Genomic DNA, 72,089 nt, shown 5'->3' on the forward strand with positions numbered 1-72,089 from the left:
CTTACTCATATTTGACTATATCTTGGTTGGTTGATTTGGCTAGTGAAGGATTTTACCTTTGAATCATGGTTTATGTCCTTGGACTATGTATCTCTCTAGTAAACATTTGATGAAAATCTAATAGAAGAAGAATTTGGAAAAGGTTTTCCCCCTTGCGGGATTTTTCCCTAGTCTTTGACCAAATATTTGTGTCTCTATTGTTCTTGGTTATCTTCTATTGTGAATATGGTTTTATGTTCTATCTAAAATTACTTACTGTTACTGGGTGATTGAAAATATATTGGATAACTAATTGCCATTGGAAGAGGAAATTGTTATAAGTGATTGTTTCAACATAGAACATTGGAAAATTAACATAGTATCAGATCTGAGGTGAAGACAAACCCAAGGAGACAACAACAGTCACCCCTGGAAGATCTCTTATATGATGCTAAAGATCACTCTTTTGGGTCAAGAGTTCTACTTCATACTTCAAGATTGAGCGGAAGCTTAATGACTTATGTAACTATGTTGTTTGGAGGACCAAGTTGGATGTGACTTTGGATAGGAATGATGTTTTGGAATATGTTGAAGGCAAAGTACATGAGCCTTCGAAGAATTCTTCTGTTGTTATCAAAGCCAAGTACAAGAAAGGTGAGGTAAAAGCTAAGAAAATTATTATTGATTATTTGAGAGGCCATTTGATTGGTTATATTTCAAAGTTGATGTAGTCCAAGGAATTGTATGATAAGTTGGTTGGGATGTATGAAGTTAACAAATTGAGCCATATTCTTTCTTTGAAGAATCAAATCAAGGTCATTAAGATGAATAAGGGACATACTTTGCATTCATACTTCATGAGGATATCCCAACTCAAGGATCAATTGTTGTTTGCTAGAGAAGTTACATCTGATAGAGGGATGGTACTCATTGCACTTGGAGGTCTTCCTTTGCTTTGGGAGACATTTATCACTACTATAAGAAACAATGACATGTTTCCTTCCTTTGATGAGCCAATGGGAAAGTGTACTCAAGAAGAGACCATAATGATTTATAGAGGAAGAATTAAAAAGCATGAAGAAGGTGAACACTCTACATTTTCTACTCAATACAAGAAGAGGAAAGGAAGAGAAAGACCATATAATTCAAGGAAGTATGCACCAACATCCAGGGATTCCAATACAAGAGTGAAAATGGATAGGGACTTGTCTCATATTTAGTGTTACAATTTTCACAAGCATGGTCACTATGCCTAATATTTCTCAAAGAATGGTAATGCTCCTAGATCCAACAAAACCAATCATAGCTACAACAATAACATGTCTAACTATAGAAGAAGAAGAGATGCTCCTGCTTCTCGTGAAGAAAGTCGGCATCATCAAAAGAGATCAAGAAACTCAATTTATGATAATAATGCAATTGCTACTCAATATGAATACTTTCTTATTTATACTCTTCATAGTTCCTCTCCTCTGGATTCATTTGATAGTTGGTTGGTAGATAGTGGGGCATCTAGACATTTCACTAGGTATCGTGAAGTCCTCTCAAACCTAGTTGAGAGGGAGACAAATTTGAAGATAATTCTTGTGGACAATTCTACTTATCCTATAAATGGTTTTGGTTCTGTTTCATTTCATTTGGATTATGGTCAAACTATACATCTACAATATGTCCTATATGTGTCAGTATTGAAAAATAATCTCGTGTCTATATCTACCTTGGAAGATAAAGGAATGAAGGTTTCTTTTATAAATGGAAAGGTTCTTACTTGGCCAATGGAATATCCCCTGAGGGATGCCTTCACTTTGGGATCAAGAATTGAAGGCCTATATAAAGTCAATGGTGTTGGGTGTGGAGCCTGATTATCTTCTTTATTTAGAGGTATCGCCACATTGGACCCTAGTTCGTAATGTGGTGGAAACGCCGCTCGTAAAATGTATGCTGCTAGGGGGGTCCAGGGGGGGAGACGACGATTATTTGGATCCCCCCCCTGGTGGGGGAACGGGGGTAGTGCCCCCGAAGCTAAAAATAGATGTAAATTTTCCTTGTAAAATGTTGTAATTTTGTAGTCAGTCTGGGCCGTTCATTAGGTGGAGATTTGACGGTAGAAGTTATGTTTAATTTAGGGTTTTTTTCCCTAGAAGGCAACCCATCACTATGTATGAGGGAATTGTATTGCATCTATGTATTTGTATTCTGAGCGAGAAAGAGAGAGGAGATTGTGTGAGAGAGAAGAGGGAATTACAACGGATCTGCTGTAGGTTGTATCTCTTCATTTTGCTGGATAATATAAAAGGAAGGACTGGCTGTTTCTTCGTGGACGTAGCCCAAATTGGGTGAACCACGTATATCTATGTCTCTCTTGTTTTACGCATTTTCTGTGTTTATATTTCTGAAATATATTTTATGTGTCCCATTTCTCTGTAATATATATTTTTCTAACAAATGGACGAGCAATTCAAGCATTGGTTCATGATAACAATCATCAATGTGAACTATGGCACCAAAGATTCGCATTAGGGGATTTTTGAGGTCTAAAATGGGCCTCCTAAGAAAAATGTACAACCAAAATAAACTTTATAAGAACCAATAGGATTCAAGATGATGATGTCAACCAAGTGGGAGGATTCGCCATTTTTGGAGTACAAAAGTACAAAGATTAAAAAATAATAAAATAATAAAACTACTTTTTCAGCTCGTATTTTCAACTCATCTCCCTAAGTTTTTACTCAAATTTCAAGCAGGAGTACTCATTGGATGCAAAATTTAATTCCTCATCCAAGGAGTACCCATGTTGCATACTTTTGATGGACCTTACTACACAAAAAATGAGAAATACATGAAAAATGTGATTGCAATCACGTTTTTAATGTATTTCTCATTTTTAATGTATCGGGGTCCATCAAAAGTATGCAACATGGGTACTCCTTGGATGAGGAATCAAATTCTGCATCCAACAAGCGTTTTTGCTCGAAATTTGAGTAAACCCATATGGAGATAAGTTGAAAATATGAATTGAAAAAATAGCTTTGCCTTTTTTCCCTCTAAAATTTGATGATGTAATCTAATCTTATTTTATTATTTCCACTATTATTTTATAATTTCCTCGGGAGGCCCATTTTAGACCTCAAAAATCCCCTAATGCATACCTTCACTATGATGCCTTGCCTAAGGTGAGGAAGATGGTTTCTGGCATTGATTTCTAGCAGCATCGGATGTGCTCTAAGCCTCAAAATTTGCAAGGAGGCTTGGACACATGTATTCCACAATACTCAGAAAACGTTTTGGGAAATTCCACCCAGACACAATTTTATTAAAATAATTAATTATTTTTAATGGGTACCTAAGTCTAAACTTACGAAATTAAAATAATTAAAGGGTATTAATCAAAATGTGGGTGAAACTTCTAGAAGAAGACGAGGATCAAGTCAAAATGATCTCAGCCATTGATTAGAATCTAATATGGGTCATTGGTTCTCAACTGGAGGATTATAAGAGGAGGCTTGATGGGCATTTGGAAGCCATCAAGAGAGGTCAAGAGATTGAATTTCTCAGAGAGGGCAGTGCAACAATTGCTAGAGAATTGATCGAGGAGATTTCTTGTAGTGAGAGAGGGGCAAGGGTATTAGACTGGAGGAAGTTTTCTAGAACCAGGGAGTGCGTAGCAGAGAGACATCGTACTCCACAGAGAGGTTGACATAGTGCATAGAGGAAGCACAAAGGTTCAGAGGGAGATTCATATTTGCTGAGGAGAAGTCAAGTTTCAGAGGCAGAAGCCAGAATGGGAGCCCAGAGAGCTAGAAGATCGATTTCCTAGAGAAGCAGATGATCAGCAGTAGGAGAGAGCGAGACAATGGCCCCAACAGGCTGACATAGAACTGTGTAGGCTGACGTATAGGAAGAAAGGGGCAACTCATCTCGAGCTAAGGTCAGTGTCAGACCACCAGTAGAAGTGATAATTTTCTCACTAGACGTTTGTCAATTATTTTTTCTACATGGATTGCTAGTTTTGAAGCATGTATAGATTTGTACTCATATTACTACTGCTTAATAATACAAACCCTTAGCTGTTGCATCGATTTTCTCACATTGGATTTTTCCGGGGACATTTGTCCAAAAATAACTGTGTAGATGTGTGTGATGATTATTTCTCTCCTACGTTGTATTTAGTTTCCGCAATTTTTATTTTTGTAGGCTGCAATGTATTTAATTCATTATTTGTCATAGCACATAACAAGTAAATTGTTTAATCGAATTAATAATTTGAATAATTAACATTAGTTGCTGCAGTAGGAATCGAGTAACTGATTTTTCACATGGTATCAGAGCACAGATCGTGAGCAGAAGAGTTCAAAAGCATAAAGGAAGAGGAGTTTGAAATTACTGCAGAGGTAGAAATTCGAAACCCTAGAGGAAGTGAAGTTCGTGGGCCAAGGAGGTCGAAGTTTTGAGGAGAATTTTGTTTCTTTGAGTGAGTCGACAGAGAAATTTGATCTCCATATCGAAGCTTTCCAGAGGAAAAAGTGAGCAGCATACTTTTCCTTGCAGAGAAGATCTTCAGCTGGGACACAAATATTTTGCAGTAGTTGTTGGCGTAATAGCATTAGTGGGGGAGAAGAAGACACTTGAGGGAATTATTCCTCAGAGGAATTCCAGCCAAGAAGTCTGAATTCTCATTTGCTAAGTAGGAGTAGGGAGAAGCAGATCTACTAACTCTAGTAGGGAGTCTGTAGGCCAACCCAGTAGTATCCCAGAGGAGAGAGGAGTAAATTCGACATTTCAATGGCAGAGATGGCAACTCATGGGTTGTGAGATTAGGATCGGTTGGAGGGTGCATCCAACTACGTGATCTGGAAGGCAAGGATCTCATGCCTTGTGGATGATCATGATCTCAAAACCTATGTCGACAGTGTGGTATTTGTACCCAAGGATCCAGATATGTTCAAGAAGTATAAGGTCGAGATGGCAAAGGCCAAGAGGTTGATCTTCAACGGAGTGAGGGATCATGTAGTGTGTCACATTGCCGGTAAGGGTATTTCTTGGTGGATGTGGGAAGCGTTGGCCATGCTCTATGAAGGTTCTTCCGAGTAGCGGAAGATGTACTTAGAGTAGAAGATGATATCCACGAAGATGCAGAAGGGGGAATGCATTGATATGTTCCTTACAGAGCTTCAGGAGATCCGAGACTTGTTGGCAGCTGTGGAGTCAACACCTCATCCTACTCAGATGGTGAGGTTGGCCTTGAATTCAGTCTCAGAAGAATGGAAAATATTTGTCTAGAGTATCTTGGGTAGAGAAATATTTTCGGATTAGGAAGGAATGTGGGCCGCTTTTCAGCAAGAAGAGATGAGGAGAGACTTAGTTAAGTGAAAACTTGATAGTAGCAGCATCGACAGTGGGACAAAGCCTAAGGAGGAGGAAGAAAATGTAGCCCTTGCATCTAAGGGGTAGCAGGAGCAGCGGAGGCAGAAGAGGACGTATCGAAGATTAAATGTTTCCAGTGTGGTGAATTTGGTCAGTACGCTACACAATGTCCTCTCAAGAAGAAGCACAAAGAGGAGAAGAATGATCTGAAGGCTGCATCCACAAAGATTGAGGAGGAAGAGTTTTCCATGGTTGCCTAGATATCTCCAGGGGAGAGGTGGGGTGATATAGTACAGTAGTTTGAAAGAATTGTAGATGGGTAGGATCCTTGAGGAGCCCACCTCTCGGATCAACACCTTGCTACAAGAGCCCAAATTAGAAGTAGCAGGATGGATCAGTGCCAGTTGGTGCAGAGGAGTGCTAGAGTGACAGTTGCAGTGGCTAGGAGTGCCAGAGACTGAGCAATGAAGTTAGCACAATGTAGATTCAGCAACAAGGCAGAGGCTACAGAGGGTCAAAGAAGAGATTAGCAATAGTCAGAACTCCAGCAACATATGCATCATGTTGAGCACTTGATCAGTAATTTTGGTTGCTTTTCTGTTGCTAATGCAGTAAAAAAAACAATTGGATAAGATTGCAGTGCAGATACAGTGTTGGCAGTGGTAGTCCCAGCAGCAACACAAATGTAGAACTTATGAGGGTTTTAGTGTAGATACAACATTTGCGCAGTAGTTGGTGGGAAGGGATGTTAGAAATCAGTAGCAAAGACAGAGATGTTATAGATAAGGGTGATGCTTCTGCTAGTTGCATTACTAGTGCACATTCCTCACTAAGAGGGAGTGTTGATTTCTAGTAGCATCATATGTGATCTAAGCCTCAAAATTTGTAGGGAGGCTTGGATAGATGTATTCCACAATACCCATAAATCGTTTTGGGAAATTCCACCCGGAGACAATTTTATTAAAATAATTAATTATTTTTAATGGGTGCCTAAGTCTAAACTTAGGAAATTAAAATAATTAAAGGGTATTAATCAAATTGTGGGTGAAACTTCTAGAAGTAGATGAGGATCAAGCCAAAATGATCTAAGCCATTGATTATAATCTAATCTGGGCCATTGGTTCTCAACTGGAGTATTATAAGAGGAGGCTTGATGGGCATTTGGAAGACATTGGGAGAGATCAAGAGATCAAATTTCTCAGAGAGGGCAGTGTAGCTGTTGCTAGAGAATCAATCGAGGAGATTTCTTGCAGTGAGAGAGGGGAAGGGATAGTAGATCGGAGGAAGTTTTCCAGATCTGGGGAGTGCATAGTAGAGAGACAGTGTACTCCACATAGAGGTTGACGCAGTGCAGAGAGGCAACACATAGCTTCAAAGGGAGATTCATATTTGCAGACGATAAGTTTAGTTTAAGAGGTAGAAGCCAGAGTGGGAGCTCGAAGAACCAGAAGATCGATTTCTTAGAGCAGCAGCTGCTCAATAGCAGGAGAGAGAGAGACGTTGGTCCAAACAAGCTAACACATAACTTCTTAGGTTGGCGCAGAGGCAACTAGGGGCAGTTCATCTCGAGCTAAGGTCAGTGTCAGATCACTGGTGGAAGTGAGAATTTTCTCACTAGACATTTTTAAGTTATTTTCTCTACATGGATTGCTAGTTCTGAAGCATCCATAGATTTGTACTTAGATTACTATTGCTTAATAATACAAATCCTCAATTTCTGCACCTGTTTTCCCGCATTGGGTTTTTCCAAGGACATTTGTCCAAAAATGACTATGTAGATGTGTGTGATGATTATTTCTCTCCTATGTTGTATTTAGTTTCCACAGTTTTTATTTGTGTAGGTTGTAGTGTATTTAATTCGATATTTTTTGTAGCACACAACAAGTAAATTGTTTAATCGAATTAACAATTCGAAGAATTAATATCAGTTGTTGCAGTAGGAATTGGGTAACCAATTTTTTTACATATGGGATGCTTGAAGTTCAAGCAAATCATGATGGGGTTTGTCTGAGATGTGCAAGTGGGAAGAAAATGAAGGGACCATTCCCTTCAAGCAGGAGCATGACCAATGGGATTCTACAACTCATTCATTCCAATCTATGTGGAACGATGCTAGTGACATCTCTTGGTGGCTATCTATACTACATAATCTTTGTGGATGATTTCTCTTGCAAGACATGGATATTCTTCTTAAAGCAAAAGGAATAGACATTTGATATGTTCAAGGACTTCAAGGCATTGGTGGAAAATAAAATAAGAAATAATATCGAAGTCTTTAGGTCCAAAAATGGAGGAGAATTAATTTCAAATGAGTTCATTGAATTTTGTAAGAAAGCGGGAATCAAGAAGGAGACCATCGTACCTTATAACCCCAAGAAAAATGGATTAGTTGAAAGGAAGAACAAGACTAAAATGGAAGCTGCATGAGCCATGTTACATGATCAAAAGTTGTTGAAGTTTCTATGGGGTCAAGTTGCCAACATCGCAGTCTATGTTTAAAATATGACAGTCCTCATCAAGCCATGGGTGACAAGATTCCCGAAGAAGTTTTCATAGGTTTAAAGCTCGATGTAGGAAATTTGAGGATATTTGGCTTCCTTGTATACTTTCATGTGCCAAAGGACAAAAGGAACAAGATGGAAGATTTAGGGGAGAAAGGCATGTTTGTTGGTTACTATGAAAATTCTAAAGCTTATAGAATATATGTGCATGACCAAAGGAATTTAGAATTAAGTAGGGATGTGACATTTGATGAAGATGTTTCTCTTGTGAAAGCAAGGGACACTCCTCCCCTTGCTAATAATGAGAAAAAGGATGATTCCATGGATATACAAGAAATCCTTTCTATGCTTAGACTAGATTCTGATCTTTCTAATGATCCTTTGGAACCATGGACCCTTTGGATCCCCCTTCGTGTGATCCCCCCACCAAGAAGAGACCACTATGGATTTGTGACACTTTACCAGATGTTGAAAGACTTGTTGTTGCAAGAGGAACTTTTAGGGAAAGAAAGAAGCCATGCTGATACCAGGGATATGTTGTGGCTATGAGAAAAATGATTTAGGCTTAGCCATGTACCTTTAAAGAAGTAGTAAAAGAGTAGGTGTGGAAGGATGGTATGGGAAAGGAATATGAATCCATCATGAATCATGATGTGTGGGAAGTATTTCTGAGGCCCGAAGGAAAGTCTATTGTGACTTCGAAATGGTTGTACACGATTAAGCATGGTGCAGATGGAAGTATTAAGAAATACAAGGTGAGATTTGTGGCTAGAGGTTTCTCCTAGAAAGAGGGAGAGGATTATGATGACATATTTGCACTGGTTTACCATTATACCACCATTTGATCCACCATAATTCTCTTGCTTCTAGCCAAAGATGGACACTTCACCAAATGGATGTGAAGACCACGTTTCCACATGGCATACTCAAGGAAGAAGTATATTCTAAGCAACCAAAGGAATTTGAGGAGTAGGACAAGAAGAATCATGTGTGTAGGCTGAAGAAAGAGCTCTATGGATTGAAGCAAGACCTTAGGGCTTGGTATGCTCACATTGATAGATACTTGATGAAGCTTGGATTTATGAGGAGCAATGTGGATCCAAATATTTACTTCAAAGTTGTCCAAGGTATGCCCCTGATTTTGGTGTTATATGTTGATGATTTATTATTGACATGTGGAGAGCCTCTTATTCTCCAATGTAAGAGGGATATGGCCTATGAATTTGAGATGAAAGACCTTGGGTTGATGCACTACTTCCTGGTCTTAGAGGTGTGGCAGCAACCCGGTGAGATTTTCCTTTCTAAAGGGAAATATGTTGTCAAACTGCTTGAAATATTTGGAATGGTAGAATGCAAGTCCATGGCCACACCGATGGAGATGAAATTCAAGAAATTATGTGGAGAAGCTACGAGATATGCTCTGGAAAATCCCACTGAGAACTGACAGTTGATTGGGGCATTGATGTTCTTAGTGAACAATCAACCGAAGATATGTTTTGGAGTTAACACTCTGATTCAATTTATGACCAAGATTCTACATGCACACTGGGTTACTTCTAAGCATGTGTTGAGATACTTACATGGGACTATCAATATTAGACTGATGTATACTATCAGAGATGTGAGACTACATGGATACACTGATGTTGAATGGGCCAGAAATGTTATTGACTAGAAAAGAACATTAGGTTGTTGTTTTAGCTTGGGGTCTGCCATGATATATTGGATGAGCAGGAAGTAGAATTCCATTTCTCTTAACACAACTGAGGCTAAGTATATTGTTGCTAGCATGGCTAGCTGTGAGGCAGCATGATTGAGTAAGCTCTTTGGAGATTTTTTTAGGAAAGTACGAGATACGAATGTGCTATATTGCTAAAACAAAAGTGGGATTCGAATGGAATAGAATCTTGTGTTCCATGAAAATTCCAAGCACATGGAGATTAGATATCACTATATATGGGATATGGTGCAGAGAGGAGTCATAAGACTCCATCACATTTCGACTAATGAGTAGAAAACTGATATTATTACCAAGACTTTTCCAAAAGGGAAGTTATTGGTCTTCAGAAAGCAACTTGGATTGGTGGATGTGACCCTCCTGGGAAAGGGTCATGGATGATCGACGACACTAAGCTATGATCTTCCCCCTTGTTTGAGCTCCTATGGAGAGGAATTGAGCCAAAGAGCGCTTGGGGTTGAGGGAACTCTGAAAAATAGGTGTGTTTGATCCCTAACATTTGTGGTGGGTTGGGTATCTCCCCTATTTTCACTATAGGGTGTGTGGTCCTTGCTATTTATAGTAAGTTGGGTATCTCCCCCTATCAATTCTGGGACTTGATAGAGTATACCACAGTATGAATCCTACCCACAAGTTGGACATGTTGGGATTGCCACCCATCTAGCCAATGGGTGAGGAGACTTAGGTGTGTATGATCCTTACCACTAGTAAGTTGGGTATCTCCCCCAAGGTAGCGAATGCAAGTGTTTTACCACTTCACTCTTGAGGTTCAAGGTGGGGAGATTAACAAATAATAGGATGGTTGTGATCCTTACCTCTTATGGGAAGTGTTATCTTACCTATTGTCATTATAAATATAGGATGGTTGTGATCCTTACCTCTTATGGTAAGTGGTATCTTACCTATTGTCATTAGGCATATAGGGTGGTTGTGATCCTTACCTCTTATGGTAAGTGGTATCTTACTTATTGTACTTGGATATAGGGTGGAAGACTTATCTCCCTCATGATGATTCTTCTTATTTAGATCAAGAGTGTTCAATAGATGAGTAGAGATGAGCAAAGATGAGATATGATATGATGCAATGATGATGAGACTTATGATGTAGTTGGGAATTCCTCCCTAGCTAAGAGGGGGTGTTGAAATTTGGTAGCTTAGGGACAAATTCCCTCCTTGGGGAAGATATCCTCACTCTAAGGAGATCTTCTAGCCGTTGGAAAAATTTAATTTTCACATGGGGAAGTTATTATGTTAATGTGGAACCCAGTCATCACAAAAAGTACAAGTCGGCCGAGAGGAGGAAATTCAGACTCAAAAAACACATATAAATACACTTAAGGTTACATCACTTGGAATCATCATCATATATTCACGTATTCTCTTTATTGGTTCGTACAAGTCTGAAATTGTAGGGTCTGAGGTCACACATGCGAAGGAGAGAGAGTGTATTCTATTGACTATGTTGACTTTTTGTTTTGGCACCTTTGACCAGTGTTGAATTTGGGTTTTGGACTTGGTTTGACATGGGTTTTGACTTGGGATTTGGATTTTTTCTTAGAGGCCAAATTGAAGAGAAATAAGGCTGATTTTTTCTAGAAATTTTGACCTCACTTGACCACATACTTGAGGCAACTTTAACTGTAGGGTTGACCTTGACTGATTTTGAGGAAAAATGTTGTGACCATTTTGACAAAGTTTGACTGAGGGAAAGAGGTAAAATTCTTTGTTGCCTTGATAAAACCTTTTGGAGCACTTTGACCGTTGATTTTTGAGTAGTTAGGGCATCGTTGACTATTGATGACATTTACAAAAAATTGTAGAATTCAAGTTTGACCAGATTTGACTTTCTTTCTCATATTTGACTAGATCTTGGTTGGTTGATTTGGCTAGTCAAGGCTTTGATCTTTGACTCATTGTTGATGTATTTGGACTATGTATCTCTCTACTGAACATTTGATGACAATTTAATAGAAGAAAATTTTGGAAAGATTTTTCACCCTTATGGTGTTTTTCCCTGGTCTTTGACCAAATCTCCGTGTCTCTATTGTTCTTGGTTGTCTTCTATTGTGCATATGGTTTCATGTTCTATCTATAATTTCTCATTGTTACTAGGTGATTGAAAATATATTGGATAACTAATTTCTATTTGAAGAAGAAATTGTTATAAGTGGTTGTTTCAGCATAAAACACTAGAAAATTAACAAGATGATTTCCTTTAAAAATGATGTTATTTTGAGCTAGCCATATTTCCCAACAAATGTATTTCGGGAGATACATCCAACAACACATAGACAATGACAAATCCTTTCATGACTAAGGAAACCTATTTCCCCAAGTTTCAAACATCTCTATCTAACTTTTTGGAATATAATCTACATTGTTGATTTTCTCAAAGGATTTATGCCATACAATGACAGAAAATGGACACAACCAAAAAAGATGAGAATGTCATCCTCCTATGCCCAAGATAGATCACATCTCGACGGTCCCTTAATATTTCGTTTCTTTAAATTATATGATGTTAATATTTTTCCATGGAGTAAAGTTCAACAAAATGTATTTAGCTTTGGAATCTCGTCTTTGTGCCAAATATTCTTCCATAATTTTGATGAAGCTGGGTGAGGGAGATTATGAACAAGAATAACATACCTAGTTTTAACTGATTATCATTGATGCGGGCCAATACTCCATGACTGTTGGTGAGATAATGATATTTCAATTGGAGCATATCCTTTCAGGGAATTAATTAACATTTCCCAACGACATTGATAATGTGAAAGGAGTCTCAGACAATCCCAATTATTTCATGCACCATGTTTATTCTACTGATAAATATCTTTGATTCTAATATATCCTTCCCTATTCCTCCAATTAGCTAACTCTCTGATTTTTTACAATTCTTCTAGAAGATCAGCTGAAGGGATGTTGTCTTTCCACAAATTTATTCTAGCTCCATTTCCAGTTTTCCAACCTAGATGATCTATAATAATCAGATAAACTGCCTTATATAGCTTCCATATATTTGAACAAGAACCCTCCCAATATACCTTTTCAGCCATGAGAACTCTATTTTTGTGGAATTATTTCCTCGAGAAGGCTTGCTTCCACCACTCCCTTGGTTCAAAAAGAAGTCTTAAGACAATTTTTTCTCCCAAGGAAAGATTCATAAATTGGGGATCTTTTATTTCCATTCCTCCATATTTTTTAGGGAGACAGACAATATTCCAATTTACCTGATGGAATTTATTTTCATTACCTTTTCCTCCCCACCAGAGGAATTTTTGAATCAACCCACCTATTTGAATGATCACACTCTTTGGGGAAAGAAGACTTGAACACATAAATCAACAAATATGATAAGACTGATTTGAGAAGGACAACCTTCCTAGCCACAACTAGCTAGTGTGCTCGCCATCCTTGGATATTTGATTTAATCTTCTACAAAATTTCATCCAAACTTGAACCACCTAAGAAGATTGGAACTCCCAAATAATTGAATGAATTCCACCCTATCTATACCGAGAACTCAAGAGAAGAAGGGATCTCTTGAAGAAGAGCATATGAGCAGTTCTAACCATACAATTGGATCTTTTTTTTATTCACCATTCCTCCTGAAAGATCAAGATATATACATAAAGGAGGGAATTAAAGTGAGTTGCAATTATTTTGTATGCCCCTCCCAACAAGAGTGTATCATCTACAAATTGGGAATGGTTCACTTCTTTTATGTTTCACGCTTTTCTTAATCCCATCAATCAACCTTAAATTCTGGCTTGTTCTAAATTCCAACTCATAATTTCATCTACTAGGATCTATAGTAGAGGGAATAGGGGGCAACCTTGTTGAAGCCCCCCAATGGCCATGAAGAAAAGAGTGGGCCAACCATTAATAAGAGTCATAATCTAGGGATACCTAATATATGCCCTTATCCAATAGATGAATTCGCTGCTAAAACACAATTTTTTTAGAATTAGAAACATATAGGAATGCATTACCCAATCAAATGCATTGGCCATGTCAAGATTTGTAACAATTTTGCATTCCTCTTTCTCTTTTCTGGAGTGAACGAATTCTTAAACTAGAATTATATTATCCAATATGTGTCTATGTTGCATAAATCCCCCTTGGTTTTTTGAGATGATCCCTGGGAGAACTTTCTTTAATATTCTCACCATAATTTTTGTGAGGGTTTTATAGGATGCATTACATAAAAAGATAGGTCTAAAATGAGAAAATTTTACTATATTTGACTCCTTTGGGATCAAGGAAAGAAAAGAGGAATTAGTATCCCCTATGATCTTATCTTTGTTCCTCATCCAATATAACATCCTTACAAAATATTTTTTAATTAGAAACCAAAGGGATCGATAAAAAATTATGGGAAATCCATCTGTTCCGAGAACTTTGTCAGGGTCCAAATCCCAAATGGCATCAATCACTTTAGATTCTTCTATCTCCTTGACTAGTTGTTGATTATCAAAATAAGTGACTATTGACATAATACATGAAAGAACTATTAATATTCATCCATATCAAGATCTCTATCTTCTGTATATAGAGATTGAAAATGGGTAAAATATTAATGTTTAATATGAGAGAATGTTGTTATCTTAGATTTACCTTCTGACACAATTTATCTAACTCTATTCTATATTTCTCTTGTTTTAGTTTGCTTATTGAAAAAGGAAGTGTTTTGATCTCTTGCTTTTAGCCACACACTTCTTGATTTTAATCTCCAATATTCCTCCTCTTACTTTCACACTTTGTATATCTTCCTGCTTAGCTCCTTGTCCCTGTATATGTGCCAATCCTTCACCACTCTTCTATTTATCAATAGTTGGTGTTGTTCCAAGTCCTTGACCAACTCCATATTTTTTGACCTGGAGAGATATATTTTTCACATGCCCATACTCTTAATGCTTGTTTTTCCCCTTTTAACTTAGTTTCCCAAACAAAATTTATAGAAATTCCTTGTCAGATTCAAACTACTTATGTAATTTTCTAAAACAAAAGACTTTAATCTATTCTACTCATCAGCGGAAACAATTAATCGATCAAGAAATCATGAAGCATATAAGAGAAAGAATTTAATCAACACATTACAGAATGACTTCCTAGTGAAATCCATAGCTAAAAACCCCTGCTACTTGTATATTGAATTAGTTAGAAAATATGAGAAGATTACAATGCTTTTCTCAAGCCTGAGCAACTTCTGTACTATGTCTACCTTTCTCACCACTTCCTAGACAAGCCTAGGCCAATACTTAACCAATTTTCTACTTTCCTAAGTCCCTATTTCCTTGCACTATTTCCTTTGGAATTATCCCCTATTAATTAGGGAAATTCCTCAATTGGAATTGCACAATCCATCATAGGCCTTCCTCTGACTGCATGCACCATCTGTACAATTTGGATGATTATACAATTGAAAGTACATTTCCCTTTAGCTCGAATCTCAACTGGGTAACTCTCAGATCTGACATGCATGAGTTATTTATGGTTGAATCTTTAGTTAATTGGTTGAACACATGAAGCAACACCCCACTGTCTGACCTCCTTCTAGTTCCTCCATTAATTGGAACTAGTTTAACTGACTTTAACTTAGTTAAACTAAACCTATTAATTACAACTCAAAATAAACTCAACCAGGGCTCCTATAAAGTAGGAGACACTCTACATGAATCAAGTTAGACCCTCAACTCGAATTAATTGAGTCAACTAAGTCAAATGAACTTAGTTAACTCGTACAAGTTGTCTTGTGATGTGGAATTACAATTTTATTCCTAATTTATTTCAAGGGAAAATTAAAATAAGATCTTTCTTGTTACATTTTCAACACTCCCTCTCAAAAATAAAGGGATTATCAGACACCCTAATCCTGCCTCTATGGAATTCAAATTTTCCTCTTGAAAGTGCGTTAGTCAAGATATTTGCATCCTAATCCTCTGTAGGAATGTACTCCAACAACATGATTCTCCTCTGCACACAATCTCGTAGATGGTGATACCGAATGTCAATATGCTTGGACTGATCATGAAAAGATGGATTCCCAGAGAGTTTGATACAACTATGATTGTCACAGTAAATCACTTTAGGATCCATATGTTGACCAAATAACCCAACAAGGGTCTTCCTCATACAGATAGCCTCACAAGCTACTTGACTAGTAGCCATGTACTTTGCTTCTGTTGAACTGAGTGCAACTGATCCAATAGTGAAGATTCCCCCTAATGTGATCTTCCTATCAGATGGAATCCTTGCCCAATCCGCATCTCTGAAGCCTTGTAGCTTCACTCCCTCTGTACGTCTATACCAAAGAACAAAATGAGTGGTACCTTTGAGGTATCTCAACACATGTTTATCTTCCTTCCAATAGAGTTTGGTTGGCTTAATCATTGCTTGACTAAGTTGATTAGCTGCAAAACACATGTCTAGTCGTGTTTTCACCAAGTAAATAAGTGAACCCACAAACTTCTTGTAAATAGTAGCCTCCACTACTTCACCCGAAGTAGGATCTTCCTTCCTCCAATTCCTTGTTAGAGGAGTCTCCATGGGTTTTCTGCTCTCCATGTGGAACTTCTTCAGTATCTCGTTGGCATACTTTCCTCGAGAGACAAATAGTTCCCCATCTCCTCGCCATACTTCCATACCAAGGAAATAATGCATGAGCCCCAGGATCTTATCAAAAGACATGGATTTATTCAAAGCTACAAAGCCTAATGGGTTACTGAAAAATAAGTTGGAATATGGGATCATGATACTTAAATTGAAAAAATATGCTTTCCTTTTAGAAACATTATAGTTATACAATGTTTTTTGAAAGCATTAGAATTTGAAATTGGGCCTTTCTATTAAGACAAATTTTCATTAACGGAATGTACTTTCCTACCTAAAACATTGTAGATATCCAAGAAAAACTTGAAAAGCATAAGATAACTTAGCATAATGTACTTTCTTTCCTTCCTTAACATTCTTAAAGAGTTGAGGTTCCCCAAGTCATCAGGTAACTTTCGAAGCAAATGACAGTTAGTAATAGTCCAATTCACAACTGAAGATGTGTCACAAATATGAGGGGGCATCTCCTCCAAATCACAAAAGTGCTCCAGGTTAAAATCTAGCATTATTGGAAGCTTAATGTTCGACTGGGTGTTATTGAACCCAGACATTTTTCCAATCTTCACTAAAAGCTTAAAGATAGCTTCTCTAAGTTCTACATGACTTTACTATGCTCTTGAAGTGGGGGCACATGCAGCCTCTCCAAGTGAATAGTCTTAAACTAAGTGAAGATAAGGTCGATTGATCATTTAGCGTGGATCTCTTTAACCCATAATTGAATACTATGTCTCTCTTGAACCCATAATTGAATACTATTAGGACTTTCAATTTTTTCATGGAACTCAAAAATGTTGGAAGAAAGTATTTGCTTCCAGAAAAGAGTAAAACTAAAGCCTCTGCTTGAGGACAATTGATGTCACACCACTAATACTTCTCCATGGAATCTTTATAGGTAAACCACAAATGTAGAATTCCATTAGAATATTGTGTTTATTGAATACATAAATGAAATCATTGAATTTCTTTAAAATATCTTTTGAAATCAAAATTACCTAAATTACATATCGATAACCTAGTCGGTGTAGGATAAAATTCACCCATAAAATTCACCGATGTCATTCACAGAAAGCATGAGAAAAAACCTAATACTATATATAAAACCAAGAAAAATTCAAATTCATCACTTCTAGGGACCTCGTAACCACCCTGCCAATACACAAGTATGTTCCTGTTTGCAGTTAGAAAAATTACCCAAATTATGTTCCTGTTTGCAGTTAGAAAAATTACCCAAATTACAATCTGTTTACTCCAGCCTATGTTGGAAAGTTATAAAAGAATGACTGGTGCAATCAATCCATTCCTTTTAGCCCTGGATTTGTTTCAGTTTAAAACAGAAGTATACAAATATACTTGTCCAATGTCTATGATTTAACCATTCACCTTAAGATGTTTTTACAATATAATTTCCTAAGTCTATTTAATATCTTCATTATCATAAAAACCAACGTATTTCCATCTTAACTCCACATCTACCACTCTTAGGGGGATGAAATCTATTTATCCCTCTGAGCACTTGGTAGACCCAGAATTAAGATGGATCTAAGATGATAGAATTTCCCCTTTAAATAGTCTATGCTCACATGAATACCATGGTATTACCATGGGTCAATACCATGGGTTATCATAAACCTGGAGCTTAAAAATTACTATTAGTAATTTATAAAAATTAAGGTTGATTTTTATTTTATTTCTTATTTTAACTAAGCTAAAATTCTTAACATACATTAAATTACAACATCCATTTTTACTCTTGATCCACCAAGAGGGATCAAATATTTTTTCACTCTATGCTAGTTTGCATATCATAATATTTGATACCTCTCGGGGGTTAGTAGATCCAGAGTAAAGATGGATCTATGCTAGTTTAATTCCCCCATTTAAATAGGCTACATTCCAGGTGAATACCATGGGTCAATACCATGTGCCATTTTGGTGAATACCATGGGTCAATACCATGTGCCATTTTGGTGAATACCATGGGTCAATACCATGTGCCATTTTTATTTTTATTAATACTAATATTAGGGTTAATAATGTTTTTTTGCATGGTATTAATAATAATCTAGCCCATGGTATTTGTCCCATAATATTTTTCCCATAGGTTTCACCTAAAATATAAGGTGACTTATGGAGTAAATATAAAAAAATGTTTTATTTGTTTACCATATCTCTCGTTTATTTATATTTTTATTAATTTACCATACCTCTTTTACAAATATGGTATTTGGCCCATAGGATTCACTTAAATAAAACCTCTTTTTTGAGCCTTCATAAATAGAATGAGGGTTATGGACTAAATATAAAAAGAAGTTTATTTATTTACTATACGTCTAGTTTATTTATATTTTTATTTATTTACCATACCTTTTGAGTAAGTATAAAAAGACGTTTATTTATTTACCATACCTCCACTTTACTTATATTTTTATTTGTTTACACCCTTGCATGTATATAAGGTGACTTATGGAGTAAATATAAAAAATGTTTTATTTATTTACCATACCTCTCATTTATTTATATTTTTATTAATTTACCATACCTCTTTTATAAATATGGTATTTGGCGCATAGGATTCACTTAAATAAAACCTATTCTTGAAAATTAGGGTTGTAACTCCTAATTTCAAGGGCTAAATTTACCTTTTTTACCCTCTCCCTTAAAATAAGGTGGGCTATTTGAGGTGATTTATAAAAATGTACTATGATACAAAATATTTTCCCACTAAAAATTTAAAACCCCTTAATTTCGCCAAAGGGCGAACATTCGCCCCTAAAATTTTCCATGCTGCTCCACATCATCCTGAGTTTCTTCCTTTGGAGCTAAAAACTACTCATCTACTTGTAACTGAAGATCCATCTCAAGGGAACATATCATAGCCTTCTCTTCATCAAACTTCACATATTTACAAACAATTGTCATCCTGTGAGATGGAAGGTACATCCGATAGTTCCGAGGTGTAACAATGTACCCCACAAATATGCCCAACTTAGCTCTCGGTTCTATATTTTTCCTTGTATCCTTGGTAACATGACAGTAAACCAATGAACCAAAGATCCTAAAGTGTGACACATCTGGTCTCTTCCCTGAAAAAGCTTCTTTTAGTGTACTCATCTGTAGAATCCAATGAGGATTCCTATTCTGCACATATATAGTTGTGTTGCATGATTCATCCCACAAGTGCAACGGTAGGCCCTGATCATGTAACATTTAACCACCCCATTCTTCCATGGGTTATGGGGTGCTATTAAATCCTATCGAATGCCTTTTGATGCATAGAAGTTCTTGAACTCATTCGACACATATTCTCTACCGTTATTGCTCCTGGGAGACTTCAATTTCCTGCCAGCGTCTTTCTCAAAAAGTGTTTTAAATTCAAAAAATTTAGAGAACATCTAATATTTCTTCTGCATGAAGAAAATCCAACACTTACGTTAGAAATCATCTACAAATATCACATAATACTTGTGCTTGGCCATGGAGGCTATCGAGAATGGTCCACACACACATGAGTGAACTCTTTCAAGGATCGCTTGCACTCAATTGTCCTTATCATGAAAGGTGGCTTTGGTGTACTTCCCCAGTGTACACCCTTTGCATTTATCTCGCTTCTCTAGTGCACCCTTGGGAAGTCCTATAAAAATTTGTTGCATGATCTTCAAGACTCCATGGTGAAAATGGCCAAATATTCTATGCCATAATTCATCGATGTCTCAGCTCTGCACCTTCTCTACTTTTATGCTCAAAGAGACACAATATTCTACATCCAATTTGTAGAGGTTATTCACCAGAACCCCAATCTTCTTCACTTGTCCTGTGGCTATGAGATGAAGGAAATGCTTTCCTTTTCTAAATATCACATCATAGCCATGGGCTTCTAACATAGCAACTGAAACCAAATTCTTCTTCAGACCCGAAACATACATGTCATATTTTAATGTGAGAGGAGAACCAGACTCCATCTGAAAAATAATAGTACCGATGTTGTTCATGCTATACCTTCCATTATCTCCCATCTCGATTTGCATCTAGAGGTCCTTCCCCTCCAAGTCACTGAAAAATTCTTTGTTTCCCATCATATGGAATGAGGCTCCATTATCCATATACCACACACTACCCATCACCGATGTCACCATGCATGCAATTAGGTGGAAAACCAACTTGATTTATGAAGCAAGGTCTTCACATGCTCCGAAGGGCTTCTTGTCGGCCTTCTTGTGCAGACACTTCATGTCATAGTTTCCTAGCTCATGACAGTGAAAATATTTAATCTTCGACAAGTCCTTCTTCTTGCTGCCTTGATTGGAATCCCCTTTGGATAGGGATTTCTTCCCTTTCCCTTTCTTTTCCTTTCCAGCCAAGGCACAATTCTCCTCATCATCATGCTTGGATTAGGTTCCATCTCTGGTGCTCCAACTTATCTCTTCTTGCACCAAGTCAGACCACAAACGCTACCACTTTGGAAGATGCTCCCTCCCATTAACTTATTTCTGGTAGTTGTGCCAACATTTGGGAAGGCCTAGAAGTGCTAGGATGACCAGATCAACTTCAAAAAATATAATACCAATGCTCCCAAGCTCATCCTAACATTGGGTGAACCTACTCAAGTATTGTGGTATTATGTCACCCTTCTCCATCTTGATCTTCTGAAGCTTGTCCTTCAGTGCTAGATTTCTTTAGTCGCTACTATTATGAAGCAAGTCTATCAAGGCTTGCTACATTGCATATGGTGTATCCTTCCTGTGGAGATTCGAGACAATATGATCTCTAACTCATTCTAGTATGATCCTTCTCGCCTTTGCCACACATTTCTTCCACTCTGCCATATCTTGAGCATTGATTATTGGAGGCTTAGGAATATCATTGTCTATGAATTCCTTTATCCTGTTGTATTCCAACACTGCCTCCATCATGTCCTTCCAAGAAATATAATTCGAACTACCCTCAAGGGCATATTCTAGTCTCAATCCATAGAATGAAATCATGTTGGCTCTGAAGAATGATGCTACAAATTTGATTTCACCTGCAAAGAGAAAATCGTATTCTTCTCTTCTATTGTGATTTTAGCTCCGATACTATGTAGAAATTATTTGTAGATTCAAATTGCTTATGTAATTTTCTAAAACAAAAGACTTGAATCTACTCTACTCATCAATGGAAATAATTAATTGATCGATAAATCATGAATAATACAAGAGAGAATTCAATCAACACATTACACAATGATTTTCTAGTGAAATCCGCAGCTAAAAACCCGTTCTATATGTGTATTGCATTAGTCATAAAGTATGAGAAGATTACAATGCTTTGCTTAAGCTCGAGAAACCTGTGCGCTATCTCTATCTGTCTCACCGCTTCCTAGACAAGCCTAGGCCAATACTTAACCAATATATTGCTTGCCCAAGTCCCTATTTCCGTGTGTTGCTTCCTTGGGAATTATTCCCTATTAATTAACAAAAGTCCTCAATTGGAATTGCACAATTCATCATAGGCCTTCCTCTAACTGCATGTACCACCTGTACAATTTGGATGATTATACAACTGATAGTACATTTCCATTGAACTCCTATCTAAACTGGGTAACTCTCAGACCTGTCATGCGTGAATTATTTATGGTTGAATCTACAATTAACTAGTTGAACACGTGAAGCATCACCCCATTGTTTGACCTCCTACTAGTTCCTCCATCAGTTGGAACTAGTTTATCTGACTTTAACTCAATTAAATTGAATTAATTAATTACAACCCAAAATAAACTCAACTAGGGCTCTTATAAAGTAGGAGACGCTCTACATGACTCAAGCTAGACCCTCAACTAGAATTAACTAAGCCAACTAAGTCAAATTAACTTAGTTAACTCATACAAATTGTTTTGTGATGTGGAATTACAATTTTATTCCTAATTTAATCCAAGGGAAAATTAAATCAGGATTTTTCTTGTTGCATTTTCAACAAAATTCAGTGATCCAAAAACATTTGTCTTCCACACTCTTTTTATTATTTCAGGAACCCCCTCTTCCACTAACCAACCCGGGTAAAATGAAAAATGATAGGATGCAAATCTTCCATAGGGTTGATCTCCAAGGAGATAGGATAGTGATTCGACTATCCTTGAGCTAATATTGAAGAAGCACAGTCCAATCCTCGAATCATCCAATTACTATGGAGCAGGAACTGGTCTAGCTGATCCATTATATGCCCCTCTCCGCATCTTTTGTTTGTCTCGGTAAATTTACCTTTCTTTGGAATAATGTCAAGTAAGTCCCATTCATTTAGCAAGTCTTCCAGTCTCTCTTTGAATGGATCCAAAACAATACTAACTCCCCATTCTTCTAAGGAATACAAAATTGTGTTGAAGTCTTCCCCAACTATACTATTTTGATTCCTCAGTGTCTCCTTTAACGAAATTAAGTAATTATCCCAAAATGCATTTCTTCCCCCATATGAAACTGGTGCATAAACATTTACTACTGAAATTCGCTCTTTTGTATCCTTGTTTTCTAACATTATTGTTATCCAATGGTTGGATTTTATAGTGTCTTTCATGGTATAGGTTGAATCTAACCAAAAATTTCTTGCACCTTGTGAAGCTCCATGAGAATTGTGTGCTATGCATGAACCATCTCTCCAGAAATATTTGGTAGAGTTTCGATAGATCTGTTTGCTCAAGTTTTGTTTCCTGAAGGATTGGGATTAAAGGCTTCTCCTTATTTACTAAATATTTTATAGATTGAATTTTTTTTGGGCCTCCTATACCCCTAATGTTCCATGAAATATTTTTCATTACTTATTTGTAGGGATTTGGGACTTAGCTCCTCCATTTGCAGAGCCCTCACAATCCTTAAGCGGTGATGATTTGAAAATTTCATTGATTTGGGGTTGACTTCCCAATTTCGTGTTTTTCTCTGCTTTGTTTTCTTTAGCAACTTTCTTGGAGTGTATTCCTATTTTTTTATTATTGCTTTACGTTTCTTGGTTGCTTGCCTCATCAACCCAGTTGATTTTCTGAGCCATTATCCTTGTTAGGATCTTGCCTCATTCCCCCTTTGGCTCCTTCAATTTATTTGGTGTGTTATCAGCTAGGTTGATATATTTTGTCGGAGGGCTTTCCACTGCTTCTTGTTCAATTAGAGATTTTCCTTCTTCGTGCATTGGAGTGAGGTTTTGTTTGGTCCAATTTGGCTCTTATTCATCTTCTCTTGTTGACTCTAGAATTTATCCTTCCTCTTGTTCTACATTTTCCACTTCTTTCTCTAGAGCTTCTTTACCATTATTGTTATTTGGATCCTCTTGTGTTTACAACAACTTAAAGTGTTTTGTTGAGGTAAAATCCAAAATTATGTTTTGGATTGCATTGTTTCTATTTACTACGACTTTTCCTTTTTTTCCTCCCTTTGTATGTATTTTCCAATGCTCCTATTCCTTCGTTGTAGTCTCTTCATCCTTACTTAGTTGAGCCTTCCTGTAATCTCTTGGAAAATGGCCATAGTCATGACATATCCGACATATAAAAGGAAACTTCTCATAGTACAACACTTGTCGAAGGCTCCATTCTCCCAGGTTAACGTTAATGTCCCATGGTAAACCCTTTTCTAGGTATACTTCCACACATATTTTTGCACAAGAAAAATAAGAACCCTTTGGCTTAGCTCTATCTAGATACCTCCCCAACCTATTTCCAATCACCTTTTGAAAATCATCACTCCAACATGATAGAGGAAGCCTAGGAATATTAACCCATACAAGGACTGGGCTTGGAATATCTTCATCTGGGTTGAAGTCCAGAGTCCATTTGTTCAGATACATTCCTCTGGCCCCAAAGAAATATGGGCTATTTTTTAGTATTATGTCTTCGTTTTCTTTATATTCACTGAGGAAAGAAAAAACACCATTCCCGTAGGCATATAAATATGTGTTCCCTTTCATCATAGGTTTCCACGTTCTCTCTACATTTCTCCATAGACGTGAGGGATGGCCACATACCTGTGAATTTCCCAACTAATGCACGGTTAGAAAATGCAAGGGACGTTCGAGAAAAGCTTGGTGGCAATGCGACAATGGGGGTAGAATCAACATTCTTTACAAATTTAGATTGTTCCTCCTTCACTTGCTTATTCCTAGGAATAGATGTAATGAGAGCCTAAAAACTCATTGCCTCATTTGATGGAGGGGGAGGGCCCCCCTATGCGCTAGCCATGATAGTTTGTAAGCTAGAGTTTGCCAAGGGTTCAGAAAGTTATAGAGTCAAAATAACTTGTAACTTCGACATCCTTTCCTTTATTTTCGGGACATTATGGTGTTTAGTTTACTAAAAATAATTTTTAAATTAAAAAAATCACAATTCCACCAAAAAAATATATTTCTAATTTTATAAAAAATTTATATTTCTAAATTTTAATCCAAAAAACCAAAATATAATTACATTGAATTTTTATATATAATATTTATTTAACATATTATTATTTTAGATAATTAACTTTTAAACATGTTATTATCTAGAGTAATTAGCTTTTAAAATATATTGTAAAATTTCATAGTTGAAAGGAAAACATAGCCATTCTTCATTTTTCTAATATACAAAAATTCTTGATGAGCAATAGCCATTCTTAATCTCAACCTTGATGAGCTAGATAATTTTGGGTGATGACATCCATGATAAACTCAAAAGGAGAAAAATGAAAAACAATTGCAAAGCAATGACATGGGGTGACCGCCTTCAAGAAATTAGGAATAGCTCTATTGATTTCCTACTCCATGTTGGGCCAACAACTAGCATATATGCTCATTAAGGTTGGAAAAATGGCTTTCTCTATAAGTGGGGACTTCAATATGACCTTGTTGGACCATCGGTTCTTGGGTCTAGGTATTAGTGTCATTGACTACTATGATGAGATCAAACTTAGGTATGTGGCCAATGGTTACATGTGATCCAGAGGCATGGTGGAATCTATATTTATATTGACTCATGAAAGGGCTCAATGTCATCAATGTGATGTGATTGATGGAGATTAAAATGAGAATATGCTTGTCATTTGTAATGTCACACAATGAGAATATACTAAGGATAAACAATATGCATGGTAGGGTAGCACATTGTTTGGGGAAAGAGAAAGAAACAATTCTGGTCAATACATATGGGAAACAACCAGACTGCATTTAGGCACAAAAAACTTGTATGTTGTCCATGGCACCCACTACCATTTCAACCACAAAATTGCATGCACTATGTTGAAATGACAATTAGTCAATTACTAAGGGTGACCTTTTTTCTTTTGATTACAAGGTAGGCTTGGACTCAAATGGATACTACATATCCCACCAAATGATATGGGTAAGCACAAGTCTAGAATATGAGGTCAGTCTTCTTCAGTGTCATAAAGAGTTGGCATCTTCATAGATTATAATACAATCGAAAATCAAATTAATGAATAAAATTATACACTCTAAATCTTCTCTTTCTACATACATCTTACACTAAAGACCCTACAATATAAAGGCTCCTTAAATGATCATATTTTGGACCAACAATTTCAGGCATGCTAGAACAAGGAAGAATTAAGAAGAATTTCTGAAACATAATGCGGAGTTTACCCACAATTAGTAATGTACATATTACAAAAAAGTAAAGAAAAACTTATATAGAAGGTTAAATGAACACAATACAAAGTTCTTCCACAATTAATAATATACAGATCACCAATAAGTAAAAAAATCTAACATGGAAGGTTACTATTTATGTGTACTTGCATTGTGTCTTTCACAACTCTCAAAATGTCCAAATTATCAAGAAAGATAATATCTAGAATTCAAGTTGCCCAACTTTCTTATGTGGCTCACATATTTAAGGAGCCCTAATACCTTCATTGTTTTTCTTCAAAGAAAACACACCCAATACTACAAATGTAAAGAAAACGCACACAATACCACAAATGTGTAACTATACACAAAGAGGTGCATTGAGAACAATCTAGACATATTACAGACCAATCTATTTATGTGTTTCATTGGGTATCATAGTTAATAATTTATTCAACATGTCATTGGAAATTATTGTGGGAAATGGGATAGGGTTGATGATTCTCCTCCCAACCACAGACAAAGTAACAACATGTTCCTCATGCAGTTGTCACCCCCTAGCTTGTGAAGGTTGTCCTAATTACTAGACCACTAGATGTACTAGGGATTCTAGAGGTAAGCCTCCTCCACCCATCATCCAATGACGGACTCCAGAGGTGAGAACCTCCACCCTCACTCGATTTAGGGACTCCATAGTTTTTCCTTCCCCCTGAGGTTGTTGCTATAGTAACTCTCCCTAGTGTAGGGAATCCAGAGTGTACTGCAATTTGAGTACTCCAACAAGGAAGGCTAGTTCATGATAGCCAGAGGCCTCCACCCATTAGCCAGTGAGGGACTCCAGAGGTTAGAGCGTCCACCTTAGTCAGTTATGGGTTTTCAAAGAACTAAACCACCTCAATTTTACTGGAATAATGGCCCTATTTAATAAAAATAATGGATCCACATTTATTGTATATTGTTATGAAGCAGGAAGGTTAACCCAGGGGTTTTCACACAAAAATAGGCACACTTTCATTAATTTTTACTAGCTAGAAAGTAACTACTCAAACAAGGATGGACTATAATGGTCTCACCCTCTAAAAGGTAAGGATAAATCAACATCAATACTTGATCCGAATGGAAAATGGCATCAACCCATGGTACTCATCCACCCATGGTATTCATTCACCCATGGAATTTACCCATGGTATTGTAAATGGCATCCGCCCGTGGTATTGTAAAATCCACCCTTGGTATTCGTTCACCCATGGAATTGACCCATGGTATTGTAACTGAGAAATACTATAAGTAACAAGTCACATTTTGTAAAAGGACAGATTGTCCGCCACAATGTAGCCTTTACAGTTCAAAGGCATGTCACCACACATCTCTTCTCAGAGATAAGCTACCATTGCCCTAGCTGGTTTATTTCCATATCTGGTTGTAAGCATATTTCAGTATTTTCCATTAATGAAATGAAGTATTATTTCCGTTGCATCTTTGTGTATATGGTTATCTCTGTAATTTGTTGCGTTCATGTTTAAATCCGGATCAGTGGGTTTTAATAAAAAGTTTCTTTATGGTTTTGTTTATGGGGCATTCTCCTATTTTTCTTCTGACAATGCAAGTTTTCAGATCTTGGGGGTCTCTCCTCCCAAGATCCATTTCAAGTTTTTAGATCTTGGGGCCTTTCCCCCAAGATCCATTTCAAGTTTTCAGATATTGGGGGTCTCTCCTCCCAAGATCCGGATCAGTGGTATCAGAGCAATGATCCGAATGGAAAATGGCATCAACCCATGGTACTCATCCACCCATGGTATTCATTCACCCATGGAATTTACCCATGGTATTGTAAATGGCATCCGCCCGTGGTATTGTAAAATCCACCCTTGGTATTCATTCACCCATGGAATTGACCCATGGTATTGTAACTGAGAAATACTATAAGTAACAAGTCACATTTTGTAAAAGGACAGATTGTCCGCCACATTGTAGCCTTTATAGTTTAGAGGCATGTCACCACACATCTCTTCTCAGAGATAAGCTACCATCTCCCTAGCTGGTTTATTTCCATTTCTAGTTGTAAGCATATTTCAGTATTTTCCATTAATGAAATGAAGCATTATTTCTGCTACATCTTTTTGTATATGTTTATCTCGGTATTTTGTGGTGTTCCTGTTTAAATCCAGATCAGTCGGTTTTAATAAAAAGTTTCTTTGTGGTGTTTCTTTTTGGGCATTCTCCTCTTTTTCTTCTGGCATTTCAAGTTTTCAGATCTTGGGGTCTCTCCTCCCCAAGATCCATTTCAATCTCTTAGATCTTGGGGGCCTCCCCCCAAGATCCGGATTAGTGGTATCAGAGCAGGTTACGATTCCAAGGGAATGAGGGTTTCATGCATATTTCAGTCTCAATTTTTTTGCAGGAATTTTTTTGGGCGGCGAATTTTCAGATCAGATCTGAAATATTTGGTACAAAATTTACAAAAAAAATACCAGATCTAGATTCCTCTCGAAAAATCACCCAATTTCAAAAAAAAAATAGGTCGAATCGGAGTTCGGATGTGGGAGATATCGCTGATTTAAAATCAGCTATTTTATCAGAATTTTTGTGACGGCGGAACTGTTGCAGCGCGAATATGAGATCTCAGAGTGTCCAAATAGGGATTTCCAACTCATGGGAAGGTGCAAAATGATCCTTCTGCTTCTAAAAACAGGTTATAATAAATATTCTAAGTTATATTGGCAGAGTTATGTCCATTTTAACTTTGGAGCAGCATTCGGAGTGGGTTTCCATTGGAGACGTGCCCTCCCACCTCACTTTAGTAGGCACCTGCTTCACATTCATCAGTTTCAACATAACAGCATTCGGCTTGGGTTATTTGGAGATGTGCCCTCCCACCCCAGGCTATGTAGGCACTTGCTACTTCATCAGCAACCAACATCATGGTTATGGGTCAACCGCATAAAATCCTTGTCATCGGAGTCCATTTGCTAGGCCACACACTGTCAGAATCACAGTTGGTCACAAGCATTATAGGGTATCTCTATCCTCGGATCTTCGTTTATCAGGGTTTTGGGTTAACCACATAAAACCCTTCTCTTCAGTGGCTCTTCATATTCAACAGAGGCTTTGCAGGAGGGAACTTTACGCAATGGGGACCATTGCTTCTTAAGGAAGGAGGAATCATCCAAATGGAAAATGGCATCAACCCATGGTACTCATCCACCCATGGTACTCATCCACCCATGGTATTCATTCACCCATGGAATTTACCCATGGTATTGTAAATGGCATCCGCCCGTGGTATTGTAAAATCCACCCTTGGTATTCGTTCACCCATGGAATTGAACCATGGTATTGTAACTGAGAAATACTATAAGTAACATGTCACATTTTGTAAAAGGACAGATTGTCCGCCACAATGTAGCCTTTACAGTTCAGAGGCATGTCACCACACATCTCTTCTCAGAGATAAGCTACCATCGCCCTAGCTGGTTTATTACCATTTCTAGTTGTAAGCATATTTCAGTATTTTCCATTAATGAAATGAAGCATTATTTCTGCTACATCTTTTTGTATATGTTTATCTCGGTATTTTGTGGTGTTCCTGTTTAAATCTAGATCAGTCGGTTTTAATAAAAAGTTTCTTTGTGGTGTTTCTTTTTGGGCATTCTCCTCTTTTTCTTCTAGCATTTCAAGTTTTCAGATCTTGGGGTCTCTCCTCCCCAAGATCCATTTCAATATCTTAGATCTTGGGGGCCTCCCCCCAAGATCCGGATTAATACCAAGATATACATTTGGACATTCTATGTAAGGAAAGGTACAAATGCCCCATACCAACATTACATATGTATAGATAAGGAAACAACAAAATAGTGACATGATTTAAAGTCATAGCATAGTTGGATGTCAACTTTTTATTTAGCAAACCATGAAATCATAAGTGCTATGCCAAAAACCAAACATGACCCTCTGTGAAGCTTGTTCCAAAAACATATTGATTACTAAAACATGTACTAGAATAGAGATCCTTGATGGGTGCAAAAGCAGTGACATTATTAAAATATCCGAAAAAGATCAAAGGCAAGGAACAATGAGAGTCACAGTGACTAACCTCCAATGCAGTGACCCTTGATGTTACATAGGTTTACCCTACCTTCCTTGTGGTGTAGGGCACACGGTTCAAGAACTTGTTTGTTTACCCTCCTACTACAAACACGCTCTTGGTTCTACTCTTCGAATACCTTATCCCTCTCCATTGACTTATCCTCTCTCCATCTTTCTTTCTCTACTATTATTGTTTTTTTGTTCGTGTTATTCCTGGTTCAATTTTCCCTCTTTTCTATTGCCAAAATGGTGCCTTTGGTTAGTGTTGATGCCCCGAAAATCGTTGTATCAACATTGGGGGATAACCACCCGGTCCAGACCTTAATACAGCTCCTTTTCCATTTGGAATGGTGGCTCTGACTGGGGATAATGGGACCAGTTTCCCAGTAATGAATAAACGGGATGGATGAATGATTGATTGTCTAATCTAATGATAGGCGAATAACTTAATCTATCTACAAAATAATAGAACTTATTACTAATCCCGGGAACTATTGTACTTTGAAGTATAGCGCTTAATGATCTATGTTTATTGACAAGCATATAGATGACTCCATCTAATAGACATGGACATTTATTCATTCAAAGATTACTTTGCTTAAATAGTTAAACAAGGTGATTAACGCAATATTGCTACACTTATCATTTATATCATCGATACATATATGATCAAAAGAAAAGCATACCATAAACATCCAATAGTGGAGGGAATAAAGAAATGTTGTTAAAACACATACATATATTCGATAATAGCAAAGGCGATCAAATGACAATTCATATAAAAGGAATGAATTCAGACATAGATAATAGTACCATATGAGCTGTTAGTCACTCCCAATATCAATCGCTATTTGAGATTCTTCTTCCAACGCAGGAACACTTTCAAACAAAGACAGTAGTGCACATTTACATAAAAGCTTCCTTGTCAAAATTAGAATAATTGGTCCAGTTTTATAAAAGAATATGCCTGAAGTACAATAGTGCAACTTCAGGCTTTTAAGTCAAGTACAAAACTTTACGACCCTTTCCAAAACAATGAAAGGGTCTATAAATATTGAATTAAACTAACTATCTATGAAACTGAAATCCTACTTAATTGGTATCGAACGATCTTGAATATCTCCTTCTCAGCAATCTGGTAGTCGGCAGCATGAATCATCATGTAGGCTGTTTGCCTTTAAACCTGAGCTGACATATCGCAAGCATTGGCTCCACTTCGGGCAGTTTGTTGAGGCGAGAGTTGAGCTGGGCGGCATAGGTGGCATCCTGAATATCGGGAATAATATACTCGATTGCATCTGTAAGGCATTTGAGGACGGCTCTTTGACTGTGCGGTTTTACCAAGAAGAACCAATAGGTGTCCCATGTTAAACTGTTAATTCCAGCTATTAATCTCCCATTTTTCTCTAGATCTGGATAACATGACTGCTCCAATGTTTTCGCCGCTGTCAATTTACCTGGAGTGCATTGGGAAATCATGTTAGACAAGTAGAGAGTATTATTAACCAATTCAACCAAATTACTTGTGGTTGATTTGCATCTTGAAATTGCCCTCTCTGCTTTCATTAACTGGGACTGCCATTCTGTAAATAATATTTCCTTATGTGATTCTAAAATCTTTGGTAAATTTGCCGCCTGTCCCTGATCGGTATCTTGCCACTCAAGAAACTCAGTTAATGTTTCATCAGCTTGATCCAAGTCTGTTCTAGCTTTTTCTGATTGTTTACTTATTGATGTCGTCAAATCGCATAATGGTTCCGCCTGGGCGATTTGTTGACATAAAAGCTTGATCTGTGTTATTAATGCCTTATTTATCTGTAATGCTTCTGATTTGAATTCGGCTATCTGTGGAAGATTCTTTGTCTTCTCTAGCTGGGCTGATAGTTGAGCAATCTACTCATATTTTGACTTCAGCATTTGTTCATTTTCTGCCCTCAGTTGTGCCAATGCCTCAGACAACTCTTTCTGTTTCTGGACTGCGCTGTGATCAATCCTCTGTTTCTCTTCCCGCAATTGTTGAGTTAATTGATTATTTATTTGTTGTTGTGTTAACAATTGTTGTTCTTCCTGCTCCGCTTTCTGCTGTGCTTCTGTTAGCTGTGCTTGCAATAAAAAGATCTCCTGGTCTTTTGTTTTTAATAAAAGACTCACCTCTGATGCCTTGTGTATTGTTCCTGCCGAATAGGCTCCAACATATTGCGATAGTTTTGTTAGGTCATCAGAGGGGTCAAATTCCTCCTTCCAAACCACATTTCCCGTGACCGTTTGTTCTGGGAATAGGGAAGGTTGATCAATCCTTCTCCTCTTCCTCTGTCGTTTTACCACAGCTTTGTGTCTTGGGCTATAGAAGACATCCAAGGGAGGAATTTCTTCTATCTGCAAAATAATTTGATCAGAGGGATCCTTTGGGATTATTTCTACTTCCTTTGAACTGGGTAGGCCACTGGTTCCACTTGGAACCTGTTTTGAAGTGGTCTCCTGTGTATCTGCCGCTTTTGAAGTTTCGATGTCCTTTGAGCATTCAAGATTACTGATAATTGAATCAAATTGCAGCCATTCCTGGAGCAATTTGGGATCAATTTGAGTATCTACATTTACCTCTATGTTGCTCTGTTCCTGCTCATTATTCTGGGTTTCCTCTTGCACTTTCTCTTGTTCTTTTGTTGTAACCGGAGGTTCCTTAGTATGTTGCTGTTCAGGCTCGCTTGGTCCTATTGCTGGGGTTGTCGCTAATAGATCTAGAGGCAGAGTTTGCAACCTCTGTTCTCTAAGTCTGTTGAATTCAACTAACCCTTCATCCTTGTATTCCATTATGGCCAGCGATCTAACTTGATACATTGATTCAGCTGAAGAGAACAGGTCATCAAACTTATCCTCTTTATGGTCAAACTTTGTCAATTTGGCCTGTTTGAGTGCATTATAGGCGACTTTGTTGGGATCAAATCGCCTGTTAGGGAGAGTTGCTAGAGTTAATGACTTCATCTTCGTCGCTTCTTTTTCTGCATGTTTGAAATCATGCAAAGTGTAGACACCACATCTCAGAGGAAAAGAGGGCCAGACCTGCTTCTTATTTTTCTTTAGAGTTTGTGTAACTCCTTCGGCAATAATCTGATAGGCTATCTCTCTTGCCAGCAGTTTATCAGGTATGTATAAAGGAAGGACATGAGGTTCGGCTTGGCTGCCAAAAATTCTTATATAAGTAAATTTCTCCTCTCCGAACCATCTTCCTATTGATGTCAAATCCATCCCTGTTTGGTAAGAAATTTTGGGAGCAGGTTTATTAAAAATAGAGTAATGAATGTGTAACATGAAGCCATTGCAGACTTGGTATAAATGGTGCTTATAGGAAGTCTTCCACAATTTCTGATGGTATATGTGAATAGGCATGGGGTCTTGTGCAGTCCACCTCCAGCCGAGTACAGGAAACTCAGAATTAAAACACAGGGTATCTAGTATATAAGCACTGTAGTAGAATGGGGGAATAAGCCTTTTGGTGACGCGGGTTTTAGTTCTAAAATCAAGAACTGTTGTTGCTAGCTTATCTGACAATATAGTTTCCCAATCCATTATTTCACTATTACACGCCGCTTCCATCAAGGGAACCATTTCTATAGTGAAATTAGCGGAATCGTGCAACCCCCATAATCTACACATCATTATCCCAGCATAACAATACGGAGAACATAGGGAATCAACAGAGTACTTACCGGAAGTTTCATGCTTGTGTTTCGCCGGATTTTGCCTCCAATCCTGAATGGGTTCGGATTCAGTTTCGTTCTCACTTCAGAATTTCTCTAGGAATTACTTGTTGTACTTCTTCTCTGGCTCAGGCAAATGATACATTTGCCTCAAATCATTAGCCTTGAATGAACCGAAGATTCTCCCATCTCTGGTGCAGAAGGTCCTGTCTGTGATGGGGATTTCCTCAATTGCCCACCTCACTACATCCGTATATGGGAGAATTTGTTCCCGAGCCGCTATCTGATGAAGGAAAGAGTCGGCTAAGTCCTTTAAAGTACCATCAGATTTTCGATTGGTATCCGCTGTGGCTTGTACTACTGTCACCTTTGGTTCTTCGGCTTCAATCAAATTATAGGTACTTTGCCAAGTAGTTTTGCCGAGTCCTGAACATGTAGTATCAGATATCAATCCTTTCTTTTTAGTTCCTGGATCAGCGACGGCTTGTCCTGTGGCTGGTGAAGCAGAAGTGACTGTAGTTTTCTTAGACTTCTTCCCCATTCTGCTTGAATCTATTACTTCAGAAGAATTCTGCACAGGAGCGAAAATAAGTGTAACACAGAGAATTGGTAGCGAAAACCAAATACGAGTGAGATATATTGATCAATGCACGATGAAGGATTAACTTAAAGTGGCCGCGGATACAATCTGTGAAGAGATTTTTATAGATTACTATTTCATTTAATGGCCGTTAAAACCTGCCAATCCTTTAAATGCCCATCATATCGTTTATCAGCCGAATGATTTGTTTAAGCGTGCCCTGGATGTTTTGGCAGTTGAGCGCAGGTGAATCACTGTTTGAAAGATAAGGCCTTTAATACGAATTAATCGTAATATCCCTGCCTTAATAATTTTTGAAGTTTGCGCTTTTTGCTTTATCGCAATCAGGCGTCGGGGAAAACTTAAATCTTTATATTGGCACCTTTTGGAATCCCTGATCGCCGATAGCGATATCGCATCGCATCGGGAGTGTTAACTGGGGCACTTTGAAAAGCATGCATGGTATATCCCCGATCGCCGATAGCGATATTGCATCGCATCGGAGCGAAAGGGACTTGATCGCATCGCATCGGATCGAAAGGGATTTGATCGCATCGCATCGGAGCGAAATGCACTTTTGTTATGGGAACTTATGATTGCCGATATCCGATAGCCTATTGCATGTTATCGCGTCGGAGAAAACCAATGGGTCTTTACGTTATGCCTCCTTTGTCATTGCGATATGCGATCTTGCGATCGCTTTATCGTAATGATAAAGGATTAATCATTTATATTATAAGACCAAATAATTGGTTTGTCAAAAAGGCTTTGAAATGTTTTCATTTTGTTTTCGGACCTTTTTGAATAATACAAAGTTGATACCAATTAAAATAAAAAGGGACCCATTTCATATTATAGTTTTGTGAATAAAAATGGTATGAAATGGGGGGTTGTTGTAGAGCACAACAATTGGCGATTCGCTGGAAGAAACAGTTATCTCTGAAAAGTATGGAAATACTTAAACCTTTTCAAAATAGAGTTCTCATCAAAGGGGAAAATTCTAATATAACTAGGTCTATATGCATTCCAAATAAAATGAAACTATCTTTGCTAATTCCCTCTCTTGTTTAAAATTAGATACATTCTAAGTTTTAAATTGGCCTTTATTGGTTGATAGTGATAAAACAGAAAACTTTTCCAAATCAGCTTTTAGAATTGACTCCTTTGTCATAGGTAGAGCCTCTGCTGCCAGCAAACGTTCATAGTTTCGACAGGGATACCTTTTAACCATGTTATTGTCCATTGTCCCACTCATTTCAGAGTATGATTAACAAAATGAATTCAAAACAGGCTTTCCATATTTTGCATTTCTTTTCTACTTTTCTGTTATTTTGTAAGATAAAAAGCCATTGTCCTGGCTTGGTGACTAGCTAAGTGACAATGCCATTCACTGGTAGTAATTTAACCGAACAAGCTGGCTCGTGATGAGACCCCTTGTCTTATAATTCTAAGCCATTACCCTGTTTTGGTATGTAGTATTGGTAATGTCGGTTAAACTATTTCCCTATGATCATGGTAAGCAGGCTTGTAATAAGACCTCTTATCTTTTATATCAAATATTTTAGAATTACACTTTGAGTAATCTTAGACTTTGGTGAGTGGGATGGACAATTTTCTCTTTAAGAGTGAATGGATGACAAGGTAAGAGTTAAAGATGCTAAAGTTGGATTAGTTTCTATTTTGATATTGATAACCTTTTTTTGTGACCAATTTAAAAACATAAAATGATTTACAATATTTCTAAACTTTGAGAAGCCTTCACAAAAATTAGAGTGTTGTTTCAGAATGCAATTACACCTAATTTCCCAGAAATTATCCCTTTTGTTTAAGATTTCTATTATTTTAAAAGTAAATATCAACCCTACTTGTTTTGAGCAACTTTCAAGTACAACAAAGGTCAATGGAAGATATCTCACAACTTTATTTTCTAATGATCCTACAAACTACAAAATTCTAAAAAAGGGGAGAAGGGGTTACCTTCTCAATTGAAGAATTTCTTTAAGATAAGGCCATTAACAGGGAGAGAATCTCTCAAACCTGATAAATCTTGTAATATGAAGGTCGAATGGCCTATCTTCTCACAGATCTGAAATGGCCCAAGCCACATCTTCTGGAACTTGGTGTGTTTTCCCTTGTCCTCATGGGCTTTGTCCCATTTCAGAACTAAATCACCGACTTGAAATTGTTTTGAACCGGATGAGATTGAATCAAAGGATGACTTGATGATTTGCTGATGTTTTGCATGAATAACCTTGGCTTTTTCTCTTTCCTCTTCTAATTTTAAAATTTTGTCATGTCTAAGTTGAATAGAAGAAGAAGGGCTTTCCTCAATAAACTGAACTAGGGCCAGAGAAGGAAGAACAAGATTTGTTGGTAGCACTGCTTCTTTTCCATACACAAGGTTGAACGGAGAAGAACCTATGGAAGCCTTTTGTGTTATCCTATCAGCCCATAGTGCGAATATTAAGAATTTGTGCCATTTTTTATGATTCTGTTCGATGGTTCGCTTAATAATTTTAATCAGATTTTTATTTGTAGACTCTGCTAAACCATTACTCTGGGGATAGTAATTAGCAGAATATTTTAATTTAAATCCTCTTTTAATAGCGAAATCAAACATAGCATTGCCTGAGAAATAAGATGCATTATCAAAAACAAGAGCATTTGGGACACCAAACCTGGTAATGATGAATTGATCTATGAATTCAATGATTGCCTCATAATTTGTTGTCTTCAAAGGAATTGCTTCAACCCATTTAGTAAAATAATCGGTAGCGGTAAGGATATACTTATGCTGTTTGGAAGAATGTGGAGTAATTTCCCCAATGATATCCAATCCCCATTGCTCAAATGGTTGTTCAATGTTGACTAGTTGCAAAGGGAAAGCTGGTTTTCTTTGTCTTCCACTAGAAGTTTGACAATTTTGGCATTTCCTTACATATTCATGAGCATCTCTAAACAGAGTGGGCCAGTAATATCCAGCATGAATGATTTTGTGGGCTGTTGTATTAGCTCCAAAATGTCCTCCTGCTGGTCCATCATGTAATTCCTGCAAGACCTTTTGTGCTTCAGGTTTTTCTAGGCATCTTAATAAGATTGAATCATAATTTTGCCTAAAAAGCACATCATCAATATTTGTGAAATTTTTTGCCTTTAATCTAATGGCCCTTTTGTTTTTGTAAGACAGGTTAGGAGGTGCATATCCATTTTTCAAATAAAAGATTAAGTCAACATATTGTGATTCAGAATCAGCAATACTTATCTGGTTGATTTCTTCGGTTTGATCTGTATCACCTGATTCTGGGATGTTGGACGCTCCTGCCAATAACCTGCAAAAACTTTGGCCTCTAACAATCTTTGCTGGTTTAATTTCTAAATCATATTCTTGAAGTGCTGTAACCCAGTTTTCCCTTTTTTCACCTAGTTCTCTTTGGATTAATAGTTGCCTTACTTCAGGGAAAGGAACTATAACTTTTGTATGGGCTTTTAAAAGGAAGGGTCTGTAATGTTTGACAGCATTATATACAACAAAGGCTTGTTCTTCTACTTTGGAGTAATTCAATTTAGCACCCTGAAGATTTGAACTATAGAATGAAATGGGTGCTTCCGAATTGTGATCGTTAATCTGTTTGAGTACTGCTGCATAGGACAAATCAGATGCGATAGTATACAATGTGAAATGATTAGAAAAATTAGGGGTATTTAAGGCGGGGGCATTAATTATTTATTGTTTGATTAAATCAAACGCTTCCTTTTCTGTTGATCCCCACTTAAAGACTGAATTTTTCTTAATCATAGTTTGAAGTGGCAAAATGATTTGAGAAAAGTCTGGAACGAATCTTTTGACAAAATTGATTTGGCCTAAAAATGACTGCATGGATTTTTTATTATGAGGGAAAGGGATTTCAGATATTTCTTTGATCCTATCGGGATCAATATAAATTCCATCTTTAGAAACAATAAAGCCTAAGAGCTTTCCTTGGTCAAGAGCGAAGAAAGATTTTTTAGGATTAAGTGAAATACCATACCTTTTGCAGCGTTGAAAAATTTGATTTAAATCATGCAAATGATTGGACTTCTCTTTTGAAAATACAGTAATATCGTCTAAGTAGACGACTACTATTTTGTTAATCAATCCTTTAAAAGCTATATCCATCGCTCTTTGGAATGTGGCTCCTGCATTAATAAGTCCGAAAGGCATTTTCTGATACGCATATGTTCCCCATTTTGTTCTGAATGTGGTTTTGAGTTGGTCATTAGGATGGACCAAGACTTGGTTATATCCTGAAAAACCGTCTAGAAAGGACATTAACTCAGAGCCTGCTACTGATTGGAGTATCTGCTCCATAGTAGGTAATGGGAAATTATCTTTTAGGCTTGCCTTGTTCAAATTTCTGAAATCTATACAAATCCTGATGTCGCCATTTTTCTTTCTGACCGGCACCATATTGGAGACCCAGTTTGAGTGCCGAACGGGAAAAATAATCTTAGATTTCAAGAGTTTATTAAGTTCATATTTTATTTGATTCTCTAAGTTCAGATGTATTTTCTTCAACTTCTGCTGAATTGGTTTCTGTTCGGGGAGCATTGGAATGGTATGCTGGATGATGGATGTATCATACGTCTTTAAATCATCATATTTCCAAGCAAAAACATGTTTATTTTTTCATAACAGTCTAATGAATGCTTCCTTCTCTTCCACGGAAAGTCCTAATCGTAAATTAATGTTTTGAGGAGTTTGCTCAGTGCCAAGGTTTATCAATTCAAACCTTAAGGTAGAACTTTGGAACTTTGTATTGGTCACAGGTTTAAACCTGTCTTTAATATCATAAAGATCCTCAAGCTTCACCACAGGCTTTGGGATTGAATTCTCCTTGGGTTTTCCTCTCATTTGAAGGTCATGCTCGTTTTCCTCAACGATTTGATCATCATAGGACTTTTCGGAAGTTAAAAACTGTAAAATGTCTTCATTGTGGTTGAATACTCTCCAATTAGTGACATTGTTAGGAATTGATGGCCTAAAGAGTAATTCTACTGAAAATCTATCTGGGTTATAGTATTTGGAAGGTAGGAGCTTGGAAGAAACATTGGCTAGCAGGTCGGTTGCTGAATTTTGAGACCTGGGAATGGAAGAAATATTGAATGCTGAAAAGTGGGAGGTGAGTTCCTGCACCAGCGATTGATAATGTTTGAGATGGGTGGAGAGACAATGAATTGTATTCCTTACCTGTTTGATAATAATTTCAGAATCTCCAAACACTTTCAAATATTGGACCTTGAGGTTAATAGCTTTATATAGTCCTTGGACTAAGGCTTCGTATTCTGCTGTATTATTCGTGCACTCAAACTCTAACCTACAGGACAGCATTGTTTTTTCTCCTTGCGGGCTAATCAAAATACATCCTGCTCCTGCGCCCTCACTAGATTTGGACCCATCGAAATATAATGACCAAAATAAAGAAGTATTAACAATTTTATTTACAGTTTCCTCAACATCATTAAAACATCTTGACCTATCTGTTTGTGAGTAATTTTCGATCTGAGATGTAGAATGGTTTACTGAGAAAGGAGATGGTTGGGCAGCGAAGTTGCCAAAGAATGACTCTGATGAATAATTCCCCAAAATGTTGTTATTAAATGCTATTGGTTGGTTTTCTTGTTCAAATTCAGTAACTGTATGGGTCATATGCTTTTCCCGATCGATTTTTATTTGATTTGGCTTACCCTTATAGGGAAGCCACATATGTGACCAATCGGTAGAAATATACCCATGTAGTTTTTCAGACCAATCCCTACTCAAGATCAAACCATAAAATTCAGGTATATCGGCGATCAAGATATCAATTCTTTGTACTACTCTAGGATCAGCGGATAGCCTGATAGTTACGGAGTTGATTTCTCCCAAAACCTGTACTTTAGTCCTGTCCAACTGCACAATATGAATAGCGGACTTCTGGGGTTCAATGTTCAGTTTGGAACAAACTGAAGCTGGCATTATATTAGAGGATGCCCCTGAGTCAATCAAACAGTTGTGCAGGTTTCTATTGTAGATCTCATAGGTCAGAAGGAAAGGCGGAGTATGAGAATTTGATCTATCTCCTATCAGAACTGCATCAGTAGCTTCGACCATACCAGAAGGTGGTTGACCTGTATCGTTTGTAGCTTTAGCACTGGGAAGGGGTGAAGTAGGAACAATATTTAATTCTTTGAGAAGCAATTTTTGCTGATTTTTCAATTTACTAAGTTCAAACATGGTAATGTTTGCCTTGGTCTTTTTCATGTCATCAACAATATTGTAATCCATTGAATCAGACACTACCAATGTCTTAGATGTTGATGGGATTGTTTGGGTTGAAGGTTGGTTTTGTGGGATTGTTACAGGTGGCTTCTTTGGGGGTACCTTTTCCTTTGTTGTAGCAGCACCTGCGCTTCTTTTCTTTGAAGTTGTCTGAACAGGTTCGGAGGTACCTTTACTCCTGGTAGTGACAGGAAATGCTTCTTCTTCGTTTTCTGTATCGGAGTTAGGCAATATAAAATCCCACATTCCATGACATTCAACAACTTCCTCTTCTTCATCAGTTGGTGTAGCTGTTTCTTCTTCTCCTTCTTCAAGATCTGAATCTGCATTAGATATAACATTCGGTGGTTTTGATTCAGTTTTCTTGTAATTCCTAAAGGGTCTTTTGGTTGAGGTTTCAGCTACCTGTTTTTTGATTTCAACCATTTCATTTGACATAGTTTTGAGGACCTTTTGTAGACCCTCCATGTCATATGGATCTTTAGGGGTTTTCTTCTTTGAATAATTTTAAAAGAAACTTTTTTGGTTTTTCTATCTTCAAGAGCAGCTTTCTTCTCTAGAGCATTAATACGTTTCTCCACAGTAAGTGATTCTTTCATGTTTTCAGCTAAAGTTGGTTTTCCAGCCCTGTCTACAAAAATAGCTATATTGGCAGGTAGGGCAGTTATATACCACTCGCTTCGGATTTGCTCACTTGGTTTGGAGGCCGTTGGGATTTTGTTCAAGAGTTTATTGAATCGCGCATTAAATTCTTTAATTGGTTCCCTATGCTCTATCCTAAGATTGGAGAGATCATTTATTAGTGTAGCCAAAGACCTATCATCACCATACTTAGTAAGAAACTATTCTTGGCAAGTCGTCCAACTGGTAATGGAACCAGAAGGTAAAGAAAAATACCAGGATCCTGCTGATCCTTGCAAGGTATAAGGGAAAAGCCTAACGACAACATCTTGCTCTGTTACTCCCTTCAAATTAACTGCCAACATGAAGTTATTAATATGTTCCTCAGCTTGTGTTCCATCATCTGGATTAAACTTGGGTAGCCATTTTTCAGGTGCATCAGGTAATGCATGCAATGGAGCAGGCATATTGACTGCCCTAGGCCTGGTCCATGGATCTGCCATTGTAACCGCAGTAGTGGATGATATTACTGTTGAACTTACAGAAGTCTGGGAAGGAGTTGCTATTAAGGATTGCGCAGTTTGGGATGTTGCAGTTGCTAATCCCTGATGTACAACAATGTGTGATGAGAGAGTGGATGGTTGACTTCGCACGGGGGAAGGTGAGATGGAGGATGTGGATGAAAGTTCTTCACTGTCAGATCCTTCAGTGTTTTTCTTCGCCTTTTTCCTTTTGGGTAAAGGGAACTCAGTGGGTTCAATACCGAGCTTTCCACTCTGAAGTCTGGTGAGAGGGTGAGGTAAATTAAACTACGAAGTCGCACTGCTTTGAGATACTTCAGATTTCTGTGGTGATATCAAGAAGCTCTGAAGTTTGTGGATAAGAGATTGGACTTCAGGGGATTCAAGACTTAGTTGTTCTGGAGTATGATGGGTTTGAGAAGTGGTAGTTGATTCCTCTTCTTCTTGTTTGGATACTGGAGAACCAGCATGCAATTGGGAAGTACGAGGTGATGCGGAGAGAGAATTACTCTTAGAATGGTTTTTAGATCTGGGTTTGCTTGCCATTCACAATGGATGGCCCTCCTTCTAGCGCCAGAAATGTTGATGCCGCGAAAATCGTTGTATCAACATTGGGGGATAACCACCCGGTCCGGACCTTAATACAACTCCTTTTCCGTTTGGAATGGTGGCTCCGACTGGGGATAATGGGACCAGTTTCCCAGTAATGAATAAACGGGATGGATGAATGATTGATTGTCTAATCTAATGATAGGCGAATAACTTAATATATCTGCAAAATAATGGAACTTATTACTAATCCCGGGAACTATTGTACTTTGAAGTATAGCGCTTAATGATCTATGTTTATTGATAGGAATATAGATGGCTCCATCTAATAGACATGGACATTCATTCATTCAAAGATTACTTTGCTTAAATAGTTAAACAAGTTGATTAACGCAATATTGCTACACTTATCATTTATATCATCGATACATATACGATCAAAAGAAAAGCATACCATAAACATCCAATAGTGGAGGGAATAAAGAAATGTTGTTAAAACACATACATATATTCGATAATAGCAAAGGCGATCAAATGACAATTCATATAAAAGGAATGAATTCAGACATAGATAATAGTACCATATGAGCTATTAGTCACTCCCAATATCAATCGCTATTTGAGATTCTTCTTCCAACGCAGGAATAATTTCAAACAAAGACAGTAGTGCACATTTGCATAAAAGCTTCCTTGTCAAAATTAGAATAATTGGTCCAGTTTTATAAAAGAATATGCCTGAAGTACAATAGTGCAACTTCAGGCTTTTAAGTCAAGTACAAAACTTTACGACCCTTTCCAAAACAATGAAAGGGTCTATAAATACTGAATTAAACTAACTATTTATGAAACTAAAATCCTACTTAATTGGTATCGAACGATCTTGAATATCTCCTTCTCAGCAATCTGGCAGTCAGCAGCATGAATCATCATGTAGGTTGTTTGCCTTTAAACCTGAGCTGACATATCGCAAGCATTGGCTCCACTTTGGGCGGTTTGTTGAGGCGAGAGTTGAGCTGGGTGGCATAGGTGGCATCCTGAATATCGGGAATAATATACCCGATTGCATCTGTAAGGCATTTGAGGGCGGCTCTTTGACTGTGCGGTTTTACCAAGAAGAACCAATAGGCGTCCCATGTTAAACTGTTAATTCCAGCGATTAATCTCCCATTTTTCTCTAGATCTGGATAACATGACTGCTCCAATGTTTTCGCCGCTGTCAATTTACCTGGAGTGCATTGGGAAATCATGTTAGACAAGTAGAGAGTATTATTAACCAATTCAACCAAATTACTTGTGGTTGATTTGCATCTTGAAATTGCCCTCTCTGCTTTCATTAACTGGGACTGCCATTCTGTAAATAATATTTCCTTATGTGATTCTAAAATCTTTGGTAAATTTGCCGCCTGTCCCTGATCGGTATCTTGCCACTCAAGAAACTCAGTTAATGTTTCATCAGCTTGATCCAAGTCTGTTCTAGCTTTTTCTGATTGTTTACTTATTGATGTCGCCAAATCGCATAATGGTTTCGCCTGGGAGATTTGTTGACATAAAAGCTTGATCTGTGTTATTAATGCCTTATTTATCTGTAATGCTTCTGATTTGAATTCGGCTATCTGTGGAAGATTCTTTGTCTTCTCTAGCTGGGCTGATAGTTGAGCAATCTGCTCATCTTTTGACTTCAGCATTTGTTCATTTGCTGCCCTCAGTTGTGCCAATGCCTCAGACAACTCTTTCTGTTTCTGGACTGCGCTGTGATCAATCCTCTGTTTCTCTTCCCGCAATTGTTGAGTTAATTGATTATTTATTTGCTGTTGTGTTAACAATTGATGTTCTGCCTGCTCCGCTTTCTACTGTGCTTCTGTTAGCTGTGCTTGCAATAAAAAGATCTCCTGGTCTTTTGTTTTTAATAAAAGACTCACCTCTGATGCCTTGTCTATTGTTGCTGCCGAATAGGCTCCAGCATATTGCGATAGTTTTGTTAGGTCATCAGAGGGGTCAAATTCCTCCTTCCAAACCACATTACCCGTGACCGTTTGTTCTGGGAATAGGGAAGGTTGATCAGTCCTTCTCCTCTTCCTCTGTCGTTTTACCATAGCTTTGTGTCTTGGGCTATAGAAGACATCCAAGGGAGGAATTTCTTCTATCTGCAAAATAATTTGATCGGAGGGATCCTTTGGGATTATTTCTACTTCCTTTGAACTGGGTAGGCCGCTGGTTCCACTTGGAACCTGTTTTGAAGTGGTCTCATGTGTATCTGCCGCTTTTGAAGTTTTGGTGTCCTTTGAGCATTCAAGATTACTGATAATTGAATCAAATTGCTGCCATTCCTGGAGCAATTTGGGATCAATTTGAGTATCTACATTTACCTCTATGTTGCTCTGTTCCTGCTCATTATTCTGGGTTTCCTCTTGCACTTTCTCCTGTTCTTTTGTTGTAATCGGAGGTTCCTTAGTATGTTGCTGTTCAGGCTCGCTTGGTCCTGTTGCTGGGGTTGTCGCTAACAGATCTAGAGGCAGAGTTTGCAACCTCTGTTCTCTAAGTCTGTTGAATTCAACTAACCCTTCATCCTTGTATTCCATTATGGCTAGCGATCTAACTTGATACATTGATTCAGCTGAAGAGAATAGGTCATCAAACTTATCCTCTTTATGGTCGAACTTTGTCAATTTGGCCTGTTTGAGTGTGTTATAGGCGACTTTGTTGGGATCAAATCGCCTGTTAGGGAGAGTCGCTAGAGTTAATGACTTCATCTTCGTCGCTTCTTTTTCTGCATGTTTGAAATCATGCAAAGTGTAGACACCACATCTCAGAGGAAAAGAGGGCCAGACCTGCTTCTTATTTTTCTTCAGAGTTTGTGTAACTCCTTCGGCAATAATCTGATAGGCTATCTCTCTTGCCAGTAGTTTATCAGGTATGTACAAAGGAAGGACATGAGGTTCGGCTTGGCTGCCAAAAATTCTTATATAAGTAAATTTCTCCTCTCCGAACCATCTTCCTATTGATGTCAAATCCATCCCTGCTTGGTAAGAAATTTTGGGAGCAGGTTTATTAAAAATAAAGTAATGAATGGGTAACATGAAGCCATTGCAGACTTGGTATAAATGGTGCTTATAGGAAGTCTTCCACAATTTCTGATGGTATATGTGAATAGGCGTGGGGTCTTGTGCAGTCCACCTCCAGCCGAGTACAGGAAACTCAGAATTAAAACACAGGGTATCTAGTATATAAGCACTATAGTAGAATGGGGGAATAAGCCTTTCGGTGACGCGGGTTTTAGTTCTAAAATCAAGAACTGTTGTTGCTAGCTTATCTGACAATATAGTTGCCCAATCCATTATTTCACTATTACACGCTGCTTCCATCAAGGGAACCATTTCTATAGTGAAATTAGCGGAATCGTGCAACCCCCATAATCTACACATCATTATCCCAGCATAACAATACGGAGAACATAGGGAATCAACAGAGTACTTACCGGAAGTTTCATGCTTGTGTTTCGTCGGATTTTGCCTCCAATCCCGAATGGGTTCGGATTCAGTTTCATTCTCACTTCGGAATTTCTCCAGGAATGCCTTGTTGTACTTCTTCTCTGGCTCAGGCAAATGATACATTTGCCTCAAATCATTAGCCTTGAATGAACCGAAGATTCTCCCATCTCTGGTGCAGAAGGTCCTGTCTATGATGGGGATTTCCTCAATTGCCCACCTCACTACATCCGTATATGGGAGAATTTGTTCCCGAGCCGCTATCCGATGAAGGAAAGAGTCGGCTAAGTCCTTTAAAGTACCATCAGATTTTCGATTGGTATCCGCTGTGGCTTGTACTACTGTCACCTTTGGTTCTTCGGCTTCAATCAAATTATAGGTACTTTTCCAAGTAGTTTTGCCGAGTCCTGAACATGTAGTATCAGATATCAATCCTTTCTTTTTAGTTCCTGGATCAGCGACGGCTTGTCCTATGGCTGGTGAAGCGGAAGCGACTACAGTTTTCTTAGACTTCTTCCCCATTCTGCTTGAATCTATTACTTCGGAAGAATTCTGCACAGGAGCGAAAATAAGCGTAACACAGAGAATTGGTAGCGAAAACCAAATACGAGTGAGATATATTGATCAATGCACGATGAAGGATTAACTTAAAGTGGCCACGGGTAAAATCTGTGAAGAGATTTTTACAGATTACTATTTCATTTAATGGCCGTTAAAACCTGCCAATCCTTTAAATGCCCATCATATCGTTTATCAGCCGAATGATTTGTTTAAGCGTGCCCTGGATGTTTTGGCGGTTGAGCGCAGGTGAATCATTGTTTGAAAGATAAGGCCTTTAATACGAATTAATCGTAATATCCCTGCCTTAATAATTTTTGAAGTTTGTGCTTTTTTCTTTATCGCAATCGGGCGTCGGGGAAAACTTAAATCTTTATATTGGCACCTTTTGGAATCCCCGATCGCCGATAGCGATATCGCATCGCATCGGGAGTGTTAACTGGGGCACTTTGAAAAGCATGCATGGTATATCCCCGATCGCCGATAGCGATATCGCATCGCATCGGAGCGAAAGGGACTTGATCGCATCGCATCGGAGTGAAAGGGATTTGATCGCATCGCATCGGAGCGAAATGCACTTTTGTTATGGGAACTTATGATTGCTGATATCCAATAGCCTATTGCATGTTATCGCGTCAGAGAAAACCAATGGGTCTTTAAGTTATGCCTCCTTTGTCATTGCGATATGCGATCGCTTTATCGTAATGATAAAGGATTAATCATTTATATTATAAGACCAAATAATTGGTTTGTCAAAAAGGCTTTGAAATGTTTTATTTTGTTTTCGGACCTTTTTGAATAATACAAAGTTGATACCAATTAAAATAAAAAGGGACCCATTTCATATTATAGTTTTGTGAATAAAAATGGTATGAAATGGGGGGTTGTTGTAGAGCACAACAGTTAGTTAGATCCGAACCCCTCTGGACCAAGAAAAGGTACCCCACCTGTCCCACCTATCCCTGTCATTACTGATAAGTCTTGTAGGCCAACCAACCTGATGCCATTTAGCCCCTTTCCCTCCTTTCCTAGTATATGTCATCCTTCAAGGCTTGTTCTAGAATAGATAAATCATGATTAGAAAAAAATATTCTTAACCCATGTGCCAATGCTCATGTAGACATATACATATATGTTTTTTCTTGACATGTTTGCATAAAGATTACATTAGCTTGCACACACACACACATATATTAATTCCAAACAATAATTACATATTTCCATAATGTTTATATACATGTATATATTTTAGAATGACTACACAATTAGGCATGATCAATAAAGGTTTAAAACCTAATATGTTTAAATTATTTACACCATTTCAAGGCAACCAAGAAAAGCATAGGTATATTTATAATTTTCAACATGTATAAAAAAATAACAAGGAAAGTATTTATAATGACCATACAAGTGCAAGGTGATTAGGACAACATTTACAGTATATACACGAGTGTACCATAACAGGTAAAATCAACTCAATATATACACACTTGTAAAGTGACCAGGTTCATTACAACCCCTCCTTCTTGAGGGGAACACCATGTTTGGTGTTTTATAACCATATACAATAAAAAAAACTTGTCGAATTAGACATACTATTCATGGAGCTTTATATATACATATTTATATAGTATTTACAATATTTTTCAAATTTACTTTATCTAACAAAAAGAAACGAATAAGCTACCTACATTTGATCAACGATTTCCCCTGTGGCTTCCTCAGGCACAAAGTGTTTCCATTACACTTTGACTTGCTCTGTTGTTCGATTTTAGAGCACGAGTTTCCTTCGCTCTAGGATGCATAATGGCTTTGGCTGGACTCTCCCTCTTGTTCCACCTATAGAACAGACAAATCAAGACCATGATTAAGGTCTCGCACATATCTTTTAAGCAAGGACACATGGAAAACATCATGAATTTTTACTGAAGGAGGTAAGGCTAATCTATAAGCCATTGGTCCAATCTTTCTAATACTTCAAAATGTCCATAAAATTGTGGTGCCAACTTGGCATATGACCCAATGTTCAAGGAACACTTCTTGGGTATAATGTGAAGATATACGTGTTCCCCAACTTGGAATTTTTTATGCACTCTATGATGATTCGCATAACTCTTTTATTGTTCCTATTCCGCCCTCAAATTTCTCTTAATGGTATACATTTATTGTTCCATTTCCCTCAACATGGCAGGTCCAATTAGGACCCTATTTTATGGGTCACTCCAGCAAATCAGTGTTGCAACTCCTCTCATATAGTGCCTCAAAATGGCTCATCTTCAGAGATTCTTGTTACTCATTATTGTATGTGAACTCTACAAGTGGTAGGTACTCTTCCCATTTTTTTGGCTGATGCATCATATACATCCTCAACATATCCCTGAGGATCATGTTTGTTCTCTCTGTTTTTCCATCCATCTATGGATGATAAGTTGTACTAAAGGCCATTTCGGTCCCCAAGCCTACGAATAGTTCCTTCCAAAACATTGAGGTGAAATTAGCATCTCTATATGAGATGATTTTATTTGGAATCTCATGCAGTCTCACAATCTCCCTAATGAAGATTTGGACCAATCCACTAGTTGAATTTTTGGACTTGACTGCTACAAAGTGAGCCACCTTGCTCATATTGTCAATTACCACCATAATTGTGTTGTGCTTCCTGGATGTTCTTGGTAAACCTGTAATAAAATCCATGGATATCATTTCCCATTTCCATTTAAAAATGGGAATAGGCTGCAATAATCCTATTGGGTGTTTGCATCCAGCCTTCACCCGCTGGCATTCCATGCACTTTGCAACAAAGTCCGCTGCCTCTTTCTTCAGATTAGGAAAATAATAAAACCTCTTGATGGTCATGAGGGTATTTTGATATCCTAGATGGCCATAATATGGCTTGGCATGAAACTCCTCAAGTATGAGCTTCTTTAGTTCACTATTGTTTGGTACATATATTTAATTTCTAAATATGATTGAGCCATCTTTTGTAGGGTGATATTCCTCATTCTTTTCTCTCTTGCCAAAATTTTGTAACTCTTCCTTTATTTGTTGATATTGTTTGACGTACTGTCCTACATCTTTAATTCGTTATACAATATTGGTTTGATAAGAGCTTATGGCGTTTAGGTAGTTTATTTGCATTTTTTAGTTAAATGCATCAACAACCCTATTATTCTTGCCCTTTATATACTTGATCTCAAAGTTAAATTCACTAAGTATTTCCAACCACCTATATTGTCTTCCATTCAATTTAGGTTGTTCGAACAAATATGATAGCCCTCCATGATCAGCCATTAGCGTAAATTTCCTGTTGAGGAGGTAATGCATCTGCGTCTTTAGTGCATGGATAATGGTGGCTAGGTCCAAATCATGGGTCATATGATTTAGCTCATGTTCATTCAAATTTTGTGACTCATATCAAACCACTTGTCCTTCCTACATCAAGACTCCATTGAGCCCTTATTTGCAGGCATCGGTACAAACTACGAAGTCTTTGTTTGAATTAACAATCCTTAAGATAGGTGCTTTAGTGATTAATTATTTCAAGTGATCAAAAGTTGTTGCACACTAGGCTATTCACTCAAACTTATTTCCCTTTTTTTGTAAGGCGTTGATTGGATGGCCTATATTATAGAATATTTTGATAAACTACCTATAGTAGCCTGCCAATCCAATGAATGATCTTACCATTATTACATTCTCTTGTTCTAGCCACTCCATTATGGCTTTGATCTTTTCTGGATCCACTGCTATCCCATCCTTGGAGACTGTATGTCCCAATTAATGAATATGGGCCCTTGGAAGAAATCATACTTGCTCAACTTTGCATAAAGCTTATGTTCCCTTAGTAACTGTAGTACTGCAAGTAAGTGTTCTTTATGCTCCTCCTTGGTTATTTATTAATAGAACAATATGTTGTCGGAAAAGACAACTACAAATTTATTCAAATAAGGGTGCACCACATTGTTCATTAGACATATAAAAGTGGCAAGGGAATTTGTAAGCCCAAAGGTTACCACTACAAACTCGTAGTGCTTGTACCTTGTTCAAAATGTTGTCTTATGGATATCTTCCTCCTTGATGCAAAACTAATGATATCTTGATCTCATATCAATTTTGGAGAAGACTGCTACTCCTCTTAATTGGTCGAATAAATCATCAATATGCGGCAAGGGGTATCTGTTGTTGATGGTCACTTTGTTCAATTTCCTATAATCAATGCATAATATGAGTGTGCCATCCTTTTTCTTTATAAATAATATTGGTGCTCTCCATGGAGACACACTTGGTCATATGTATCCCTTATCAAGCATCTCCTTCAATTGTAATTTCAATTCTATCAACTCATAACCACTCATCCTATACGGTACCTTGGATGTCGGTGCTTCTCCTAGCATCAACTCAAAAGACAACTACAAATTTATTCAAATAAGGGTGCACCACATTGTTCATTAGACATATAAAAGTGGCAAGGGAATTTGTAAGCCCAAAGGTTACCACTACAAACTCGTAGTGCTTGTACCTTGTTCAAAATGTTGTCTTATGGATATCTTCCTCCTTGATGCAAAACTAATGATATCTTGATCTCATATCAATTTTGGAGAAGACTGCTACTCCTCTTAATTGGTCGAATAAATCATCAATATGCGGCAAGGGGTATCTGTTGTTGATGGTCACTTTGTTCAATTTCCTATAATCAATGCATAATATGAGTGTGCCATCCTTTTTCTTTATAAATAATATTGGTGCTCTCCATGGAGACACACTTGGTCATATGTATCCCTTATCAAGCATCTCCTTCAATTGTAATTTCAATTCTATCAACTCATAACCACTCATCCTATATGGTACCTTGGATGTCGGTGCTTCTCCTAGCATCAACTCAATAGAAAAGTCTATCTCTCTATGAGGGGGAAAATCATAAATGTTTAGAGGGAATGCATCCTGGTATTGTTATAGAAATAGATATGTATTCAGGACCCCACTGTCCTATTTCCCTATACTATTGTTAGCTTCCACATCACTAGAAATGTGTATGGAAAAAAGGGTACACCCTTTTCTGTGGCTACACTTAGCTTGCATAGCTGTGACCATTCTCACTGAAGTAGGTTTTCTTTTGCCTTTTAACATTATTCTTTCCCAAACCTCTCATCGGCATTCAATATCCTTTTCGTAGCAATCTACTTTTTTCCGATGAGCGTACGACCAATCCATACCTAGTAACATATTATATGCAACCAAATGAAGTGATTTAGGTTTGTTATTGTTGGCATGCCATTGAATTCAAATGCACGTAATTTCACCCATTGGCTTACTCTTCTTTTTGTCCTTGTGGCTAGTTGAACCAACCACACTTTTGCATGCCTTTCTTTAGCTAGATGGCAGTGATCCACAAGTTTAAGACTAATATAGCTATAATTAGATCCAAGGTCAATTAAAATGGAAACAATTTTATTACAAATATTACCTTGCATTTCAATGATGGAAGCCTAATGGCTGGTCTATCTATTGTCCATGTGACACATATCTTGGGTATACTCTGGGCTACATCTCCCACAATACGAGTTTCTTGTATATTGTACATTTTTGGCCTCATATCCCTTTGGTATGGGAAATCTATCTTACAGTGATTCTCTCCACATGTACAACACTGTAATGACTTCTTTCCATCAAATTTATTCTGTCCTCCTATAGGTTGATGCACATGCCCTTTTTAAGTCTGTTTGAATTCTGGTTGAGTTTAGTCTGTACTAGTCGAGGAAACACCTTACTTTTTACCTATAGTTTGCATTTTCCTTCCTTTTTTATGCCATATTTTGTTATTCTTCCTTTTACTCTCTGGCTTCCAACCACTCTTGAATTTTGGCCTGTGTCTTGACTGTTCATAACAATGCTTCAATTTTCTAATGGCATCCTCTAATGTTTGAGTTCATCAAGTTCAATGTGATCCTTGAAAAACAAGGGCAGACCACTGATAAACCTTTGTACTTTTTCTTTCTCATCCTTCAGGTATGGTATGTATCATAGTAGCTCCGGAAACTCGGTTACATATTCATCATCCGACATGTGTCCCATCTTGAGCTCATAGAATCCCTTTTCCTTGCTCTCAAAGTATCTCTCTAACATGTAATTTTTCAAAAATAGCTCTTCAAATTCACACTAGGTTAGATCTTATTCTTGTATGTTTTTCACATTTTTCACATCCTCCCACCATATATCAACTTTTCCTTTCAAGCTTAATGTGGCCACACTCACCTTCATGTTCTCAGAATAGTTGTGAATTCTAAAGAACTTACTAATCCTTAGTGAGATTTACACTCTTCACTGTATCTGCCCAAATTTAAGAAGATGGATTGATTTTATGCTACATGTTTGCATGTTCTATGCTTTCTATCTAACTAGGTTTAAGAGCTCATTTACCCAAATTTACGAAGTTGGGTTGGTTTTATGCTATGTGTTTGCATGTTCGACACTTTCTATCTAACTGGGTTTAAGAGCTCATAAGTTGGGTACTAATGAACTCCACTTACATTATTCACTGGGATGAAAAATAACATGGAAATTGTCACCATACAATGTATTCACATTTTTGGAAGTTTTTGAAGGACTTTAAAGTTGATCAAGTTTGGAAATTGCAGTGAACTTCTCACCTCATAATAAGCATATATTATCAACATAACATATTGTCACAAGTATTGATGTACAATGCATTAATCTCATCGACCACAAACCATGCTCATATATTAATTAAGTTTACTATTGTTATGCCATGAGAAAAGTAAATGTTTTTATTTTATCTCAAGAGATACCAAGCAAAGTATTATTGATGCTCATATTTAACCATAACTATGTGTATATTCCAGTGTTTGCAAATGGAATTAGTGTCTTAGGTGTAGAGATGTAGTGCTAAGATTGTATTTAAGGCCCGAAATATTCTTTTAGGTATCAAGCTTTGTTAGGATATTCCGACACATAGGATATAGTTAAGTTCAACTTGGTCTAGTATAGAGTTAGGTATAGAGTTAGGTAAAGTGTCTTTCTTTACCGTTGTACATTTTGTAACTTACAATCCGACGGTCACGATATGTAGTGATCCGACGGTTCACTCTCACCTCGGTATTACCGACACTTGATCCGTGGCTTGACACCCGATTGGTCCATGAGTTCTATTTAAAGCGCATGGAGGGTCATTGTTCGGGTAATCCGTGCATGAGAGAAGCTTATGTAAATTTTCATTCTTTGATTAATAAATTGCCTGTAGTAGCCATGTTGGCGCAGGCCGTGGACTGTTTCCCTCCTTGCACTTTGAGGGTTTTAACCACGTCAAAAATACTGGTGTATTGATTTGAGATCTGGTTGTGAGCGGTGTCCTTTTGGTGTTCTTTCTGAGGAACTTACCCTATAAATTCCTACATGGTATCAGAGCCGTTTGAGGGCCGCGTCCGTTGGTGATCCAAATCTGAAGCCGGTAGAACTGCATGTGGCTGTCGTTTCCTAGATCTGCTGTTTCTGACTGCTTTCGGGCCGAGAGGACTGCTCTGTTGCGTTCGGAGCATCTGTTCCAGTGAGGAACCCCTTTCGTTTCACACGAAAAGGTTTCCGGTAGCCCTAGCTGCGTCATTTTTCAGATCGGGAGGTATACAGTGTTTTTTTTGCAGTTTACTGTTATTTTCTCTCTGCTTATTTCGGTCTCAGTTTATTTAGCCTCTTTTTTTAACCGGATCTATACCTTTCATTTCTGCGTATGCTCTTTGCCCTGCAACTCTGTGCGATCTGGGCAAATCAGAAACAGAAAGGAAGGATTTTTCTCATGCGTATGCTCTTTTCCCTGCACCTTAGTGTGATCTCGGAAAATCAGAAACATTGAGAAAAATATTTAGTTTTTCGGCTAAAGCTAACTTTGAGATTTTTTTTAAAAATTTCTAGTTTTTTTGGCTAAAGCTAACTTCGAGCTGCAAGGTTCGTTTTTCTTTGCATATTCGTGTTGGGTTTTGTGTTTTGTGTTTTCTAGGGAAAAAGAGCTTTCTCAAGGCAAGCACGCAAACCAAGGCCCCCCCCCCCCTCTCTCTCTCTCTCTCTCTCTCTCTCAAATTTTTTGTATAGATCAATTGGTTCAAAGCTATTTTAAGAGAGTAGAGGTCTTGGGTTCAAGTCTCCATTTTGTGGGGGCGGATTTTTTCATTCCCGCACATTCGTGCACTTTGCCGGCAACGTCAACAATTTTTTTTCAAAAAGCCATAACTTCTTCATCCGGAAGCCTTTTTCAGAGCCGTTTTTTTTAAAACCGCCTATTTTTTCGAGATCTATCCATTGGAACACTTACTTTCAGCATCTTCAGCTTTAGTTTTTTTAAACAAATGGAAAGTCCATGCCAAGTCATTCTTGACAGCACTAACTACTTCCAATGGGTAGCCTACATGGAAGATTTACTTAGAAGTAAAGGTCTCTTCAGAATAGCCACAGACCAAGAGAAGAAACCAAAAGATGAAGACAAGGCTGCAAAATGGGAAAATAGACAAGATCAAGCACGTGGTTTGATAGGGATGTCTATTTCTCCTGATCTTAGATTCCACATTGCAGAACTTGAGACTCCTCATGAAGCATTAGAAAAACTCGCTAAAGTTTTTGGGATTAAAAATGAAATTAGAGCTCATCAACTTGAAAATGAGTTGCTTACTTTGGATCCTAATAATTTTTCTTGCATTGAAGATTTCTTGTCCAAATTCAAGACCCTTAGATATCTCTTGGAAGGTGTTAAAGTTAAGAAAGAAGATGGTAACCTTATTTATTCCATCCTTACCAAGTTGGGACCAGCCTACTCTGTATTTGTTTCCACTTTCCACTCTACAAGGGAAGCTTTCATTTGTCAAGGAAAAGACTACAAGGCCCCTTCCTTTGACTCCTTTTGTGATTCCTTAATAAGAGAACAAGAAAAACTCTTACACCTTGGTCTTCTTAATCTTGGAAACTCTTCCACGAAAGCGTTAGCCACCCAGCAGCAACCAAATTCAAAGAATCCTAAGAAGTCATATCCTCAAAAGAATGGTCCTAAACCATTTCAGCCTCAAAATGAAAGATCATTTCAGCAAAATGATAAGACTAATAAAAACAAATGGAAGAAGACTGATAGACATTGTAACTTTTGTAATCGAGATGGCCACTTAGAATCTAAATGCTTTAAGAAGATGGAAGCCTTGGAAGCCGCAATGAAGAAACATAACATCCATGTGGAGCCTACTTCAACTTCAACTTCCGGAATGGCCCTTTCTGCATGTCATTGTCAATCATCTCAGTCTGGTTATGCATTAAATGTATCTTCTTCTTCTTCTCATTCTCATGAGTGGCTCATTGATTCTGGAGCCTCTTGTCACATGGCCAAAAACCAAGCCATGTTTTCTTCTTTAAATGATTGTAACACCAAAAATATATATGTTGGTGATGATAGATCTCTTAATGTTGTAGGGACTGGAACTGTTCATCTAGACAATGGTCAGTTTAATGATGTATTATGTGTTCCAACCTTATCCTGCAACCTTCTATCTGTCTATCAGATAACTCATTCAGGTGAAGGTAAAATTGTTGAATTTTCACCTCATGATGTTGTAATCAAGGATCTAAAAGATCCTAAACAGATTCTAGCTACTGGTCTTGCTGATGATTCCAAAAGGTTGTATAAGTTTCACAACTTTGGGTCATCAAATCTTCCCTTAGTATTTGTTGCTCATAATGATGAAGTGAGCAAACTTTGGCATGAGCGATTTGGTCACTTAAACTATCGCTCCCCTCAGCATCTATGTAAAGAAAATATGGTGACAGGTCTTCCTATGGTATCTTGCAGAGATGGTGTTTGTTCCGGATGTGTACTCGGAAAACATCATCGGGACAGTTTTGACAAACGTGCCTCTTGGCACGCCTCAGCCCCTTTACAGCTTGTGCACAGTGATTTATGTGGTCCTCTTCCTGTTGCTTCATTCTCTGGCTGCAAGTACTTCTTAACTTTCATTGATGATTTCTCCAGACGCACTTGGGTATACTTCTTAAAACTCAAGAGCGAAGTATTTAACACCTTTTTGGCCTTCAAAGCCTTTGTTGAAAAACAATCTGGACATCAAATTCTTAAGCTAAGAACTGATAATGGTGGAGAATATGTTAAAAACACATTCATCAACTTTTGCACCGAAAATGGAATTCAAATGCAACATACTGTTCCATACACTCCACAACAAAATGGTGTAGCTGAAAGGAAAAATCGCACCTTAAAGGAAATGGCTAATTGTATGCTGCAATCTAAAGGACTCAGTCTTAGTTTTTGGGCCGAAGCAATTAATTGTGCAAATTATATAATCAATCGCACTCCTACTAAGGTTCTAGAGAATATCACTCCAGAAGAAGCTTGGAGTTCCATTAAACCAGATGTAAGTCACTTTCGTGTGTTTGGAAGTGAAGCATGGGCCCATATTCCAGATGAAAAGCATAAAGCTTTAGAACCTAAGAGTGAGAAATGTACTTTTGTTGGATATTCTGAAGATGTAAAAGGTTATAGACTTATTCCATTTAAGTCCAAAAATGTTATCATTAGAAGAGATGTAAAATTTGATGAAAATAAATCGGCCTGCGAGCCTAGTCCGGCGGATGTGCCACCTCTTCCTATCTCTTCTACCTTTGAAAACATTTCTTCTTCAGATGATGAAAGTGAGGATGATAATCCTCCCCCACCTTCTCAGGCTCCTCAACTTCCAAGATGGGTCCGTGCTACTCGGGATGCAGCAGGTGATCTTGTCGGTGATCCTACAGATCAGCGACGTACACGTTCTCAGTTTGAAAGAGCCTCTTCTTTACTGGCTCAAGCTCTAGTAAATCATGATCCTGACACTTTTGCAGAAGCTTCAGGCCATCCACATTGGGAAGCAGCTATGAATGAAGAATATCATTCATTGATGACAAATGATACATGGGATCTTGTTCCTCTACCAAAGGGACGCAAACTTGTTAGATGTAAATGGGTTTACAGAACCAAGTATGGACCAGATGGGAAAGTTGATAAACATAAAGCTCATCTCGTTGCTAAGGGCTTTTCACAGGTTGAAGGCATTGACTACACTGAAACCTTCTCCCCTGTTGCCAAAATGAACTCTATCCGCCTTGTTCTTTCCCTTGCTGCCTCTTTAAAATGGGAAGTCCATCAGATGGATGTTAAATCTGCCTTCTTGCATGGGGACTTGCAGGAAGAAATCTATATGGAACAACCCATTGGCTTCATACAAACAGACTCCAGCCTTGTTTGTCGACTTAAGAAATCCCTTTATGGCCTCAAGCAAGCTCCTCGGGCTTGGTATGCCAAAATGGATAGCTTTCTTTTAGAATCTGGCTTTTCTAGGTGTCATTCTGACAATACTGTCTACACCAAGAAAGTGGGCAACTCTCTTATCATCCTTGTTCTTTATGTTGATGATCTTATTCTTACTGGTAGTGATCCCAACCTTATAAACCATGTGAAGTCCAGCCTTAAAAAGAAATTTGAAATGACAAACTTAGGACACTTACACTATTTTCTCGGTCTTCAAGTCTTGCAATCCCAGGAGGGTATTTTCCTTTCCCAGTCCAAGTATGCTTGTGATATTCTTCGTCATTTTCACATGGAAGACTGTAAGCCAGCCCCTTCTCCCTTTCAGTCTGGAGTCAAACTTTCAGTCTCTTGTACTTCTCCTGAAGTTGATGCTACCTTATACCGTCAACTTGTCGGAAAACTCTTGTATTTAACCCATACTCGTCCTGATCTTTCCTTTGCTGTTGGCCTTGTTGCTCGTTTTATGCAAAACCCCCGTGAAAGTAATTGGAAAGCAGCTAAAAGAATACTTCGTTATGTTCGAGGTACAGTACAGTTTGGGATTCATTACAGTGCCAAAGCAGCTCCTCTGTTAGTTGGTTTCACTGATTCTGATTGGGCTGGTGACCCTGATGATCGGAAGTCTACTGCCGGTTATGTCTTCACTCTTGGTTCAGGACCTATTACATGGGCTTGTAAGAAACAGGCTGCCATTTCTCTTTCGTCAGCAGAAGCAGAGTATCGTGGCGCCGTGGAAGCTAGTAAGGAAGCCTTGTGGCTTCGTCAGATCCTATCAGAGTTTGGCTTTGAGCAGCAGCATCCAACCACACTTTGGTGTGATAATCAAAGTGCCATTCAGCTATGCAAAGATCCAGTCCAGCATCAGCGCAGCAAACACATTGAACTACACATGCACTTCATCAGAAAGCTCATTCATGACCATGTTCTTGAAGTGCAATATTGTCCAACAGATGATCAGGTTGCAGACATCTTCACAAAGGCTCTCACAGAGGCGAAGTTCACTAAACTTCGATATATGCTTGGAGTTCAGGAAGTTGTCACTAAGGGGGGATAGGCTCTAGTGCCTCCTTCCTTCTCCTATTGTGTCATATTTGTAAATACTTCAATCCTATCCCAAGTTGTTCTTAAGGGGGGATGTTAGGATATTCCGACACATAGGATATAGTTAAGTTCAACTTGGTCTAGTATAGAGTTAGGTAAAGTGTCTTTCTTTACCGTTGTACATTTTGTAACTTACAATCCGACGGTCACGATATGTAGTGATCCGACGGTTCACTCTCACCTCGGTATTACCGACACTTGATCCGTGGCTTGACACCCGATTGGTCCATGAGTTCTATTTAAAGCGCATGGAGGGTCATTGTTCGGGTAATCCGTGCATGAGAGAAGCTTATGTAAATTTTCATTCTTTGATTAATAAATTTCCTGTAGTAGCCACGTTGGTGCAGGCCGTGGACTGTTTCCCTCCTTGCACTTTGAGGGTTTTAACCACGTCAAAAATACTGGTGTATTGATTTGAGATCTGGTTGTGAGCGGTGTCCTTTTGGTGTTCTTTCTGAGGAACTTACCCTGTAAATTCCTACAAGCTTAAGCATGAAAGGCAAACCACCAACCTAATATATCAGTTGAAACCAAATAAATAGAGGGTAATTTCCAAGAGTTTAATCCAATGGTTAAGGGTTGTGTATGTATTCAATTGAATTCACCAGCAAAGGAACTCAAACCTTTAGAGTGTGTTTGATGATTTAAAATATGTTTCAAACCACAGACCCAATATCTCCTCACATGTACTAAAAATTGTACCTTTTTCAACAATAGGGTGTTAGAAACCAAAATTGAGAGTGCCAAATTCCAAGTTATTCCACAAATCTTTTCATCGATTTATCAAAGGAAATTCTTGAGATACTATGTATTTAAGAAATGATGTTATTAGCGTGGAGTACCTCAAAATGAAATAAAAACAACTTAAGAGGATGAATATGATACTGAGAATGCACTTAGATTTTGTTAAAAACATGTCGAATAAATAAATGAAAATAATTTGTGAAACTTATAGACCCATTCTCTTAACCATACCTTGGAAGTCAAGTCTAGATATTAACCACCTCCTCAGGTTCAAGAATGTAAGGGGGTGTGTTACGACACTTCTTGCTACTCCTTTTCCATCATTGAAAACAATGCCAACAATCTCCCCCTTTGGCATTGATGGCAACACTGTGATCCTCCACCTTTTGTACTAAGAACCATCTCTTCTCTTCTCTTCTTACCTCCCCCTTTGATATCAATGACAAGGGGATGTGGGTCACAATGAAAATAACAAGGGGATAACTAGTGATTGCTCAAATTTAATATGTATAGACTCTCATGATATGTCAACTTTATGGTTTATATTTCATTGACTTTGTTCATATTGTTGTTAATGTATGGTCTTTTTCCTTATTGTTGTCAATGACCATATTCAACATACCATTTGAAGAGTAAATAGATGACCATCATCATATCATTTGTTTTCTCTCTGTTGAAAGAGTACTGATAATTTTTGTGATACTTTAGCAAGTGTTCCACAACTATTTCTTCAAATTCGTGATCATGAATTTCAGAGGGAAAAAACACGAATACATTTTGGTTTTGGTAAGAATCCCCAGCTCCCTTACATTACTCTTGCTTTGAATTTTCTACGTTTGATCTAAGAAACAGATAGTTTGGCATGCAAACTCAACAAATCTCAACAAAGCTTCAGAAATTAACATCATTGTTGGTGTCGAAAGGCTTCTTTGGAAGTGCTTCAGGTATAGAAAAGTGTGTTGAGGAAATCTTTGCATTACATTTAAGTATCACTTAGTTTATCTTGCTAAGAAACTTCATAAACAAAGAAGTTATATTGGCTTGAACTTAAATTCATATTTTATTACAAAACATACCTTAAATCTCTTGGAGACATAATGACCATTGACCACTACATCAGTTTTCCACCTAATATCACTCTTTTGGGTGACCTCATGAAAGAAATTGCTTTGGATAAAATCCCATTCATGTGAGTTCATTTGTGTAGGTTTTAACTCCGTACAGAAATTACCTTCATACGAATTCTAAAACACATGAAATAAACAATGTGAGAGAATAACACATAAAATACATATACACAGAGATTTTCCCCTAGATCCCAAAACTAGGACTACCTGCTTGATTTTTCATTATGTTCCTTTCAATCTTATAATACATATTTATACATGCCGAGGCATCCAATACCATGGACCGAAAACCATCGCGTCCAATACCATGGACTGAAAAACCATCGCGTCCAAAAACATGTGCAAAAATCATGCACAAAACCATAGGTGGTTCCGCCCAACCTAACATAGGTTCCAAAACCAAAATTTTCCTGGGCACTGCCCCAGACCCCATAGAGTGGGGTTACTTGCACCCCTCAAATCCCCTGTGACCCCCTTGCTATGCAATCGACACAACGAAGGGGGGGCTCTACCCCCCCTCTAACTCGTCGGTTAACTACGTGGGTTAGTCGTGGAAAGAATATAACACAACCCAACATTCTCCCACTTGTTGTTTTCTTTCCACAGGGGGCCACAAGAGAGCTTAGTCATTTATCCAACCCTGCAACACCCATTGTTTCTCTACACCAAGAGAAATTCTCAGAGCTCACAGCTTTTGTCAATGCATCTATAGTATTCTTCAAAGTGTCCACCTTTACCAGCAACACCTTTTTTTCTTCTATCATATCCCTCACAAAGTGATACTGAACATCAATGTGCTTTGTCTTTGAATGATATGCAGGGTTCTTTGCCAAGAAAATTGCACTTTGGCTGTCACAATCTATCCTTATAGCTCCCTATACTAACCCCATACTTGAAAATAGTCTCTGCAACCAAACTGATTCCTTGCTTGCATAAGTGGCTGCCATGTATTCTGCCTCTGTAGTTGATAGTACCACTACAGATTGTTTCTTACTCATCCAACTAACTGCACCTCCAAATAGGTTAAACACATACCCACTTGTAAATCTTCTCTGATCTAGATCTCCAGCCCAGTCTGCATCAACAAAGCCACAAATATCCAACACTCTGTCCAATCCTAGTTTTCCTTGGTAGCACAAACCATAATCACTAGTGCCACGCAAATACCTGAAAACCTGCTTCACTGTTGTCCAATTCTCCTTTCCTGGTTTTGACATAAACCTGCTTAATACTCCCACTGCATGTGCAATGTCTGGTCTAGTACAGACCATTGCATACATTAGGCTACCGACTGCACTTGTATATGGAACACGGGACATGTCCTCTTCCTCTTCTTGTGTCTTGGGACACTGTTCAGCAGATAACTTTACACCTACAGGAATAGGAACCTTCACCGGTTTACTATCTTGCATATTAAATCTCTGCAATATTGTCTCGACATACTTCCTCTAGTTTAACTAGAGCTTCCTCTTTGCTCGGTCTCTTTTAATTTCCATGCCCAAAATATAGTTTGTAGCACCAATATCTTTCATGTCGAATTTGGAGGACAAATGGGTCTTCAAATCTTGAATAATTTATTTGTCATTTCCAACTAGCAACATATCATCCACATACAAGACCAAATAAATAACACGGTCACCAATTAATTTAAAATACACACAGTGATCTACTTTGCTTCTGGTGAAGCCAAGTCCCCGTATAAATGTATCAAATTTTTGATACCACATCCTTGGTCACTGTTTTAACCCATACAGAGACTTCTTTAACTTGCATACCAGTTCTTTCTTACCCTTTGCTGCAAAGCCTTCAGGTTGCTTCATGTAGATCTCCTCTTCCAGATCCCCGTGAAGAAATGTTGTCTTCACATCCATCTGTTATACCTCAAAATAAAAAGCAGCAGCAACAGATAAAAGTAATCTAATAGAAGTTACCTTGGAAACAGGAGAAAAAATATCACCAAAATCAATTCCCGACACTTGGGAATAACCTTTTGCTACCAACCAAGCTTTGTATTTCTCCACCTTTCCTTCTGCATTTGTCTTCTTCTTGAACACCCATTTGCTTCCAATGGGTTTCCTTCTAGCCGACAACTCCACCATATCCCAAGCCTCATTTTTGTGCAAAGATGCCATTTCATCAACCATGGCCTCTTTCCAGAGTTTTCCATCCTCTAAATCTATCGATTCCTTCACAGTTCTAGGATCATCATCAGTAATAGATAAAGCAAAATTTGAATAGAAAGAAGATGGACTATACCTTTCTGGATGCCTTCTTTCTCGAACTGATCTTCTCACACCCGGAGTTTGTGGCTCTTCATCTTCTGATTCCTCCTCTGCTGTAGAGTCTGATTCTTCCTCCTTTAGCTCAAACTCTATCTTCTCAGGTTCCTTTGGTTGGACTTCATGTTTAATAACATCTTTCACCTCTCTAAACACCACATCTCGGCTATACACAACCTTCCTTGTTACTGGGTTCCAAAGCTTATAACCCTTTAAACCATCCTTATACCCAATAAAGATGCACTTTTCAGATTTACTATGCAACTTGGTTCTTTTCTCCCTTGGAACATGTACATATGCATCACATCCAGATACCCTCAGATGTGAAAGAGAGGGTTTCTTACCAGTCCTATCCTCTTGTGGAGTCTTATCCTCCAACGCTGATGAAGGTGATCTATTGACTAGGTAACATGTCGTCTACACCGCCTCTGCCCAGAATTCCTATCCTAACCCGGCACCACTGAGCATGCTTCTTGCCCTTTCCATCAACGTCTTGTTCATTCTTTTTGCAATTCCATTTTGCTGAGGTGTATATGGAGTAGTCTTCTGTCGTGCTATACCAGAATTCTTCAAATTCCTTACTGCAAAACTCTCCACTGTTATCTGTCCTCAGCACCTTTATCTTCTTCTCTGTCTGGTTTTCATCCAGAGCCTTAAATTCTTTAAACTTGTCAAAGACTTCAGATTTCTTCTTAAGGAAATATATCCATGTATTCCTTGAGAAGTCATCTATAAATGATACATGGTACACAGAATTACCCAGTGATGGAACCTTCACAGGTCCAAACATGTCACTGTGCACAAGCTCTAATATCTGTTTCGCCCTCTTACCACTAGAGGGGAAACTCACCTGATTCTGCTTCCCACACACACAATTTTCACAGAAATCAAAATCTAGAGAGCTATTACTCATACCTTCTACCATACCTTTACCATGAAGTATTCGAAGGCCCTTCTCTCCAATATGTCCAAGCCTTTGATGCCACATCATGGTCTTCTCTCCAGAGACCACTACATTTTCTGCTCCACTTTCAGGAACCACAGAACTGTTGCACCCATCAACAATCGTGCTACCTTGCAGCTTGTACAGAGTTCCAATGAAAACTCCCCAAATTAATACCAGTGCTCCCTGAACCATCTTGCAGGTATCCTTCTCGAACACTGTTTTTACACCTGCATCATCCAACTTGCTTATAGAAATCAGATTTCTAGCCAATGCAGGAATATGTAGAACACCCGAAAGTGTTCTAACCCTACCACCTTGCAACTTCAACTTTACTTTTCCGCGACCAACAATTCTAGCCTTCCTATCATCCCCTAAGAAGACATCACCACCATTGTATTTCTCATACTCGCAAAACCACTCTCTATGGGGAGTGAAGTGAAAGGATGCACCTAAGTCAATCAACCATGCCTCATGATCTACATGTGTACTTGAAGAAGCCAAGTACACATCCCCACCTTCATCTGAGGTGGTTTTTGCCTCTACAGAAGGAGCATCATCAAATCCCTTTCCTTTATCAAGAGATTTAGATTTACAGTCCCTTTTGTAGTGCACTTCCTTTCTGCATTTACAACACACTACCTTTACAGGTTTTCCTGGAGATTTAGACCTTCCTATAGATTTAGAGCTCCCACTTGATGACTTATTTTTGTTTCTGTTCTGGGACCATCCTCGTACAGACAAGGCATCACCATTCTGGCTCTCCATATTTTTCCATCTCATCTCCTCTGTCCGCAAGGATGAGACTATTTCATCAAACTGCAAGGCAGTTGCATTGCTACCTATTGCAATAACCAGACTATCCCACGAATCTGGTAGAGAACACAACAAACTGATGCACTTATCTTCATATAAAATTTTAATATCAACAGATGCTAACTAACTTACCACATTATTAAATGCGTTTAGATGCTCTGTCACAGGGTCTCCATCTTTCATCCTCAGGTTATATAGCTTTTTCCGCAGGAACAATTTATTCACCAGAGACTTAGAATGGTACAAAGTCCCTAACTTTTCCCACAAAGCCTTCATCGTAGCTTCCCCTGATACATTTAGCAATACTAAATCTGAGACACACAATCGTATTGTGCTCTTTGCCTTCCGATCCAACTTCTTCCATTCTTCATTGGACACTCTCGTTGGTTTAGTACCCAGAACTACCACTATCCACTGATCTTTATCCACCAATAGATCCTCCATCTTGATTTTCCACAACTCAAAACTCTGACCATTAAATTTCTTGATCTTTATCTTTCCACTTCTCACCATCTTCTTTCACCGCCAAAATTTATCTCACAGATCTCCCACTGAACAGGGTCTACCACAAGCCCGAGCGAAACCCCTCAGCAACAAAGGCATCCCCTTGAAGCCAAAAACAACTCTGATACCAAATGTAGGTTTTAACCACGTACAAAAATTACCTTCATATGAATTCTAAAACACATGAAATAAACAATGTGAGAGAATAACACATGAAATACATATACACAGAGATATTCCCCTGGAACCCAAAACTAGGACTACCAGCTTGATTTTTCATTATGTTCCTTTCAATGTTATAATACATATTTATACATGCCGAAGCATCCAATACCATGGACTGAAAACCATCACGTCCAATACCATGGACCAAAAAATGATCACGTCAAAAAACATGTGCGAAAATCATGCACAAAACCATAGGTGGGTCCGCCCAACCTAACATAGGTTCCAAAACCAAAATTTTCCGGGGCGTTACACCGGTCCCCATAGAGTGGGGTTACCTGCACCCCTCAAACCCCCTATGACCCCCCCGCTACGTAATCAACGCAATGAAGGGGGGGCTCTGCCCCCCTCTAACCCCCCGGTTAATTACGTGGGCTAGTCGTGGAAAGAATATAACACAACCCAACAATTTGCTTCTTCCTCAGTACAACCAAAATGATGTATTATCAAGCTCTAGAAGAACCAAATTCAATTTCAAGTAACACACTATGTTCACCTTGCCATAACTATCACTTGATTCAGACCTCCATTATATGACACCATAAGATAACCATTATTCTTGTATATTTCATGCCAATGTTTTGAGTTCATAACTTCAAATCATCGTTCCATCTAAAAATGTGTTGCTCAAACCTTTTGAATAAGACAAAATTCTACATTCAATGATTGTGTTTAATATCACCTTCTTTATGAGATGTCACCAATGTTTTGGGTTATATCTTTGTATAGAAAAATTGTGAGACCTGCACCAACAACAGTATTTAGCATACCATACCATACTCCATTTTGGTACTATAACAACTAAACACTTGAGTCCAATTACATGAACAAGATGAATTTGTCACATACTATGATCCTGGGTATAGTCTTGATTATTTCCTTAGTGTTCTTAGGTGTCCTAAACCCATTATTCTTTGTTTAGATAATCTTCGGCAAATTGAATTCTCAGTTATTCTTGATGCACATAGAATCCTTTGGCACATATCCTTTGTCTTGACATTTGTCATGATCGTTGTTGTTCTTCTTCACTGCATTATTTGTCATTTTGACACAACATTTGTCCTTAACGCATATTTGATACCTCATTGTCATTCTTATGGTGTTCTCAATTCCTATCAATATTCTTATTAAATGCTTCATAATGTGCCTATAGCACCACTGGTCCAATTACACAGTTAATGATTCAATTTTGGCATGTAGGTGCCAAGTAGTGTTTCATTCATGAAAAGGTCTCGACATTCAAGTAACATTATAAGTAATGTTTTGTTATGACTATCTGACACTAATACTCATATATAACTTTCTGGCATTGTCATTTGTTTTATATCATTACTTTTTCACTTTCATCTTCCATTATAACATTGCTTTGTTACTGCTAAACATTTTGCTCCATATTTGTCTACCTCAAGTCTGCCAACATACCTATGCATATAGGTGGTTTAAGTAATGCTCCTTTATTGTCATATTCTACCAATGCACCCTATCATTTATGTCTCTACACCTAGCTACTTAGTTGTTACATCTCAGACAGATCGTTCCATGTTCATTTGGGTTCCTAGTCTTCCACATTCTCTTTAGACCATCAAATATTTGATAGTCTATTTGTAGTGCTAACATATGTTTTATTTGTCTATACCTTATTTCATGTGCTTTCCACATCATATTTTCTCTTCAAATTATTCATTTGAGGTTTGATTGTTCCTTTGCAATATGTGTTAGACAAATAGTTTGCACATAGTTTATAATCTCAACATATATTCTATTCTTTGCATATAGTCTATAGCTTATAAGTTGTGCTTGTGCGAATAGTTTATGAGAGCACCATCTATAGCATATAGCTGATTTTAACTTTGTGTATATGATAATTCCCTTATTATGCTTCTACGTATATAGATGTTTTATTTGTATAGTGATCCAAAGATAGGAACCACATATAGACTTGATTTAATATGTGAAACAAAGGATTTCTAAGATCAATTGATAAGTTTTGCCTTTGAAATTCACCTCGATGCCTATGTTGATCAATTGAGTGATTTCTCAGAGTTTTGGTGTCTTTTGTAGCATTAAGAATCTTTATGGTCCGCATTGATGTCTTCTAGATTGTCTTTGATTGTTTTTTCCATTCCTTGAGCTTTTATTTATCTGTACAAGAATTTTCTTCATCGAATTCTTCTCCTTTAATTTATTGCTCGTTGTTTAGGGTTCTCCAGAAGTCATAGCTCTTGGATGGCTTCCACAATGCTCGTTTCCTTCAAGTTCCCCTATTGATATTGTTAGCACTTCGTAAATTTCTCTAGGTTGAGGAGAGAAATCCCAGAGTTAACCACAAACCACTTTTAGGCTAAGGTCCAACCTTGGAGAGGGCTCTCTTGCTATGTTCTTCTATCTATAAATTGAATGAATGAAGGGATTTGAGTTTTAGGCTGGTTATGATAATCAGAGTGATTTTTTTTTTTCAAAATTGTGGCTACAAGGTGAAAGAGAGATTCCATTGTGCATGGAATCAAAATAATATTTCGATAACCAATCACAATCAACAAAGCAGTTTGAACTAGGGCGAGGTAGGAAAAATTTTGGATCTACAAAATTTGTTGTAGTATGGCTGAGATGAAATGAGAGTAAGGATCCATTAAATATAAAGCATGTATAAATGAATCTTATATCTAACTTCAGAAGAAAACACTAAAATTGTTTGACAAGCATGAGCAGGTTACCAATGTAAAATCTGCAACATAATTTTCTTTCAAACAATTAAGAAGCAAAGGCACATGTGAAAACTAGAAGGGAATAAAAATCACAAAGAGAGGCACATCACCATTATGTCTGACACAAGAATTCTGGAACAAAATAGTCCGTGTGTTGATGTATTGATCACTGCTTTAAAACTTTCTCCACTGTTTATAAAGTTTTCTCTTTTCACTCCTAAATTTCTTTTTACATGACTTTACATCATTAAATACAATAAGGAATTTGAAATTACCACTCTATGAGGTCGAATTCACTTCACAAAAGTAGAATAGTCTTGATGCAATGCATCTACAGAAAAGCATGAACTACCATATCGAAGTTATCACAATTTAGAAACATCATTATTTTCAAACTTAAAATAGTTTAGAATCATCATGTCTAGAAACTCAACTAAAATAAATTATCCACACTTATCCACCTAGAAAAATCACTTCGAGAAGGTCCCAAAATACAAATTTATGAAAATAACCATGATTGATAAACTTGGGCAGCAGAGAGGATTGATATGTTTTTGCCGCTAAGGGGACCGAATTTATGGAAAAATAGGGTTCAAAGACGAGCTCATATATCCTAAATCCTGACATATTTGACAAAACCTAAGGAATTTTTTGTATATGAGGGTTTCTGTGAGAGAAACCTCTCTCCGTTTCTAAATATTCTTCTCCATATTTTCACATTCTGCACACAAACATCATAACTAAAACAGGAAAAGCCAAAACCTGAAAACTATACTACAAAGATGCATTTGACTCTTCAAATCTATGACACCTTTGCATAAAATTAAGGAGGTTTTAGTTATTTGGACCGTTCTTGGAAAAAACCTCTTTCAGTTTTCCAAAATTCAGCTCCATTTGGTCGGAAACATCTTTTGAAAATGATGACAAAAACAATCAGTTTCACAACAAATTCATAGCGACTATTTGAACATGACCTACAACCTCTCCTTCGGCTTTCTCAATGATGTATTTCACTTTCAACTTGCTCCAAATATCAAACCAGACTTTGGATGAGATAAAATGAGAGAAGTTTCAAACAATTTTGAATTTTTAAGCCGCCCAAAGCCCTCTCATGTCATAATGATAAAATTTGAAATCATGGAGGTATGATAGATATAAACCACTAACAGACCCATTCCATGACACCTTCCACTCAAATAATGACCGCTCATGGACTATTGAACCTTTAAAAATTATACCTTTACAAATATTTGACCTTTTTAAACAAGGGACTCTTTAGACCATGACACATAGTGACTTATAGGCTAAAATTGACAAACATACCTCCAAAATGAAATAGTAAGATATGAAAACACTTTGATTCCTAGACTATAGGACCCTAATAACTACCACCTTATAAAGGATTTCCACTAAAGAAAAATTGGAATATATCAAATGTATCACGACTTCCACTGCCACCCATTCCTTCTTTGAGTGCATTTACTATTGTACATTGTATTCATTGCTTTATATTGCACTCTATGTTGCAATAAATACATTACACTCATTTCTTTGACATATCGTGTAGGCATTGCAGCTTGGCCAATTTTATGCTAGGTGAATGTTCAATGCTCAGTTTTTTTTCTTAGATGTTTCCCCCACATTCTAGTATAGCATTGAGGCAATAATGCTTTTTAAATTTCAACTTTCAATTTCATCTTTCAATTTATCATCTTCAGCTAGACTTACCTTCAATAGTTATTAAATCTTCATTTAACCAAAAAAAAAATTGCTCCTCTAAGGATTTATTTAATGATAAATAAGTTGGAAATCTAAGTGTTATTTGATGATGAGCATGCAATATCTCATATTGGTTATATTTTCCAAGATATTTTTGGTGCTTCTCTCCCTGAGATGTTTCCTCTCTAACATTAACTGAATTCATCTTTTTATTTCTTGAGCATCTCCCCCTAAGGTCATGTTGACTTCAGTTTGTCATTGGAGTCACATGTTGCTCCTTTTTCTTTCTTTTCCATACTTTAATGGGCCTCCTTCTATTGTCTGCATTTCCTTTTGGCTCATTGTTTGGTATTCTTGGAGTGGCATCCATCTTCTGTCTAGAATTATTTTGGGTACATGGAAACTTGCACTCTTTGTCTTTGCGGCCAAGTTTTGTACATAAATATCACCTTATATGACCAAGAAATGGTGGAAATGGTGTTTTTCTTCTTGAGTCATTTCTACACTTCTTTACATGCATTTTTCATTCAACAAATTTATGTTCGAATCCATTTAATAAATAGCAATAACCATAGAAATGATTTGTGTACCTGTTGGATCGTTGTATTATATGTTTGATTGCTTGAGGGGAACTCCATTCTTTGCAGAATCCTCTGCTAATACTTCTTGGTTTGATTTCTCTTACAATCTACTGCTACATGTCCAAGCTCATGGGAAGAAATGTTGAAAATATAAGTAGGTTTGATCTTCATAATTATCTTTGTACTTGTATCAATATGTATTTCATGTAAAAGCAAAAAGAAGAAAATAAATATTATTCTTATTATTATTATAGCTAAAGCATGTTCTAGATGCTTCTAGGGTTTATTGAGTCAATAAGGAAAGTTTTCATGAGTCAAAGTCCCATTTGGACTATTTGTAAGAAAAATAAAATTTTTATTTTTAGTCAAAAGAGTCAATTTTATCACCACAAGACCAAGTCAGCCCTCCAAATAAATAAGTCGTATAGTCAAAGAGTCAATTTTATCACCACAAGACCAGGTCAGCCCTCTAGATAAATAAGACATCTATCCCAAAAGTTGTGTCTCTTCATATGGTTCAACAACTATATATTGGCAATTGTGCTCCACACTTTTGCAACCAATTCAATTTATGTGAAAGAAAGAAGAAGAAAAGTAGTGAAGTCAAAGGAGAGAGAGAAAAAAGTCAAAGGAGAAAGAAAGGTTTGTTTCCTTCCCTAATTTGTCCACATGTTCAATATTTTATGTGGTATTTTATGTTGGCATTTTGGCATAGGAGTGGTGCTATGGTACAGGTGTTGTCCTTGATGGCAACTCTCTTTGGTGACAGATCTCAGTTCAGGCGCTTAGAATGAAGGAAATCTTGTATACGCAGGTTCACCTTGCCTAAGAAGCGTATACACGCAGGTTATACGTTCAAAAGTCGCATATGCGTATACACGCACTTTTATGCACAGAAAAGCACGTACATGGTGGGAAACTTATTTTTGGTCCATGGTTGTTAGTCCTTGGAATTTGAACCTATGGTTTTGGACCATGGTATCTCGTCAGAAGTGTTGACCCCAGGTTTTGGGCCCTTGGTATTGGTTTATTATGGTTTTGGACCGTGGTATTGTGGAAGGCCTAAAATTATAAAAGAGGAAGGAGATCATGTGACAAGGGATCATCTGAATTATTATGGAATATCTGATAATGTATGAGATCTGGAATACTGGTGATTGGGTTATGGTGCAAATCTAGATCTGAATGAAGGAGGAACCTGAGTGCAAGAAGGACAAGGACTATTGATGGATCAAAATCTCAAGGCTTGAACATTGGTATCTCTGTATGATTTTGATCTATTATATGTGGTGCACTCTTGATCTATAAATCTGGGTTAACAGATATCTGAATGCTTAAAAGAATAAATTATCCTTTATAGATCTGTATGCAGGTTCAGTGAATTGCAGGTGCGTATACACGCTTTTTCTGTGAGTGAAAGAAGCGTATACGCAGGTTGGTTGTGGTACAGAGGCGTATACTCGCAGGTTGCTGAACAGTGAAGTAGCGTATATATCTTGATTTATGTTCTAGCTGCTTCTGTTTTATTACTGCAGTGTTCTGGGTTCAGAATTGGTGTTTGATTACAGTTACTGTGTTCTGGGTACAGCGATCAGAGAAGTGTTTATTTGGTTCAGCTTTTGATTGGTGAAAAGGAGTTTGGGTTATGCAGAAATTCCTGATGTTTGATTGATGTTACTTGTGGATCCAGTCTGAAAATTAATGAAACGAGGTCCCTGAAAGCAAAGAGAAGGTTGCAGCCTTCTACAGGTAGGAGCCTGCGTACTAGTATCTCAAGCTAGTACAAGAACTTAGGGGGTTGGAGCTCCCTTCCAGGAAAGCTGGAGAACGAGAGA

Source organism: Pinus tabuliformis, chromosome 1_2 (genome assembly GCF_031772625.1).
Source record: "Pinus tabuliformis cultivar Carrire ecotype Pingquan chromosome 1_2, CPIR1, whole genome shotgun sequence".
Lineage (NCBI taxonomy): Eukaryota > Viridiplantae > Streptophyta > Pinopsida > Pinales > Pinaceae > Pinus > Pinus tabuliformis.